This window comes from Somniosus microcephalus, chromosome 5 (assembly GCF_052327205.1).
Source record: "Somniosus microcephalus isolate GS21.2 chromosome 5, FLI_Smic_1.0, whole genome shotgun sequence".
NCBI classification, from domain to species: Eukaryota; Metazoa; Chordata; class Chondrichthyes; order Squaliformes; family Somniosidae; genus Somniosus; species Somniosus microcephalus.
Window position 1 is genome coordinate 253,938,596 of NC_140991.1, and position 72,089 is coordinate 254,010,684.

At 45.8% G+C, this 72,089-nt stretch overlaps 1 protein-coding gene across 1 annotated transcript; it reads right to left on the bottom strand.

Annotated features, from left to right (window-relative positions):
* Window positions 1-32,192: 32,192 nt before the first annotated feature.
* LOC147117657 (E3 ubiquitin-protein ligase RNF182-like) lies at window positions 32,193-34,319 on the bottom strand. The gene has a single exon (XM_085987149.1). The coding sequence runs from the start codon at window positions 34,123-34,125 to the stop codon at window positions 33,385-33,387; it is 741 nt and encodes a 246-aa protein (XP_085843275.1). The 5' UTR covers window positions 34,126-34,319; the 3' UTR covers window positions 32,193-33,384.
* Window positions 34,320-72,089: the final 37,770 nt, after the last annotated feature.

Here is a 72,089-nt window from a genome sequence, read left to right on the forward strand (position 1 = left end):
CTCTCCAATCTCCCACAATGTGTATCTCTCCAATCTCCCACAAAGTGTAGCTCTCCAATCTCCCACAATGTGTATCTCTCCAATCTCCCACAATTTGTATCTCTCCAATCTTCACAATGTGTATCTCTCCAATCTCCCACACTGTGTATCTCTCCAATCTCCCATAACGTGTATCTCTCCAATCTCCCACAATGTGTATCTCTCCAATCACCCACAATGTGTATCTCTCCAATCTTCACAATGTGTATCTCTCCAATCCCCCACAATGTGTATCTCTCCAATCTCCCACAATGTGTATCTCTCCAATCTCCCACAACGTGTATCTCTCCAATCTCCCACAATGTGTATCTCTCCAATCTCCCATAACGTGTATCTCTCCAATCTCCCACAATGTGTATCTCTCCAATCTTCACAATGTGTATCTCTCCAATCTCCCACAACATGTATCTCTCCAATCTACACAACGTGTATCTCTCCAATCTCCCACAATGTGTATCTCTCCAATCTCCCACAATGTGCATCTCTCCAATCTCCCACAATGTGTACCTTTCTAATCTCCCACAACGTGTATCTCCAATCTCCCACAATGTGTATCTCTCCAATCTCCCACAATGTATATCTCTCCAACCTCCCACAATGTGCATCTCTCCAGTCTCCTACAATGTTTATCTCTCCCATCTCCTACCATACGTATCTCTCCAATCTCTCACAACGTGTATCTCTCCAATCTCCTACCATACATAACTCTCCAATCTCTCACAACGTGTATCTCTCTAATCTTCACAATGCGTATCTCTCCAATCTCCCACAATGTGTATCTCTCCAATCTCCCACAATGTGTATCTCTCCAATCTCCCACAATGTGTGTCTCTTCAATCTCCCACAACGTGTATCTCTCCAATCTCCCAGAATGTGTATCTCTCCAATCTCACAGAATGTATATCTCTCCAATCTCCCACAATGTATATCTCTCCAATCTCCCACAATGTGTATCTCTCCAATCTCCCACAACGTGTATCTCTCCAATCTTCACAACGTGTATCTCTCCAATCTCCCACAATGTGTATCTCTCCAATCTCCCACAATGTGTATCTCTCCAATCTCCCACAATGTGTATCTCTCCAATCTCCCACAATGTGTATCTCTCCAATCTCCCACAATGTGTATCTATCCAATCTCCCACAATGTGTATCTCTCCAATCTCCCACAACGTGTATCTCTCGAATCTTCACAATGTGTATCTCTCCAATCCCCCACAATGTGTATCTCTCCAATCTCCCACAATGTGTATCTCTCCAATCTCCCACAATGTTTATCTCTCCAATCTCCCACAATGTTTATCTCTCCAATCTCCCACAACGTGTATCTCTCCAATTTCCCACAACGTGTATCTCTCCAATCTCCCACATGTATCTCTTCAATCTTCACAACGTGTATCTCTCCAATCTCCCACAATGTGTATCTCCAATCTCCCACAATGTGTATCTCTCCAATCTCCCACAATGTGTATGTCCAATCTCCCACAATGTGTATCTCTCCAATCTCCCACAATGTGTATCTCTCCAATCTCCCACAATGTGTATCTCTCCAATCTCCTACATTGTGTATCTCTCCAATCTCCCACAACATGTATCTCTCCTAACTTCACAACGTGTATCTCTCCAATCTCCCAAAATGTGTATCTCTCCAATCTCCCACAACGTGTATCTCCAATCTCCCACAATGTGTATCTCTCCAAACTTCACAATGTGTATCTCTCCAATCTCCCACACCATGTATCTCTCCAATCTCACCCAATGTGTATCTCTCCAATCTCACACAATGTGTATCTCTCCAATCTCCCACAACGTGTATCTCTCCAATCTCCCACAATGTGTATCTCTCCAATCTCCCACAACGTGTATCTCTCCAATCTCCCACAATGTGTATCTCTCCAATCTCCCACAACGTGTATCTCTCCAATGTCCCACAATGTGTATCTCTCCAATGTCCCACAATGTGTACCTCACCAATCTCCCACAAAGTGTACCTCTCCAATCTCCCACAAAGTGTATCTCTCCAATCTCCCACAAAGTGTATCTCTCCAATCTCCCACAATGTGTATCTCTCCAATCTCCCACAATTTGTATCTCTCCAATCTTCACAATGTGTATCTCTCCAATCTCCCACAATGTGTATCTCTAAAATCTCCCACAATGTGTATCTCTCTAATCTTCACAATGCATATCTCTCCAATCTCCCACAATGTATATCTCGCCAATCTCCCACAATGTATATCACTCCAATCTCCCACAATGTGTATCTCTCCAATCTTCACAATGTGTATCTCTCCAATCTCCCACAATGTGTCTCTCTCCAATCTCCCACAATGTGTATCTCTCCAATCTCCCAAAATGTGTATCTATCCAATCTCTCACGTGTATCTCTCCAATCTCCCACGATGTGCATCTCTCCAATCTTCACAATGTGTATCTCTCCAATCTCCCACAATGTGTATCTCTCCAATCTCCCACAAAGTTTATCTCTGCAATCTCCGACAATGTTTATCACTGCAATCTCCCACAATGTGTATCGCTCCAATCTCCCACAATGTGTATCTCTCCAATCTCCCACAACATGTATCTCTTCAATCTTCACAACGTGTATCTCTCCAATCTCCCACAAAGTGTATCTCTCCAATCTCCCACAACGTGTATCTCCAATCTCCCACAATGTGTATCTCTCCAATCTTCAGAATGTGTATCTCTCCAATCACCCACACCATGTATCTCTCCAATCTCCCACAAAGTGTATCTTTCCAATCTCCCACAATGTGTATCTTTCCAATCTCCCACAATGTGTATCTCTCCAATCTCCCACAATGAGTACCTCTCCAATCACTCACAACGTGTGCCTCTCCAAACTTCATAATATCTTTCTCTCCAATCTCCCACAATGTGTATCTCTCCAATATCCCACATTGTGTATCTCTCCAATCGCCCACATTGTGTATCTCTCCAAACTCCACCAAAGTGTATCTCGCCAATCTCCCACAATGTGTATCTCTACAATCTCCCACAATGTGTATCTCTACAATCTCCCACAATGTGTATCTCTCCAATCTCCCACAACGTGTAACTCTCCAATCTCCCAAAACGTGTATCTCTCCAATCTCCCACAACGTGTATCTCTCCAATCTCCCACATTGTGTATCTCTCCAATCTCCTACAATGTGTATCTCTCCAATCTCCCACATTGTGTATCTCTCCAATCTCCCACAATGTGTATCTCTCCAATCTCCCACAATGTGTATCTCTCCAATCTCCCACAATGTGTATCTCTCCAATCTCCTACAATGTGTATCTCTCCAATCTCCCACAAAGTGTATCTCTCCAATCTCCCACAATGTGTATCTCTCCAATCTCCCATAATGTGTATCTCTCCAATCTCCCACAACGTGTATCTCTCCAATCTCCCACAATGTGTATCTCTCCAATCTCCCACAATGTGTATCTCTCCAATCTCCCACAATGTGTATCTCTCCAATCTCCCACAATGTGTATCTCTCCAATCTCCCACAATGTGTATCTCTCCAATCTCCCATAACGTGTATCTCTCCAATCTCCCACAACGTGTATCTCTCCAATCTTCACAATGTGTATCTCTCCAATCTCCCACAACATGTATCTCTCCAATCTTCACAACGTGTTTCTCTCCAATCTCCCACAAGGTGTATCTCTCCAATCTCCCAAAATGTATATCTCTCCAATCTCCCACAATGTATATCTCGCCAATCTCCCACAACGTGTATCTCTCCAATCTCCCACAATGTGTATCTCTCCAATCTCCCACAATGTGTATCTCTCCAATCTCCTCCAATGCGTATCTCTCCAATCTTCACAATGCGTAACTCTCCAATCTCCCACAAAGTGTATCTCCAATCACCCACAATGTGTATCTCCAATCACCCACAATGTGTATCACACCAATCTCCCACAAGGTGTACCTCTCTAATCTCCCACAACGTGTATCTCCAATCTCCCACAATGTGTATCTCTCCAATCTCCCACAATGTATATCTCTCCAACCTCCCACAATGTGCATCTCTCCAGTCTCCTACAATGTTTATCTCTCCCATCTCCTACCATACGTATCTCTCCAATCTCTCACAATGTGTATCTCTCCAATCTCCTCCCATACATATCTCTCCAATCTCTCACAACGTGTATCTGTCTAATCTAAACAATGCATATCTCTCCAATCTCCCACAATGTATATCTCGCCAATCTCCCACAATGTATATCACTCCAATCTCCCACAATGTGTATTTCTCCAATCTTCACAATGCGTATCTCTCCAATCTCCCACAATGTGTCTCTCTCCAATCTCCCACAATGTGTATCTCTCCAATCTCCCACAATGTGTATCTATCCAATCTCTCACAATGTGTATCTCTCCAATCTCCCACAATGTGTATCTCTCCAATCTTCACAATGTGTATCTCTCCAATCTCCCACAATGTGTATCTCTCCAATCTCCCACAATGTGTATCTCTCCAATCTCCCACAAAGTTTATCTCTGCAATCTCCGACAATGTTTATCTCTGCAATCTCCCACAAAGTGTATCGCTCCAATCTCCCACAATGTGTATCTCTCCAATCTCCCACAATGTGTATCTCTCCAATCTCCTACATTGTGTATCTCTCCAATCTCCCACATGTATCTCTCCAATCTCCCACAAAGTGTATCTCTCCAATCTCCCACAATGTGTATCTCCAATCTCCCACAATGCGTATCTCTCCAATCTTCAGAATGTGTATCTCTCCAATCACCCACACCATGTATCTCTTCAATCTCCCACAATGTGTATCTCTCCAATCTCCCACAATGTGTATCTCTCCAATCTTCCACAACGTGTATCTCTCCAATCTCCCACAATGTGTATCTCTCCAATCTCACACAAAGTGTATCTCTCCAATCTCACACAACGTGTATCTCTCCAATCTCGCACAATGTGTATCTCTCCAATCTCCCACAAAGTGTATCTCTCCAATCTCCCACAACGTGTATCTCTCCAATCTCCCACAGTGGGTATCTCTCCAATCTCCCACAATGTGTATCTCTCCAATCTCCCACAATGTGTATCTATCCAATCTCCCACAATGTGTATCTCTCCAATCTCCTACAATGTGCATCTCTCCAATCTCCCACAAAGTGTATCTCTCCAATCTCCCACAATGTGTATCTCTCCAATCTCCCACAAAGTGTACCTCTCCAATCTCCTACAATATGTATCTCTCCAATCTCCCACAATGTGTATCTCTCCAATCTCCCACAATGTGTATCTCTCCAGCCTCCCACAACGTGAACCTCTCCAATCTCCCACAAAGTGTATCTCTCCAATCTCCCACAATGTTTACCTCTCCAATCTCCCACAAAGTGTATCTCTCCAATCTCCCACAATGTGTATCTCTCCAATCTCCCACAAAGTGTAGCTCTCCAATCTCCCACAATGTGTATCTCTCCAATCTCCCACAATTTGTATCTCTCCAATCTTCACAATGTGTATCTCTCCAATCTCCCACAATGTGTATCTCTCCAATCTCCCACAATGTGTATCTCTCCAATCTCCCATAACGTGTATCTCTCCAATCTCCCACAATGTGTATCTCTCCAATCACCCACAATGTGTATCTCTCCAATCTTCACAATGTGTATCTCTCCAATCCCCCACAAAGTGTATCTCTCCAATCTCCCACAATGTGTATCTCTCCAATCTCCCACAACGTGTATCTCTCCAATCTCCCACAACGTGTATCTCTCCAATCTTCACAATGTGTATCTCTCCAATCTCCCACAACATGTATCTCTCCAATCTTCACAATGTGTATCTCTCCAATCTCCCACAATGTGTATTTCTCCAATCTCCCACAATGTGTATCTCTCCAATCTCCCACAATGTGTATCTCTCCAATCTCCCTTAATGTGTATCTCTCCAATCTCCCACAATGTGTATCTCTCCAATCTCCCACAATGTGTATCTCTCCAATCTCCCATAACGTGTATCTCTCCAATCTCCCACAACATGTATCTCTCCAATCTTCACAACGTGTTTCTCTCCAATCTCCCACAAGGTTTATCTCTCCATTCTCCCACAATGTATATCTCTCCAATCTCCCACAATGTATATCTCGCCAATCTCCCACAACGTGTATCTCTCCAATCTCCCACAATGTGTATCTCTCCAATCTCCCACAACGTGTATCTCTCCAATCTCCTCCAATGCGTATCTCTCCAATCTTCACAATGCGTAAATCTCCAATCTCCCACAAAGTGTATCTCCAATCACCCACAAGGAGTACCTCTCTAATCTCCCACAACGTGTATCTCCAATCTCCCACAATGTGTATCTCTCCAATCTCCCACAATGTATATCTCTCCAACCTCCCACAATGTGCATCTCTCCAGTCTCCTGCAATGTTTATCTCTCCCATCTCCTACCATACGTATCTCTCCAATCTCTCACAACGTGTATCTCTCCAATCTCCTCCCATACATATCTCTCCAATCTCTCACAACGTGTATCTGTCTAATCTTCACAATGCATATCTCTCCAATCTCCCACAATGTATATCTCGCCAATCTCCCACAATGTATATCACTCCAATCTCCCACAATGTGTATCTCTCCAATCTTCACAATGTGTATCTCTCCAATCTCCCACAATGTGTCTCTCTCCAATCTCCCACAATGTGTATCTCTCCAATCTCCCACAATGTGTATCTATCCAATCTCTCACAATGTGTATCTCTCCAATCTCCCACAATGTGTATCTCTCCAATCTTCACAATGTGTATCTCTCCAATCTCCCACAATGTGTATCTCTCCAATCTCCCACAATGTGTATCTCTCCAATCTCCCACAAAGTTTATCTCTGCAATCTCCGACAATGTTTATCTCTGCAATCTCCCACAAAGTGTATCGCTCCAATCTCCCACAATGTGTATCTCTCCAATCTCCCACAATGTGTATCTCTCCAATCTCCTACATTGTGTATCTCTCCAATCTCCCACAACATGTATCTCTCCAATCTTCACAATGTGTATCTCTCCAATCTCCCACAAAGTGTATCTCTCCAATCTCCCACAACGTGTATCTCCAATCTCCCACAATGCGTATCTCTCCAATCTTCAGAATGTGTATCTCTCCAATCACCCACACCATGTATCTCTCCAATCTCCCACAATGTGTATCTCTCCAATCTCCCACAATGTGTATCTCTCCAATCTTCCACAACGTGTATCTCTCCAATCTCCCACAATGTGTATCTCTCCAATCTCACACAACGTGTATCTCTCCAATCTCGCACAATGTGTATCTCTCCAATCTCCCACAACGTGTATCTCTCCAATCTCCCACAATGTGTATCTCTCCAATCTCCCACAACGTGTATCTCTCCAATCTCCCACAATGTGTATCTCGCCAATCTCCCACAATGTGTATCTCTCCAACCTCCCACAACGTGTATCTCTCCAATCTCCCACAAAGTGTATCTCTCCAATCTCCCACAACGTGTATCTCTCCAATCTCCCACAATGTGTATCTCTCCAATCTCCCACAACGTGTATCTCTCCAATCTCCCACAGTGGGTATCTCTCCAATCTCCCACAATGTGTATCTCTCCAATCTCCCACAATGTGTATCTCTCCAATCTCCCACAATGTGTATCTCTCCAATCTCCCACAATGTGTATCTCTCCAATCTCCAGCAATGTGTATCTCTCCAATCTCCCACAATGTGTATCTCTCCAATCTCCCACAATGTGTATCTATCCAATCTCCCACAATGTGTATCTCTCCAATCTCCTACAATGTGCATCTCTCCAATCTCCCACAAAGTGTATCTCTCCAATCTCCCACAATGTGTATCTCTCCAATCTCCCACAAAGTGTACCTCTCCAATCTCCTACAATATGTATCTCTCCAATCTCCCACAATGTGTATCTCTCCAATCTCCCACAATGTGTATCTCTCCAGTCTCCCACAACGTGAACCTCTCCAATCTCCCACAAAGTGTATCTCTCCAATCTCCCACAATGTTTACCTCTCCAATCTCCCACAAAGTGTATCTCTCCAATCTCCCACAATGTGTATCTCTCCAATCTCCCACAAAGTGTAGCTCTCCAATCTCCCACAATGTGTATCTCTCCAATCTCCCACAATTTGTATCTCTCCAATCTTCACAATGTGTATCTCTCCAATCTCCCACAATGTGCATCTCTCCAATCTCCCACAATGTCTATCTCTCCAATCTCCCATAACGTGTATCTCTCCAATCTCCCACAATGTGTATCTCTCCAATCACCCTCAATGTGTATCTCTCCAATCTTCACAATGTGTATCTCTCCAATCCCCCACAAAGTGTATCTCTCCAATCTCCCACAATGTGTATCTCTCCAATCTCCCACAACGTGTATCTCTCCAATCTCCCACAACGTGTATCTCTCCAATCTTCACAATGTGTATCTCTCCAATCTCCCACAACATGTATCTCTCCAATCTTCACAATGTGTATCTCTCCAATCTCCCACAATGTGTATCTCTCCAATCTCCCACAATGTATATCTCTCCAATCTCCCACAACGTGTATCTCTCCAATCTTCACAATGTGTATCTCTCCAATCTCCCACAATGTGTATCTCTCCAATCTCCCACAATGTGTATCTCTCCAATCTCCCACAATGTGTATCTATCCAATCTCCCACAATGTGTATCTCTCCAATCTCCCACAACGTGTATCTCTCGAATCTTCACAATGTGTATCTCTCCAATCTTCACAATGTGTATCTCTCCAATCTCCCACAACATGTATCTCTCCAATCTTCACAATGTGTATCTCTCCAATCTCCCACAATGTGTATCTCTCCAATCTCCCACAATGTATATCTCTCCAATCTCCCACAACGTGTATCTCTCCAATCTTCACAATGTGTATCTCTCCAATCTCCCACAATGTGTATCTCTCCAATCTCCCACAATGTGTATCTCTCCAATCTCCCACAATGTGTATCTATCCAATCTCCCACAATGTGTATCTCTCCAATCTCCCACAACGTGTATCTCTCGAATCTTCACAATGTGTATCTCTCCAATCTTCACAATGTGTATCTCTCCAATCTCCCACAACATGTATCTGTCCAATCTTCACAATGTGTATCTCTCCAATCTCCCACAATGTGTATCTCTCCAATCTCCCACAATGTGTACCTCTCTAATCTCCCACAACGTGTATCTCCAATCTCCCACAATGTGTATCTCTCCAATCTCCCACAATGTATATCTCTCCAACCTCCCACAATGTGCATCTCTCCAGTGTCCTACAATGTTTATCTCTCCCATCTCCTACCATACGTATCTCTCCACTCTCTCACAACGTGTATCTCTCCAATCTCCTACCATACATAACTCTCCAATCTCTCACAACGTCTATCTCTCTAATCTTCACAATGCGTATCTCTCCAATCTCCCACAATGTGTATCTCTCCAATCTCCCACAATGTGTATCTCTCCAATCTCCCACAATGTGTATCTCTCCAATCTCCCACAATGTGTGTCTCTCCAATCTCCCACAACGTGTCTCTCTCCAATCTCCCAGAATGTGTATCTCTCCAATCTCACAGAATGTGTCTCTCTCCAATCTCCCACAATGTATATCTCTCCAATCTCCCACAATGTGTATCTCTCCAATCTCCCACAACGTGTATCTCTCCAATCTTCACAATGTGTATCTCTCCAATCTCCCACAATGTGTATCTCTCCAATCTCCCACAATGTGTATCTCTCCAATCTCCCACAATGTGTATCTATCCAATCTCCCACAATGTGTATCTCTCCAATCTCCCACAATGTGTATCTCTCCAATCTTCACAATGTGTATCTCTCCAAACCCCCACAATGTGTATCTCTCCAATCTCCCACAATGTGTATCTCTCCAATCTCCCACAATGTTTATCTCTCCAATCTCCCACAACGTGTATCTCTCCAATCTCCCACAATGTGTATCTCTCCAATCTCCCACATGTATCTCTTCAATCTTCACAACGTGTATCTTTCCAATCTCCTACCATACATAACTCTCCAATCTCTCACAACGTGTATCTCTCTAATCTTCACAATGCGTATCTCTCCCACCTCCTACCATACGTATCTCTCCAATCTCTCACAACGTGTATCTCTCCAATCTCCTACCATACATAACTCTCCAATCTCTCACAACGTGTATCTCTCTAATCTTCACAATGCGTATCTCTCCAATCTCCCACAATGTGTATCTCTCCAATCTCCCACAATGTGTATCTCTCCAATCTCCCACAATGTGTGTCTCTCCAATCTCCCACAACGTGTATCTCTCCAATCTCCCAGAATGTGTATCTCTCCAATCTCACAGAATGTATATCTCTCCAATCTCCCACAATGTATACCTCTCCAATCTCCCACAACGTGTATCTCTCCAATCTCCCACAACGTGTATCTCTCCAATCTTCACAATGTGTATCTCTCCAATCTCCCACAATGTGTATCTCTCCAATCTCCCACAATGTGTATCTCTCCAATCTCCCACAATGTGTATCTATCCAATCTCCCACAATGTGTATCTCTCCAATCTCCCACAATGTGTATCTCTCGAATCTTCACAATGTGTATCTCTCCAATCCCCCACAATGTGTATCTCTCCAATCTTCACAATGTGTATCTCTCCAATCTCCCACACCATGTATCTCTCCAATCTCACCCAATGTGTATCTCTCCAATCTCACACAATGTGTATCTCTCCAATCTCCCACAACGTGTATCTCTCCAATCTCCCACAATGTGTATCTCTCCAATCTCCCACAATGTGTATCTCTCCAATGTCCCACAATGTGTACCTCACCAATCTCCCACAAAGTGTACCTCTCCAATCTCCCACAAAGTGTATCTCTCCAATCTCCCACAAAGTGTATCTCTCCAATCTCCCACAAAGTGTATCTCTCCAATCTCCCACAATGTGTATCTCTCCAATCTCCCACAATTTGTATCTCTCCAATCTTCACAATGTGTATCTCTCCAATCTCCCACAATGTGTATCTCTAAAATCTCCCACAATGTGTATCTCTCTAATCTTCGCAATGCATATCTCTCCAATCTCCCACAATGTATATCTCGCCAATCTCCCACAATGTATATCACTCCAATCTCCCACAATGTGTATCTCTCCAATCTTCACAATGTGTATCTCTCCAATCTCCCACAATGTGTCTCTCTCCAATCTCCCACAATGTGTATCTCTCCAATCTCCCAAAATGTGTATCTATCCAATCTCTCACGTGTATCTCTCCAATCTCCCACGATGTGCATCTCTCCAATCTTCACAATGTGTATCTCTCCAATCTCCCACAATGTGTATCTCTCCAATCTCCCACAAAGTTTATCTCTGCAATCTCCGACAATGTTTATCACTGCAATCTCCCACAATGTGTATCGCTCCAATCTCCCACAATGTGTATCTCTCCAATCTCCCACAAAGCGTATCTCTCCAATCTCCCACAATGTGTATCTCCAATCTCCCACAATGTGTATCTCTCCAATCTCCCACAATGTGTATGTCCAATCTCCCACAATGTGTATCTCTCCAATCTCCTACATTGTGTATCTCTCCAATCTCCCACAACATGTATCTCTCCAATCTTCACAACGTGTATCTCTCCAATCTCCCACAAAGTGTATCTCTCCAATCTCCCACAACGTGTATCTCCAATCTCCCACAATGTGTATCTCTCCAATCTTCAGAATGTGTATCTCTCCAATCACCCACACCATGTATCTCTCCAATCTCCCACAATGTGTATCTTTCCAATCTCCCACAATGTGTATCTCTCCAATCTCCCACAATGAGTATCTCTCCAATCACTCACAACGTGTGCCTCTCCAAACTTCATAATATCTTTCTCTCCAATCTCCCACAATGTGTATCTCTCCAATATCCCACATTGTGTATCTCTCCAATCGCCCACATTGTGTATCTCTCCAAACTCCACCAAAGTGTATCTCGCCAATCTCCCACAATGTGTATCTCTACAATCTCCCACAATGTGTATCTCTACAATCTCCCACAATGTGTATCTCTACAATCTCCCACAATGTGTATCTCTCCAATCTCCCACAACGTGTAACTCTCCAATCTCCCAAAACGTGTATCTCTCCAATCTCCCACAACGTGTATCTCTCCAATCTCCCACATTGTGTATCTCTCCAATCTCCTACAATGTGTATCTCTCCAATCTCCCACATTGTGTATCTCTCCAATCTCCCACAATGTGTATCTCTCCAATCTCCCACAATGTGTATCTCTCCAATCTCCCACAATGTGTATCTCTCCAATCTCCTACAATGTGTATCTCTCCAATCTCCCACAAAGTGTATCTCTCCAATCTCCCACAATGTGTATCTCTCCAATCTCCCATAATGTGTATCTCTCCAATCTCCCACAACGTGTATCCCTCCAATCTCCCACAATGTGTATCTCTCCAATCTCCCACAATGTGTATCTCTCCAATCTCCCACAATGTGTATCTCTCCAATCTCCCACAATGTGTATCTCTCCAATCTCCCACAATGTGTATCTCTCCAATCTCCCATAACGTGTATCTCTCCAATCTCCCACAACGTGTATCTCTCCAATCTTCACAATGTGTATCTCTCCAATCTCCCACAACATGTATCTCTCCAATCTTCACAACGTGTTTCTCTCCAATCTCCCACAAGGTGTATCTCTCCAATCTCCCAAAATGTATATCTCTCCAATCTCCCACAATGTATATCTCGCCAATCTCCCACAACGTGTATCTCTCCAATCTCCCACAATGTGTATCTCTCCAATCTCCCACAATGTGTATCTCTCCAATCTCCTCCAATGCGTATCTCTCCAATCTTCACAATGCGTAACTCTCCAATCTCCCACAAAGTGTATCTCCAATCACCCACAATGTGTATCTCCAATCACCCACAATGTGTATCACACCAATCTCCCACAAGGTGTACCTCTCTAATCTCCCACAACGTGTATCTCCAATCTCCCACAATGTGTATCTCTCCAATCTCCCACAATGTATATCTCTCCAACCTCCCACAATGTGCATCTCTCCAGTCTCCTACAATGTTTATCTCTCCCATCTCCTACCATACGTATCTCTCCAATCTCTCACAATGTGTATCTCTCCAATCTCCTCCCATACATATCTCTCCAATCTCTCACAACGTGTATCTGTCTAATCTTCACAATGCATATCTCTCCAATCTCCCACAATGTATATCTCGCCAATCTCCCACAATGTATATCACTCCAATCTCCCACAATGTGTATCTCTCCAATCTTCACAATGCGTATCTCTCCAATCTCCCACAATGTGTCTCTCTCCAATCTCCCACAATGTGTATCTCTCCAATCTCCCACAATGTGTATCTATCCAATCTCTCACAATGTGTATCTCTCCAATCTCCCACAATGTGTATCTCTCCAATCTTCACAATGTGTATCTCTCCAATCTCCCACAATGTGTATCTCTCCAATCTCCCACAATGTGTATCTCTCCAATCTCCCACAAAGTTTATCTCTGCAATCTCCGACAATGTTTATCTCTGCAATCTCCCACAAAGTGTATCGCTCCAATCTCCCACGTGTATCTCTCCAATCTCCCACAATGTGTATCTCTCCAATCTCCTACATTGTGTATCTCTCCAATCTCCCACATGTATCTCTCCAATCTTCACAATGTGTATCTCTCCAATCTCCCACAAAGTGTATCTCTCCAATCTCCCACAATGTGTATCTCCAATCTCCCACAATGCGTATCTCTCCAATCTTCAGAATGTGTATCTCTCCAATCACCCACACCATGTATCTCTCCAATCTCCCACAATGTGTATCTCTCCAATCTCCCACAATGTGTATCTCTCCAATCTTCCACAACGTGTATCTCTCCAATCTCCCACAATGTGTATCTCTCCAATCTCACACAAAGTGTATCTCTCCAATCTCACACAACGTGTATCTCTCCAATCTCGCACAATGTGTATCTCTCCAATCTCCTACAACGTGTATCTCTCCAATCTCCCACAATGTGTATCTCTCCAATCTCCCACAACGTGTATCTCTCCAATCTCCCACAATGTGTATCTCTCCAATCTCCCACAACGTGTATCTCTCCAACCTCCCACAACGTGTATCTCTCCAATCTCCCACAAAGTGTATCTCTCCAATCTCCCACAATGTGTATCTCTCCAATCTCCCACAACGTGTATCTCTCCAATCTCCCACAGTGGGTATCTCTCCAATCTCCCACAATGTGTATCTCTCCAATCTCCCACAATGTGTATCTCTCCAATCTCCCACAATGTGTATCTCTCCAATCTCCCACAATGTGTATCTCTCCAATCTCCAGCAACGTGTATCTCTCCAATCTCCCACAATGTGTATCTCTCCAATCTCCCACAATGTGTATCTATCCAATCTCCCACAATGTGTATCTCTCCAATCTCCTACAATGTGCATCTCTCCAATCTCCCACAAAGTGTATCTCTCCAATCTCCCACAATGTGTATCTCTCCAATCTCCCACAAAGTGTACCTCTCCAATCTTCACAATGTGTATCTCTCCAAACCCCCACAATGTGTATCTCTCCAATCTCCCACAATGTGTATCTCTCCAATCTCCCACAATGTTAATCTCTCCAATCTCCCACAACGTGTATCTCTCCAATCTCCCACAATGTGTATCTCTCCAATCTCCCACATGTATCTCTTCAATCTTCACAACGTGTATCTTTCCAATCTCCTACCATACATAACTCTCCAATCTCTCACAACGTGTATCTCTCTAATCTTCACAATGCGTATCTCTCCCATCTCCTACCATACGTATCTCTCCAATCTCTCACAACGTGTATCTCTCCAATCTCCTACCATACATAACTCTCCAATCTCTCACAACGTGTATCTCTCTAATCTTCACAATGCGTATCTCTCCAATCTCCCACAATGTGTATCTCTCCAATCTCCCACAATGTGTATCTCTCCAATCTCCCACAATGTGTGTCTCTCCAATCTCCCACAACGTGTATCTCTCCAATCTCCCAGAATGTGTATCTCTCCAATCTCACAGAATGTATATCTCTCCAATCTCCCACAATGTATACCTCTCCAATCTCCCACAACGTGTATCTCTCCAATCTTCACAATGTGTATCTCTCCAATCTCCCACAATGTGTATCTCTCCAATCTCCCACAATGTGTATCTCTCCAATCTCCCACAATGTGTATCTATCCAATCTCCCACAATGTGTATCTCTCCAATCTCCCACAATGTGTATCTCTCGAATCTTCACAATGTGTATCTCTCCAATCCCCCACAATGTGTATCTCTCCAATCTCCCACAATGTGTATCTCTCCAATCTCCCACAATGTTTATCTCTCCAATCTCCCACAACGTGTATCTCTCCAATTTCCCACAATGTGTATCTCTCCAATCTCCCACATGTATCTCTTCAATCTTCACAACGTGTATCTCTCCAATCTCCCACAATGTGTATCTCCAATCTCCCACAATGTGTATCTCTCCAATCTCCCACAATGTGTATGTCCAATCTCCCACAATGTGTATCTCTCCAATCTCCCACAATGTGTATCTCTCCAATCTCCCACAATGTGTATCTCTCCAATCTCCTACATTGTGTATCTCTCCAATCTCCCACAACATGTATCTCTCCAAACTTCACAACGTGTATCTCTCCAATCTCCCAAAATGTGTATCTCTCCAATCTCCCACAACGTGTATCTCCAATCTCCCACAATGTGTATCTCTCCAATCTTCACAATGTGTATCTCTCCAATCTCCCACACCATGTATCTCTCCAATCTCCCACAATGTGTATCTCTCCAATCTCCCACAACGTGTATCTCTCCAATCTCCCACAATGTGTATCTCTCCAATCTCCCACAATGTGAATCTCTCCAATCTCCGACAACGTGTATCTCTCCAATCTCCCACAACGTGTATCTCTCCAATCTCCCACAATGTGTATCTCTCCAATCTCCCACAATGTGTACCTCACCAATCTCCCACAAAGTGTACCTCTCCAATCTCCCACAAAGTGTATCTCTCCAATCTCCCACAAAGTGTATCTCTCCAATCTCCCACAATGTGTATCTCTCCAATCTCCCACAATGTGTATCTCTCTAATCTTCACAATGCATATCTCTCCAATCTCCCACAATGTATATCTCGCCAATCTCCCACAATGTATATCACTCCAATCTCCCACAATGTGTATCTCTCCAATCTTCACAATGTGTATCTCTCCAATCTCCCACAATGTGTCTCTCTCCAATCTCCCACAATGTGTCTCTCTCCAATCTCCCACAATGTGTATTTCTCCAATCTCCCAAAATGTGTATCTATCCAATCTCTCACAATGTGTATCTCTCCAATCTCCCACAATGTGCATCTCTCCAATCTCCCACAAAATTTATCTCTGCAATCTCCGACAATGTTTATCTCTGCAATCTCCCACAATGTGTATCGCTCCAATCTCCCACAATGTGTATCTCTCCAATCTCCCACAACATGTATCTCTTCAATTTTCTCAACGTGTATCTCTCCAATCTCCCACAAAGCGTATCTCTCCAATCTCCCACAATGTGTATCTCCAATCTCCCACAATGTGTATCTCTCCAATCTCCCACAATGTGTATGTCCAATCTCCCACAATGTGTATCTCTCCAATCTCCTACATTGTGTATCTCTCCAATCTCCCACAACATGTATCTCTCCAATCTTCACAACGTGTATCTCTCCAATCTCCCACAAAGTGTATCTCTCCAATCTCCCACAACGTGTATCTCCAATCTCCCACAATGTGTATCTCTCCAATCTTCAGAATGTGTATCTCACCAATCACCCACACCATGTATCTCTCCAATCTCCCACAATGTGTATCTCTCCAATCTCCCACAATGAGTATCTCTCCAATCACTCACAATGTGTGCCTCTCCAAACTTCATAATATGTTTCTCTCCAATCTCCCACAATGTGTATCTCTCCAATCTCCCACATTGTGTATCTCTCCAATCGCCCACATTGTGTATCTCTCCAAACTCCACCAAAGTGTATCTCGCCAATCTCCCACAATGTGTATCTCTACAATCTCCCAAAATGTGTATCTCTACAATCTCCCACAATGTGTATCTCTCCAATCTCCCACAACGTGTAACTCTCCAATCTCCCACAACGTGTATCTCTCCAATCTCCCACAACGTGTATCTCTCCAATCTCCCACATTGTGTATCTCTCCAATCTCCTACAATGTGTATCTCTCCAATCTCCCACATTGTGTATCTCTCCAATCTCCCACAATGTGTATCTCTCCAATCTCCCACAATGTGTATCTCTCCAATCTCCCACAATGTGTATCTCTCCAATCTCCTACAATGTGTATCTCTCCAATCTCCCACAATGTGTATCTCTCCAATCTCCCATAATGTGTATCTCTCCAATCTCCCACAATGTGTATCTCTCCAATCTCCCACAATGTGTATCTCTCCAATCTCCCACAATGTGTATCTCTCCAATCTCCCACAATGTGTATCTCTCCAATCTCCCACAATGTGTATCTCTCCAATCTCCCACAATGTGTATCTCTCCAATCTCCCACAATGTGTATCTCTCCAATCTCCCATAACGTGTATCTCTCCAATCTCCCACAATGTGTATCTCTCCAATCTTCACAATGTGTATCTCTCCAATCTCCCACAACATGTATCTCTCCAATCTTCACAACGTGTATCTCTCCAATCTCCCACAAGGTGTATCTCTCCAATCTCCCACAATGTATATCTCTCCAATCTCCCACAATGTATATCTCGCCAATCTCCCACAACGTGTATCTCTCCAATCTCCCACAATGTGTATCTCTCCAATCTCCCACAATGTGTATCTCTCCAATCACCTCCAATGCGTATCTCTCCAATCTCCTCCAATGCGTATCTCTCAAATCTTCACAATGCGTATCTCTCCAATCTCCCACAATGTGTATCTCCAATCACCCACAATGTGTATCACACCAATCTCCCACAAGGTGTACCTCTCTAATCTCCCACAACGTGTATCTCCAATCTCCCACAATGTGTATCTCTCCAACCTCCCACAATGTGCATCTCTCCAGTCTCCCACAATGTGTATCTCTCCAATCTCCCACAATGTGTATCTCTCCAATCTCCCACAAAGTTTATCTCTGCAATCTCCGACAATGTTTATCTCTGCAATCTCCCACAAAGTGTATCGCTCCAATCTCCCACAATGTGTATCTCTCCAATCTCCCACAATGTGTATCTCTCCAATCTCCTACATTGTGTATCTCTCCAATCTCCCACAACATGTATCTCTCCAATCTTCACAATGTGTATCTCTCCAATCTCCCACAAAGTGTATCTCTCCAATCTCCCACAACGTGTATCTCCAATCTCCCACAATGGGTATCTCTCCAATCTTCAGAATGTGTATCTCTCCAATCACCCACACCATGTATCTCTCCAATCTCCCACAATGTGTATCTCTCCAATCTCCCACAACGTGTATCTCTCCAATCTTCCACAACGTGTATCTCTCCAATCTCCCACAACGTGTATCTCTCCAATCTCACACAATGTGTATCTCTCCAATCTCCCACAACGTATATCTCCAATCTCCCACAATGTGTATCTCTCCAATCTCCCACAATGTGTATCTCTCCAACCTCCCACAACGTGTATCTCTCCAATCTCCCACAAAGTGTACCTCTCCAATCTCCCACAACGTGTATCTCTCCAATCTCCCACAATGAGTATCTCTCCAATCTCCCACAAAGTGTATCTCTCCAATCTCCCACAGTGGGTATCTCTCCAATCTCCCGCAACGTGTATCTCTCCAATCTCCCACAATGTGTATCTCTCCAATCTCCCACAATGTGTATCTCTCCAATCTCCCACAATGTGTATCTCTCCAATCACCAGCAAAGTGTATCTCTCCAATCTCCCACAATGTGTATCTCTCCAATCTCCCACAATGTGTATCTATCCAATCTCCCACAGTGTGTATCTCTCCAATTTCCTACAATGTGCATCTCTCCAATCTCCCACAATGTGTATCTCTCCAATCTCCCACAATGTGTATCTCTCCAATCTCCTACAATATGTATCTCTCCAATCTCCCACAATGTGTATCTCTCCAATCTCCCACAATGTGTATCTCTCCAATCTCCCACAACGTGAACCTCTCCAATCTCCTACAAAGTGTATCTCTCCAATCTCCCACAACGTGAACCTCTCCAATCTCCCACGTGTATCTCTCCAATCTCCCACAATGTGTATCTCTCCAATCTCCCACAATGTGTATCTCTCCAATCTCCCACAATGTGTACCTCTCCAATCTCCCACAAAGTGTATCTCTCCAATCTCCCACAACGTGTACCTCTCCAATCTCCCACAAAGTGTATCTCTCCAATCTCCCACAATGTGTATCTCTCCAATCTCCCACAAAGTGTAGCTCTGCAATCTCCCACAATGTGTATCTCTCCAATCTCCCACAATTTGTATCTCTCCAATCTTCACAATGTGTATCTCTCCAATCTCCCACAATGTGTATCTCTCCAATCTCCCACAATGTGTATCTCTCCAATCTCCCATAACGTGTATCTCTCCAATCTCCCACAATGTGTATCTCTCCAATCACCCACAATGTGTATCTCTCCAATCTTCACAAAGTGTATCTCTCCAATCCCCCACAAAGTGTATCTCTCCAATCTCCCACAATGTGTATCTCTCCAATCTCCCACAACGTGTATCTCTCCAATCTCTCACAACGTGTATCTCTCCAATCTCCCATAACGTGTATCTCTCCAATCTCCCACAACGTGTATCTCTCCAATCTTCACAATGTGTATCTCTCCAATCTCCCACAACATGTATCTCTCCAATCTTCACAATGTGTATCTCTCCAATCTCCCACAATGTGTATCTCTCCAATCTCCCACAATGTGTATCTCTCCAATCTCCCACAATGTGTACCTCACTAATCTCCCACAACGTGTATCTCCAATCTCCCACAATGTGTATCTCTCCAATCTCCCACAATGTATATCTCTCCAACCTCCCACAATGTGCATCTCTCCAGTCTCCTACAATGTTTAGCTCTCCCATCTCCTACCATACGTATCTTTCCAATCTCTCACAACGTGTATCTCTCCAATCTCCTACCATACATAACTCTCCAATCTCTCACAACGTGTATCTCTCTAATCTTCACAATGCGTATCTCTCCAATCTCCCACAATGTGTATCTCTCCAATCTCCCACAATGTGTATCTCTCCAATCTCCCACAATGTGTATCTCTCCAATCTCCCACAATGTGTGTCTCTCCAATCTCCCACAACGTGTATCTCTCCAATCTCCCAGAATGTGTATCTCTCCAATCTCACAGAATGTATATCTCTCCAATCTCCCACAATGTCTATCTCTCCAATCTCCCACAACGTGTATCTCTCCCATCTCCCACAATGTGTATCTCTCCAATCTTCACAATGTGTATCTCTCCAATCTCCCACAATGTGTATCTCTCCAATCTCCCACAATGTGTATCTCTCCAATCTCCCACAATGTGTATCTCTCCAATCTCCCACAATGTGTATCTCTCCAATCTCCCACAATGTTTATCTCTCCAATCTCCCACAACGTGTATCTCTCCAATTTCCCACAATGTGTATCTCTCCAATCTCCCACATGTATCTCTTCAATCTTCACAACGTGTATCTTTCCAATCTCCCACAATGTGTATCTCTCCAATCTCCCACAATGTGTATCTCCAGTCTCCCACAATGTGTATCTCTCCAATCTCCCACAATGTGTATGTCCAATCTCCCACAATGTGTATCTCTCCAATCTCCCACAATGTTTATCTCTCCAATCTACCGCAATGTGTATCTCTCCAATCTCCTACATTGTGTATCTCTCCAATCTCCCACAACATGTATCTCTCCAAACTTCACAACGTGTATCTCTCCAATCTCCCAAAATGTGTATCTCTCCAATCTCCCACAACGTGTATCTCCAATCTCCCACAATGTGTATCTCTCCAATCTTCACAATGTGTATCTCTCCAATCTCCCACACCATGTATCTCTCAAATCTCCCACAATGTGTATCTCTCCAATCTCCCACAATGTGTATCTCTCCAATCTCCCACAACCTGTATCTCTCCAATCTCCCACAATGTGTATCTCTCCAATCTCCCACAATGTGTATCTCTCCAATCTCCCACAAAGTGAATCTCTCCAATCTCCCACAACGTGTATCTCTCCAATCTCCCACAATGTGTATCTCTCCAATCTCCCACAATGTGTACCTCACCAATCTCCCACAAAGTGTACCTCTCCAATCTCCCACAAAGTGTATCTCTCCAATCTCCCACAAAGTGTATCTCTCCAATCTCCCACAATGTGTATCTCTCCACTCTCCCACAATTTGTATCTCTCCAATCTTCACAATGTGTATCTCTCCAATCTCCCACAATGTGTATCTCTCCAATCTCCCACAATGTGTATCTCTCTACTCTTCACAACGCATATCTCTCCAATCTCCCACAATGTATATCTCGCCAATCTCCCACAATGTATATCACTCCAATCTCCCACAATGTGTATCTCTCCAATCTTCACAATGTGTATCTCTCCAATCTCCCACAATGTGTCTCTCTCCAATCTCCCACAATGTGTATCTCTCCAATCTCCCACAATGTGTATCTATCCAATCTCTCACAATGTGTATCTCTCCAATCTCCCACAATATGTATCTCTCCAATCTTCACAATGTGTATCTCTCCAATCTCCCACAATGTGTATCTCTCCAATCTCCCACAAAGTTTATCTCTGCAATCTCCGACAATGCTTATCTCTGCAATCTCCCAAAATGTGTGTCGCTCCAATCTCCCACAATGTGTATCTCTCCAATCTCCCACAACATGTATCTCTTCAATCTTCACAACGTGTATCTCTCCAATCTCCCACAAAGCGTATCTCTCCAATCTCCCACAATGTGTATCTCCAATCTCCCACAATGAGTATCTCTCCAATCTCCCACAATGTGTATGTCCAATCTCCCACACTGTGTATCTCTCCAATCTCCTACATTGTGTATCTCTCCAATCTCCCACAACATGTATCTCTCCAATCTTCACAACGTGTATCTCTCCAATCTCCCACAAAGTGTATCTCTCCCATCTCCCACAACGTGTATCTCCAATCTCCCACAATGTGTATCTCTCCAATCTTCAGAATGTGTGTCTCTCCAATCACCCACACCATGTATCTCTCCAATCTCCCACAATGTGTATCTCTCCAATCTCCCACAATGTGTATCTCTCCAATCTCCCACATTGTGTATCTCTCCAATCGCCCGCATTGTGTATCTCTCCAATCTCCACCAAAGTGTATCTCGCCAATCTCCCACAATGTGTATCTCTACAATCTCCCACAATGTGTATCTCTACAATCTCCCACAATGTGTATCTCTCCAATCTCCCACAACGTGTAACTCTCCAATCTCCCACAACGTGTATCTCTCCAATCTCCCACAATGCGTATCTCTCCAATCTCCCACATTGTGTATCTCTCCAATCTCCTACAATGTGTATCTCTCCAATCTCCCACATTGTGTATCTCTCCAATCTCCCACAATGTGTATCTCTCCAATCTCCCACAATGTGTATCTCTCCAATCTCCCACAATGTGTATCTCTCCAATCTCCTACAATGTGTATCTCTCCAATCTCCCACAATGTGTATCTCTCCAATCTCCCACAATGTGTATCTCTCCAATCTCCCACAACGTGTATCTCTCCAATCTCCCACAATGTGAATCTCTCCAATCTCCCACAATGTGTATCTCTCCAATCTCCCACAATGTGTATCTCTCCAATCTCCCACAATGTGTATCTCTGCAGTCTCCCACAATGTGTATCTCTCCAATCTCCCACAACGTGTATCTCTCCAATCTCCCATAACGTGTATCTCTCCAATCTCCCACAATGTGTATCTCTCCAATCTTCACAATGTGTATCTCTCCAATCTCCCACAACATGTATCTCTCCAATCTTCACAACGTGTATCTCTCCAATCTCCCACAAGGTGTATCTCTCCAATCTCCCACAATGTATATCTCTCCAATCTCCCACAATGTATATCTCGCCAATCTCCCACAATGTGTATCTCTCCAATCTCCCACAATGTGTATCTCTCCAATCTCCCACAACGTGTATCTCTCCAATCTCCTCCAATGTGTATCTCTCCAATCTCCTCCAATGCGTATCTCTCCAATCTTCACAATGCATATCTCTCCAATCTCCCACAATGTGTATCTCCAATCACCCACAATGTGTATCAAACCAATCTCCCACAAGGTGTACCTCTCTAATCTCCCAAAGCGTGTATCTCCAATCTCCCACAATGTGTATCTCTCCAATCTCCCACAATGTATATCTCTCCAACCTCCCACAATGTGCATCTCTCCAGTATCCTACAATGTTTATCTCTCCCATCTCCTACCATACGTATCTCTCCAATCTCTAACAACGTGTATCTCTCCAATCTCCTCCCATACGTATCTCTCCAATCTCTCACAACGTGTATCTGTCTAATCTTCACAATGCATATCTCTCCAATCTCCCACAATGTATATCTCGCCAATCTCCCACAATGTATATCACTCCAATCTCCCACAATGTGTATCTCTCCAATCTTCACAATGTGTATATCTCCAATCTCCCACAATGTGTCTCTCTCCAATCTCCCACAATGTATATCTCTCCAATCTCCCACAATGTGTATCTATCCAATCTCTCACAATGTGTATCTCTCCAATCTCCCACAATGTGTATCTCTCCAATCTTCACAATGTGTATCTCTCCAATCTCCCACAATGTGTATCTCTCCAATCTCCCACAATGTGTATCTCTCCAATCTCCCACAATGTGTATCTCTCCAATCTCCCACAAAGTTTATCTCTGCAATCTCCGACAATGTTTATCTCTGCAATCTCCCACAAAGTGTATCGCTCCAATCTCCCACAATGTGTATCTCTCCAATCTCCCACAACATGTATCTCTTCAATCTTCACAACGTGTATCTCTCCAATCTCCCACAATGCATATCTCTCCAATCTCCCACAATGTGTATCTCCAATCTCCCACAATGTGTATCTCTCCAATCTCCCACAATGTGTATGTCCAATCTCCCACAATGTGTATCTCTCCAATCTCCCACAATGTGTATCTCTCCAATCTCCCACAATGTGTATCTCTCCAATCTCCTACATTGTGTATCTCTCCAATCTCCCACATGTCTCTCTCCAAACTTCACGTGTATCTCTCCAATCTCCCACAAAGTGTATCTCTCCAATCTCCCACAACGTGTATCTCCAATCTCCCACAATGTGTATCTCTCCAATCTTCAGAATGTGTATCTCTCCAATCACCCACACCATGTATCTCTCCAATCTCCCACAATGTGTATCTCTCCAATCTCCCACAACGTGTATCTCTCCAATCTTCCACAACGTGTATCTCTCCAATCTCCCACAATGTGTATCTCTCCAATCTCACACAACGTGTATCTCTCCAATCTCCCACAATGTGTATCTCTCCAATCTCCCACAACGTGTATCTCTCCAATCTCCCACAATGTGTATCTCTCCAATCTCCCACAACGTGTATCTCTCCAATCTCCCACAACGTGTATCTCTCCAATCTCCAACAATGTGTATCTCTCCAACCTCCCACAACGTGTATCTCTCCAATCTCCCACAACGTGTACCTCTCCAATCTCCCACAATGTGTATCTCTCCAATCTCCCACAACGTGTATCTCTCCAATCTCCCACAATGGCTATCTCTCCAATCTCCCACAATGTGTATCTCTCCAATCTCCCACAATGTGGATCTCTCCAATCTCCCACAACGTGTATCTCTCCAATCTCCCACAATGTGAATCTCTCCAATCTCCCACAATGTGTATCTCTCCAATCTCCAGCAATGTGTATCTCTCCAATCTCCCAGAATGTGTATCTCTCCAATCTCCCACAACGTGTATCTATCCAATCTCCCACAATGTGTATCTCTCCAATCTCCTACAATGTGCACCTCTCCAATCTCCCACAAAGTGTATCTCTCCAATCTCCCACAATGTGTATCTCTCCAATCTCCCACAAAGTGTATCTCTCCAATCTCCCACAATGTGTATCTCTCCAATCTCCCACAAAGTTTATCTCTGCAATCTCCGACAATGTTTATCTCTGCAATCTCCCACAAAGTGTATCGCTCCAATCTCCCACAATGTGTATCTCTCCAATCTCCCACAACATGTATCTCTTCAATCTTCACAACGTGTATCTCTCCAATCTCCCACAATGCATATCTCTCCAATCTCCCACAATGTGTATCTCCAATCTCCCACAATGTGTATCTCTCCAATCTCCCACAATGTGTATGTCCAATCTCCCACAATGTGTATCTCTCCAATCTCCCACAATGTGTATCTCTCCAATCTCCCACAATGTGTATCTCTCCAATCTCCTACATTGTGTATCTCTCCAATCTCCCACATGTCTCTCTCCAAACTTCACGTGTATCTCTCCAATCTCCCACAAAGTGTATCTCTCCAATCTCCCACAACGTGTATCTCCAATCTCCCACAATGTGTATCTCTCCAATCTTCAGAATGTGTATCTCTCCAATCACCCACACCATGTATCTCTCCAATCTCCCACAATGTGTATCTCTCCAATCTCCCACAACGTGTATCTCTCCAATCTTCCACAACGTGTATCTCTCCAATCTCCCACAATGTGTATCTCTCCAATCTCACACAACGTGTATCTCTCCAATCTCCCACAATGTGTATCTCTCCAATCTCCCACAACGTGTATCTCTCCAATCTCCCACAATGTGTATCTCTCCAATCTCCCACAACGTGTATCTCTCCAATCTCCCACAACGTGTATCTCTCCAATCTCCAACAATGTGTATCTCTCCAACCTCCCACAACGTGTATCTCTCCAATCTCCCACAACGTGTACCTCTCCAATCTCCCACAATGTGTATCTCTCCAATCTCCCACAACGTGTATCTCTCCAATCTCCCACAATGGCTATCTCTCCAATCTCCCACAATGTGTATCTCTCCAATCTCCCACAATGTGGATCTCTCCAATCTCCCACAACGTGTATCTCTCCAATCTCCCACAATGTGAATCTCTCCAATCTCCCACAATGTGTATCTCTCCAATCTCCAGCAATGTGTATCTCTCCAATCTCCCAGAATGTGTATCTCTCCAATCTCCCACAACGTGTATCTATCCAATCTCCCACAATGTGTATCTCTCCAATCTCCTACAATGTGCACCTCTCCAATCTCCCACAAAGTGTATCTCTCCAATCTCCCACAATGTGTATCTCTCCAATCTCCCACAAAGTGTACCTCTCCAATCTCCTACAATATGTCTCTCTCCAATCTCCCAGAATGTGTATCTCTCCAATCTCCAACAATGTGTATCTCTCCAATCTCCCACAACGTGAACCTCTCCAATCTCCCACAAAGTGTATCTCTCCAATCTCCCACAACGTGAACCTCTCCAATCTCCCACGTGTATCTCTCCAATCTCCCACAATGTGTATCTCTCCAATCTCCCACAATGTGTATCTCTCCAATCTCCCACAATGTGTACCTCTCCAATCTCCCACAAAGTGTATCTCTCCAATCTCCCACAATGTGTACCTCTCCAATCTCCCACAATGTGTATCTCTCAAATCTCCCACAATGTGTATCTCTCCAATCTCCCACAAAGTGTAGCTCTCCAATCTCCCACAATGTGTATCTCTCCAATCTCCCACAATTTGTATCTCTCCAATCTTCACAATGTGTATCTCTCCAATCTCCCACAATGTGTATCTCTCCAATCTCCCACAATGTGTATCTCTCCAATCTCCCATAACGTGTATCTCTCCAATCTCCCATAACGTGTATCTCTCCAATCTCCCACAATGTGTATCTCTCCAATCACCCACAATGTGTATCTCTCCAATCTACACAATGTGTATCTCTCCAATCCCCCACAAAGTGTATCTCTCCAATCTCCCACAATGTGTATCTCTCCAATCTCCCACAATGTGTATCTCTCCAATCTCCCACAATGTGTATCTCTCCAATCTCCCATAACGTGTATCTCTCCAATCTCCCACAACGTGTATCTCTCCAATCTTCACAATGTGTATCTCTCCAATCTCCCACAATCTGTATCTCTCCAATCTCCCACAATGTGTACCTCTCTAATCTCCCACAACGTGTATCTCCAATCTCCCACAATGTGTATCGCTCCAATCTCCCACAATGTATATCTCTCCAACCTCCCACAATGTGCATCTCTCCAGTCTCCTACAATGTTTATCTCTCCCATCTCCTCCCATACGTATCTCTCCAATCTCTCACAACGTGTATCTCCCCTATCTCCTACCATACATAACTCTCCAATCTCTCACAACGTGTATCTCTCTAATCTTCACAATGCGTATCTCTCCAATCTCCCACAATGTGTATCTCTCCAATCTCCCACAATGTGTATCTCTCCAATCTCCCACAATGTGTATCTCTCCAATCTCCCACAATGTGTGTCTCTCCAATCTCCCCCAACGTGTATCTCTCCAATCTCCCAGAACGTGTATCTCTCCAATCTCACAGAATGTATATCTCTCCAATCTCCCACAATGTATATCTCTCCAATCTCCCACAATGTGTATCTCTCCAATCTCCCACAATGTGTATCTCTCCAATCTCCCACAATGTGTATCTCTCCAATCTCCCACAATGTGTATCTCTCCAATCTCCCACAATGTGTATCTATCCAATCTCCCACAATGTGTATCTCTCCAATCTCCCACAATGTGTATCTCTCCAATCTTCACAATGTGTATCTCTCCAAACCCCCACAATGTGTATCTCTCCAATCTCCCACAATGTGTATCTCTCCAATCTCCCACAATGTTTATCTCTCCAATCTCCCACAACGTGTATCTCTCCAATTTCCCACAATGTGTATCTCTCCAATCTCCCACATGTATCTCTTCAATCTTCACAACGTGTATCTCTCCAATCTCCCACAATGTGTATCTCTCCAATCTCCCACAATGTGTATCTCTCCAATCTCCCACAATGTGTACCTCTCCAATCTCCCACAAAGTGTATCTCTCCAATCTCCCACAATGTGTACCTCTCCAATCTCCCACAATGTGTATCTCTCAAATCTCCCACAATGTGTATCTCTCCAATCTCCCACAAAGTGTAGCTCTCCAATCTCCCACAATGTGTATCTCTCCAATCTCCCACAATTTGTATCTCTCCAATCTTCACAATGTGTATCTCTCCAATCTCCCACAATGTGTATCTCTCCAATCTCCCACAATGTGTATCTCTCCAATCTCCCATAACGTGTATCTCTCCAATCTCCCATAACGTGTATCTCTCCAATCTCCCACAATGTGTATCTCTCCAATCACCCACAATGTGTATCTCTCCAATCTACACAATGTGTATCTCTCCAATCCCCCACAAAGTGTATCTCTCCAATCTCCCACAATGTGTATCTCTCCAATCTCCCACAATGTGTATCTCTCCAATCTCCCACAATGTGTATCTCTCCAATCTCCCATAACGTGTATCTCTCCAATCTCCCACAACGTGTATCTCTCCAATCTTCACAATGTGTATCTCTCCAATCTCCCACAATCTGTATCTCTCCAATCTCCCACAATGTGTACCTCTCTAATCTCCCACAACGTGTATCTCCAATCTCCCACAATGTGTATCGCTCCAATCTCCCACAATGTATATCTCTCCAACCTCCCACAATGTGCATCTCTCCAGTCTCCTACAATGTTTATCTCTCCCATCTCCTCCCATACGTATCTCTCCAATCTCTCACAACGTGTATCTCCCCTATCTCCTACCATACATAACTCTCCAATCTCTCACAACGTGTATCTCTCTAATCTTCACAATGCGTATCTCTCCAATCTCCCACAATGTGTATCTCTCCAATCTCCCACAATGTGTATCTCTCCAATCTCCCACAATGTGTATCTCTCCAATCTCCCACAATGTGTGTCTCTCCAATCTCCCCCAACGTGTATCTCTCCAATCTCCCAGAACGTGTATCTCTCCAATCTCACAGAATGTATATCTCTCCAATCTCCCACAATGTATATCTCTCCAATCTCCCACAATGTGTATCTCTCCAATCTCCCACAATGTGTATCTCTCCAATCTCCCACAATGTGTATCTCTCCAATCTCCCACAATGTGTATCTCTCCAATCTCCCACAATGTGTATCTATCCAATCTCCCACAATGTGTATCTCTCCAATCTCCCACAATGTGTATCTCTCCAATCTTCACAATGTGTATCTCTCCAAACCCCCACAATGTGTATCTCTCCAATCTCCCACAATGTGTATCTCTCCAATCTCCCACAATGTTTATCTCTCCAATCTCCCACAACGTGTATCTCTCCAATTTCCCACAATGTGTATCTCTCCAATCTCCCACATGTATCTCTTCAATCTTCACAACGTGTATCTCTCCAATCTCCCACAATGTGTATCTCTCCAATCTCCCACAATGTGTATCTCTCCAATCTCCCACAATGTGTATCTCTCCAATCTCCCACAACGTGTATCTCTCCAATCTCCTACAATGTGTATCTCTCCAATCTCCCACAACATGTATCTCTCCAATCTTCACAACGTGTATCTCTCCAATCTCCCACAATGTGTAACTCTCCAATCTCCCACAACGTGTATCTCCAATCTCCCACAATGTGTATCTCTCCAATCTTCACAATGTGTATCTCTCCAATCTCCCACACCATGTATCTCTCCAATCTCCCACAATGTGTATCTCTCCAATCTCCCACAATGTGGATCTCTCCAATCTCCCACAATGTGTATCTCTCCAATCTCCCACAACGTTTATCTCTCCAATCTCCCACAACGTGTATCTCTCCAATCTCCCACAATGTGTATCTCTCCAATCTCCCACAATGTGTACCTCTCCAATCTCCCACAAAGTGTACCTCTCCAATCTCCCACAAAGTGTATCTCTCCAATCTCCCACAAAGTGTATCTCTCCAATCTCCCACAAAGTGTATCTCTCCAGTCTCCCACAATGTGTATCTCTCCAATCTCCCACAATTTGTATCTCTCCAATCTTCACAATGTGTATCTCTCTAATCTCCCACAATGTGTATCTCTCCAATCTCCCACAATGTGTATCTCTCCAATCTCCCATAACGTGTATCTCTCCAATCTCCCACAATGTGTATCTCTCCAATCACCCACAATGTGTATCTCTCCAATCTTCACAATGTGTATCTCTCCAATCCCCCACAATGTGTATCTCTCCAATCTCCCACAACGTGTATCTCTCCAATCTCCCACAATGTGTATCTCTCCAATCTCCCACAATGTGTATCTCTCCAATCTCCCATAACGTGTATCTCTCCAATCTCCCACAATGTGTATCTCTCCAATCTCCCACAACGTGTATCTCTCCAATCTCCCACAATGTGTACCTCTCTAATCTCCCACAACGTGTATCTCTCCAATCTCCCACAATGTATATCTCTCCAACCTCCCACAATGTGCATCTCTCCAGTCTCCTGCAATGTTTATCTCTCCCATCTCCTACCATACGTATCTCTCCAATCTCTCACAACGTGTATCTCTCCAATCTCCTACCATACATAACTCTCCAATCTCTCACAACGTGTATCTCTCTAATCTTCACAATGTGTATCTCTCCAATCTCCCACAATGTGTATCTCTCCAATCTCCCACAATGTGTATCTCTCCAATCTCCCACAATGTGTATCTCTCCAATCTCCCACAATGTGTATCTCTCCAATCTCCCACAATGTGTGTCTCTCCAATCTCCCACAAAGTGTATCTCTCCAATCTCCCACAACGTGTATCTCTCCAATCTCCCTCAATGTGTATCTCTCCAATCTCCCACAATGTATATCTCTCCAATCTCCCACAATGTATATCTCTCCAATCTCCCACGTGTATCTCTCCAATCTCCCACAATGTGTATCTCTCCAATCTTCCACAATGTGTATCTCTCCAATCTTCACAATGTGTATCTCTCCAATCTCCCACAATGTGTATCTCTCCAATCTCCCACAATGTGTATCTCTCCAATCTCCCACAATGTGTATCTCTCCAATCTCCCACAATGTGTATCTCTCCAATCTTCACAATGTGTATCTCTCCAATCCCCCACAATGTGTATCTCTCCAATCTCCCACAATGTGTATCTCTCCAATCTCCCACAATGTTTATCTCTCCAATCTCCCACAATGTGTATCTCTCCAATTTCCCACAATGTGTATCTCTCCAATCTCCCACAACATGTATCTCTTCAATCTTCACAACGTGTATCTCTCCAATCTCCCACAATGTGTATCTCTCCAATCTCCCACAATGTGTATCTCCAATCTCCCACAATGTGTATCTCTCCAATCTCCCACAATGTGTATGTCCAATCTCCCACAATGTGTATCTCTCCAATCTCCCACAATGTGTATCTCTCCAATCTCCTACATTGTGTATCTCTCCAATCTCCCACAGCATGTATCTCTCCAATCTTCACAACGTGTATCTCTCCAATCTCCCACAATGTGTATCTCTCCAATCTCCCACAACGTGTATCTCCAATCTCCCACAATGTGTATCTCTCCAATCTTCACAATGTGTATCTCTCCAATCTCCCACACCATGTATCTCTCCAATCTCCCACAATGTGTATCTCTCCAATCTCCCACAATGTGTATCTCTCCAATCTCCCACAACGTGTATCTCTCCAATCTCCCACAATGTGTATCTCTCCAATCTCCCACAATGTGTATCTCTCCAATCTCCCACAATGTGTATCTCTCCAATCTCCCACAACGTGTATCTCTCCAATCTCCCACAACATGTATCTCTCCAATCTCCCATAATGTGTATCTCGCCAATCTTCCACAATTTGTCTCTTGCCAATCTCCCACGCTGTGTATCTCTCCAATCTTCACAATGTCTTTCTCTCCAATTAATCCCAAAATGCATTCCTTGAATTTCGCTAAGACACAGTCACCTGATTTCCTTCACTAAGCTATAAGATTCAGGTCGGCTGTAAAGCGTCTGCAGCTGCAATGCCTATCTCACTTCAGTGGGTTTTTTGGCAAGTTAATGCCCATATGTGAAAAGATGAACCACTTCTGCTTTAAAAATAATTAGCTGAATTGAATCAATTCTAAGTAATTCCCTTGTGTCCTAATAGCTTCTGCTCCACAGTATTTTGCATTTTTAGATTTCTTTCATCACTGTTGTGCTTATTTGAACTGGTATACTCACAGACATGTATCTGTTAGTCCTACTTAGCAGCATTATTTTCAATGCTCGATGTCAGCTTTTATGATAGCAGTGTTGGAAGGCCCATACTTAATTTCAAAAATGACTTTTAACATTGATTCTTTTCCAGGTATAAAACCCTGCTCAGTACCTGTGTAACAACAACCAATCACAAGTATGGATCCATTTTTAATTCTACTGCAGTCCCCACGCTCAGATTTTTGCCTCCTCTATCCTCTTCTGCACCCTATGTATATGTTACACTGTTAGTGACTACCATCGCATAAAAGTATTTCCCGCTTCCATTAAGGTGCCAGGTTAGTGCTTTCATAGAACTTTGTTCAACTTATTCTTTGTCAATCTCCATATAGCTGAGTCCTGGAAAATGCACAACTCATTTGTCAAAACATTTTATATCATACATTAATCTTTTGATCAGGATTTTTATCACATAGTATATAGCAATGGATTAGGCATACCTTTATCAGGACCCCATAAACTGATTAGATTTAAAGGTCTATTAAGTATCTTGACAATATTTTCTTTTCTTCCACACCTTTCAAACAGTGACATGATAATTGGTGCAATTTATTTTCCCCCGTGCTTTTCAAATTGTGACTGTATTCACTTTTGAAAAAAATAATGTGCAATAGGAATATATCGCACACTGGGGATCACAACTATCATTGTATATAAATGATTTTCTACTGGAAGAATAGTCTCTCCAGACACGCACAATGGCAAAATTACATAGTTCACAACCCAGAGTTACTACAAGACACAAAACCTGAATTCCTAAGACCAAGAAGATCTGCTACTGTAACTTCATACTTACTTTTAGACTTTGTTTTCATGAAGATATACAATCCAAAATCTCATGACATAAACATTGACAGAAACCATAGACCATAAGTATAACAAGACTGGAGGGAACCAGACTGACAAATATGATTCCCAGTGTGACTTTCTGAATCACTAGCAGGTAAACGCCAAGAGGCAAAGAGCTAAAGTACAGGAGTCCCAGCAGCCAGACTAGGATCCTGCCTATTGTATGGCAGAGTAGGGGAGTGCAATTCCAAACTGCCCACTGCCGGGACAGTGAGGCCGTTGAATCAAAATTGGAGTTGTAGAATTCCATGACTGACGCTGAGCTCGGGGATTGTGGGGAATCCCTTTGAACTTCCATGATGGTGATAACCAGACAGTTTGAGGAGCTATGGGAGGGGCTTGCAAAGGAGGCTAACCTTTTTGGAGTCAGCAGAAGCTCAGATGGGTTGTCCAAGGCGAACCTTCTATTCTTCTCCTTGCATGTAAGGGCAGCAAGGACATTACTGTCATCCGGAAGTCCACCGACTTCATCATCTGGTACACTGGTCTCATACCTGCAGAAAGGACAGCTAATGATACCTTGTGAGGGGTCCCCAAGGTCTGCAATCTTATACAAGCATTTGGCGCACACCCTGTGAAAGCATTCCAACAACTTGGGTCTCCTGTTCTTCAGATTGTAAGGGTTGTAACAGATTTTGCATTCCAGCTCCTCAGAAGAAAACAGCTGTTTTTCTGTAGAATCCTCTGTAGTCTGGCAATTCATAGCGACTGTTCAACCACAGCGGCAATGGTTTATTTCAGAAGGTGGTTTGTGATTTCTATTTGAATGTCATGTAAAGTGTTTTAACCAGCCAGGAGGCAGTGCTGCAGATGGACAATCCTTCACCTGCCTCCACTATGTCCCAGAGAGTCGGAAGACTGCATTTGGCGATGGCAGTCTGATGCGAGTAAGCTGTCAGGCTATCTGTAGGGAGAGAAATAAGTCACACATTGTTCATTGTAGTGAAGCTTTAAACCCTGCCCAGAAGAACAAAGGTTTTAATAGTTACTATTCAGCAAGTCGCTGCTTCTCGACCGGATGTTTGGACTCTGTGTAATTCTATCCAATGAGTAGCTGGCTGTTTATATGCTCTACAGGGTATATTCAGCAAACTTGCACTGCCAGCGTAGAGCCTCGATGCGAACACAGGTTAGAGAATCAGCACTATAGTGTTTTAGCCCATCTCTGACCTGCTGGTGAGGCTCTGCACCAGGAGTGCAAGATTGTTGGCTTTACTCTTGTATTTGAAGCTATGGCAATGCTGCTCAAAACTGACTAGTTTCACTGGTACTTGTTGACGTATTCACTGTTTGATACATGAAGAAGACAATTAAGGTAGGACTTCATCTAGATACCTAGCATATTAAATGGTTTAGTTAAGGTAACTTACAATAATTAAGTCAGAAAAATAGAACAGAAATAAAAACAAGTGAATAATGAATTTATCAGCAAGTGCTTCCTTACTCAAATAATGATAAACGTTTGAAACAATCTGCAAACTGGTAGAGGCGGAAATATTTGAGACATTTAGAATGCAGGTGGATACTACAATGTAAGGGTTTTCACTTTGTGAACACCACAGGTGCATACCATGGAGATGTGGGAGCCACATCTAAAGTTTAAGTCTATTATTTGAATGGCAATAGATTGGGAGAAGGGGAAGTGCAAAGAGACCTGGGTGTTCTTGTGCACCAGTCGCTGAAGGTAAGCATGCAGGTGCAGCAGGCGGTTAAGAAGGCAAATGGTATGTTGGCCTTCGTAGCAAGAGGGTTCGAGTACAGGAACAAGGATGTCTTGCTGCAGTTGTACAGGGCCTTGGTGAGACCGCACCTTAAGTATTGTGTGCAGTTTTGGTTGCCTTACCTGAGGAAGGACGTTCTTGCCATGGAAGGAGTGCAGCGAAGATTCACCAGGCTGATACCTGGGATGGCAGGAATAACGTATGAGGAGAGATTGTGTCGATTGGGCTTATACTCACAGGAGTTTAGAAGATTGAGAGGGGATCTCATCGAAACCTATAAAATTCTGTCAGGCCTGGACAGACTAGATGCAGGAAGGGTGTTTATGATGGCTGGGGAGTCCAGAACCAGGGGTCATAGTCTAAGGATAAGGGGTAAGCCATTTAGGACTGAAATGAGGAGGAATTTCTTCACCCAGAGAGTGGTGAACCTGTGGAATTCTCTGCCACAGAGGGCGGTGGAGGCCACTTCATTAAATATATTCAAAAAAGAGTTGGATATATTTCTTAAGGCTAAAGGGATCAAGGGATATGGGGAGAAGGCAGGGACAGGGTACTGAATTTGGATGATCAGCCATGATCTCATTGAATGGCGGAGCAGGCTCGAGGGGCCGAATGGCCTACTCCTGCTCCTATCTTCTATGTTTCTATGTTTCTATGTTCTCATTAATTTGCACATATCTAAAGTTGCTGATACCAATAGATCTTGGTAGCCGCAAAAATCTACTGGGTGCGGGTGGGGTAGGGAGCCACATCTCAACATAAGTGCCAGGGTGCAACCATCTGGGACAACCACAGCTGATCCTACAAAAGGGTGCAGGGTCAGGGCGAGTTACGTTGCTTTGACTGGCAATAGCTTGCACCTGTTCCACTAGGGGGCCCTGATGCGCTATCAATTACTCATAAAAGACGGAGAGTCAGGAGAGTAACTAAAAGGCTTTTATTAGCAAAGAACAGAGCATGCCTCTCGTGGTTGACTGGTTTCCAAGAAGGCAGGGGGCTGCAGAGCAGTCACCTTTATACCTGGGCATGTGGGTGGAGCCAGGGGCGGAGCCAGCTGAGGCATGCATAGATACAACAGTGTGCAACAACAACGGTGAACAACAATAACAGTGGTTTACCACATTCACCCCTTGTTTAAAATTGAGTCCGGCGGGGTGAAGTGTACTAAAGGTTCGTGTAAGTAAGTCTATCAGGTGGCCTTGTATGCCGTCCTGATCGTCGTGGTGGCGGCGGTGATGGTGCAGCATCCAACGTTGAATCTGGCGTCTCATTGAGTGGTTGGGTGGTCAATGACGGGTCCTGGGGCTGCGGCATGCCGTCTACAGGGGTTGGGTTGTGGGTAGTGGTGGATGGCAATGGTAGTGTTTCCGGGGCACCCGAAGGTGCGAGGTCTCGTATGGAGACTGTGTCCTCCCGCCCGTCCGGGTACGCCACGTAAGCATACTGGGGGTTGGCGTGGAGGAGGCTCACCCTCTCGACCAGGGGGTCCGTTTTATGGGACCTCACGTGCTTCCGCAGTAGGACGGGTCCTGGAGACGTCAGCGATGTCGGTAGCGAGGTCCCCGATGTGGACTTCCTGGGGAAAGTGAACATTTTTTCATGGGGGGTGGCATTGGTGGCCGTACAAAGCAGTGACCGATTGGAGTGGAGCGCCGCAGGGAGGACCTCCTGCCAGCGAGAGGTCGGAAGGCCCTTAGATTTTAAGTTTAAGAGGACGGCCTTCCAAACCGTCGTGTTCTCTCTTTCCACCTGGCCGTTCCCCCGGGGGTTGTAGCTGGTGGTTCTGCTTGTAGCAATACCTCTCGTGAGCAGGTACTGACGGAGTTCGTCGCTCATAAAGGATGAGCCCCGGTCGCTATGGATATAGCTAGGGAAGCCGAGCAAGGCGAAAAGGTCATTCCGACATTTAATGACCGTGGTACTAGTTATGTCTGGGCAAGGGATGGCAAACGGGAAACGGGAGTACTCATCAATTATGTTGAGGAAGTACATGTTGCGGTCAGAGGAGGGGAGGGGCCCTTTAAAATCGACACTCAGGCGCTCGAAGGGGCGAGTGGCCTTGATCAGGCTTGCTCTGTCTGGCCTATAAAAATGCGGTTTGCACTCGGCACAGATTTGGCAGTTCCTGGTCATGGTCCTGACCTCCTCGATAGAGTAGGGCAGGTTACGGGATTTGATGAAATGGAAGAACCTGGTGACCCCCGGGTGGCAGAGGTCATTGTGGAGGGTCTGCAGTCTGTCAATCTGCGCGTTGGCGCATGTACCACGTGATAGGGCATCTGGGGGCTCATTGAGTTTCCCGGGCCGGTACAAGATATCGTAATTGTAGGTGGAGAGTTCAATTCTCCACCTCAAGATCTTGTCGTTCTTGATTTTGCCCCTCTGCTTATTATTAAACATAAAAGCTACTGAACGCTGGTCAGTGAGCAGGGTAAATCGTTTTCCGGCCAGGTAATGCCTCCAATGTCGCACCGCTTCCACAATGGCCTGGGCCTCCTTTTCGACAGAGGAGTGTCGAATCTCGGGGCCCTGGAGGGTCCTTGAGAAAAAGGCCACGGGTCTCCCCGCCTGGTTAAGGGTTGCAGCTAGGGCAAAGTCGGATGCATCGCTCTCCACTTGGAAAGGGATGGACTCATCCACTGCGTGCATTGTGGCCTTCGCAATATCTCTTTTTATGAGAGTGAAGGCTGCACATGCCTCTGCTGTCAGGGGGAAGGAGGTGGACTTGATGAGGGGTCTGGCTTTGTCCGCATAGTTGGGCACCCACTGAGCATAGTAAGAGAAAAGCCCTAGGCATCTCTTCAGTGCTTTTTGGCAGTGGGGGAGGGGGAGCTCCATAAGGGGGCGCATTCTGTCGGGGTCGGGGCCGATGACTCCGTTCTCCACTACGCAGCCAAGAATGGCGAGGCGCGTGGTGCGAAACATACATTTGTCCTTGTTGTATGTTAGATTCAGCCGCTGGGCCGTACGGAGGAATTTCTCTAGGTTAACGTCATGGTCCTGCTGGTCGTGGCCGCAGATGGTGACGTTGTCTAGATAGGGGAAGGTGGCCTGCAGCGCGTTCTGGTCAACCATTCGGTCCATCTCCCTTTGGAAGACCGAAACCCCGTTGGTGACGCCGAAAGGGACTCGGAGGAAGTGGTAGAGACGACCGTCAGCTTCAAAAGCTGTGTACTGGCGGTCCTCAGCCCTGATGGGGAGCTGGTGGTATGCCGACTTCAGATCAATCGTCGAGAACACCCAGTATTGTGCTATCTGATTGACCATGTCAGATATGCGGGGGAGTGGGTATGCATCTAACTGGGTGTAGCGATTGATCGTCTGGCTGTAGTCAATAAATAGGCGCTGTTTTTCGCCAGTCTTCACTACCACCACTTGTGCTCGCCATGGGCTAGTGCTACCCTCAATAATCCCTTCCTTCAGGAGTCTTGCTACTTCGGATTTAATGAAGCTCCTATCCCCGGCACTGTACCGCCTGCTTTTGGTAGCGATGGGCTTACAGTCGCGGGTGAGGTTAGCGAACAAGGGGGGGAGGGGGAGACTTTAAGCGTGGAGAGGCTGCAAATGGTGCGCGGCGGGCGATTTAAAAGCTGCTGAGTGGGGGGAGGGGTCCGCCGTACGCTAATGTGACACTTTTAAGGTGGCACTGAAAATCCAACCCCAGTAGAACGGCAGCGCAGAGATGGGGCAGGACAAGATGTTTAAAATTTTTCTATTCTGTGCCCCTTACTGAAAGGGTCACTACACAGTAGCCACCGACGTCTGCTGAATGGGATTTGGAAGCCATAGAGATCCGATGGCGCGTTGGCAGGACCGGGAGAGAGTAACTGCGCACCGTGTCGGGGTGGATAAAGCTCTCCGTGCTCCCGCTGTCGAAAAGGCAGGTAGTGGCGCGGCCGTTTACCGTAATGTCCATCATGGACCTGGACAGTTGGTGAGGGAGAGATTGGTCCAGCGTCACGGAGGCCAGCGTATGGTCGAGCGAGTCGCTGTGGTCGTCAGACGAGGCGGTAGTTGAGTCCAGGTCACCCGCGATTGGAGTTGGAGGTGTCCAAGATGGCGGACAAAATGGCTGCGCCCATGATCCCGATCCCCACGCGGCTGGAGGTGTCCAAGATGGCGGACAAGATGGCTGCCCCCACGGTTCACACGCGGCGCTGCTGGCGTTAGCGGTTTTACCTTTGCAGGCGCTGATGTAGTGTCCTTTCTTCCCGCAGCCAGAGCAGGTAAAGTTTTTCGCCGGGCAGCGTGCTCTGGGGTGTTTTGCCTGGCCACAAAAGTAACATTTCGGGCCCTTGGACATCGCTGCAGCAGTTGGTGCTGGGGTGGCGGTCCCATGACCCAAGGTTGCGGCGTCCACGGTGCGGAGCGGTTAGGGGAGAATGCGTCCATATTCCGGTGGGCCGCGTCTAGCGAGAGCGCGAGGGACACTGCCTTCTTCAGGTCGATTTCGCCCTTCTCCAGCAGTCTCTGCCGGGAGTAGTCGGACTTGAGGCCCGCAACGAAAGCATCTCGGATAAGTCCCTCCGTGTGTGTCGCGGCCGATACCTCTTTACAATCGCAGGCTCGGCCGAGTGTCTGTAGTGCCCATAGGAATGCCTCCACCGATTCCCCGGACTGCTGTTTGCGGGATCTCAGGAGGTGTCTGGCATAAACCGTATTTACCGGGCGTGTGTATTGTCCTTTTAGCAGATCGATAGCCGCCGTGTAGGTAGTTGCGTCCTGGATGAGCGTGTAGACTTGGTGGCCCACCTTGGAGGCCAGGATTTTTAGTTTGTTTCCATCTAGTGTCACGGCTGAGGCTTCCAGGTAAGCTTCGAAGCAACGCAGCCATTGTGCGAACTTGGTAGACGAACCCGCCTCTTGAGGGTCTAGGTCCAGGCATGTTGGTCTGAGGGCATGCAGCAGCGCCTGCTGCTCAGCGTTTGGTGCTGTCCTTTGCTGCAGCGCCTGCTGCTCAGCGTTTGGTGCTGACATTTAGTCTTTGCTAATAAAATTGATGCGCTATCAATTACTCATAAAAGACGGAGAGTCAGGAGAGTAACTAAAAGGCTTTTATTAGCAAAGAACAGAGCATGCCTCTCGTGGTTGACTGGTTTCCAAGAAGGCAGGGGGCTGCAGAGTAGTCACCTTTATACCTGGGCATGTGGGTGGAGCCAGGGGCGGAGCCAGCTGAGGCATGCATAGATACAACAGTGTGCAACAACAACAACAACGGTGAACAACAATAACAGTGGTTTACCACAGGCCCACCATTAAAAGATGCAGGAAAGTCTTGTAGAGGTGGTCCAGCTGGGGGAGGATGTAAGAATTCTCCTGGGCCAAAGAAGGAGATATTTGGAGAGGTGAAAGAGGTGAATGCTTGGTCAAAGAGGTTTCAAGAAGGTTCTTAAAGAGAGGGATATGGAAAGGCAGAGGAGTTTAGGGAGGGAATTCCAGAGTGTGGGACCCAGACAGCTGAAGGCACGGCTGCCAATGGAGGAGCAAAGGGAAGGGGAAGTGCATGAGAGGCCAGAGTCAGAGGAATGGAGAGTTTGGGTGGGGATTGCAAGGTTGGAGGAGGTTACAGAGATAGGGAGGGGGAAGGCAATGAAGGGATTTAAAAACAAGAATGAAAATTATAAATGAGAAGTGTTGGGTAACTGGGAGCCATTGTAGGTCAGCAAACACAGGAGCGATGAGGAAATGGGACTTTTTAAAATTCGTTTATGGGAAGTGGGCATCGCTGGCAAGGCCAGCATTTATTGCCCATCCCTAATTGCCCTTGAGAAGGTGGTGTTGAGCCGCCTTCTTGAACCGCTGCAGTCCGTGTGGTGATGGTACTTCCACAGTTCTATTAGGTAGGGAGTTCCAGGATTTTGACCCAGCGACGATGAAGGATCGGCGATATACTTCTAAGTCAGGATGGGGTGTGACTTGGAGGGGAACTTGTAGGTGGTGGTGTTCCCATGCGCCTGCTGCCCTTGTCCTTCTAAGTGGAAGAGGTCGTGGGTTTGGAAGGTGCTGCTGAAGAAGCCTTGCCAAGTTGCTGCAGTGCATCTTGTAGATGGTACACACTGCAGCCATGGTACGCCGGTGGTGGAGGGAGTGAATGGTTAAGGTGGTGGACGGAGTGCCAATCAAGCGGGCTGCTTTGTCTTGGATGGTGTCGAGCTTCTTGAGTGATGTTGGAGCTGCACTCATCCAGGCAAGTAGAGAGTATTCCATTACACTCCTTACTTGTGCCTTGTAGATGGTGGAAAGGCTTTGGGGAGTCAGGATGTGAGACACTCGCCGCAGAATACCTAGCCTCTAACCTGCTCTTGTTGCCACAGTATTTATGCGGCTGGTCCAGTTAAGTTTCTGGTCAACGGTGACCCTCAGGATGTTGATGGTGGGGGATTCGATGATGGTAATACTGTTGAATGTCAAGGAGAGGTGGTTAGACTATCGCTTGTTGGAGATAGTCATTGCCTGGCACTTCTGTGGTGCGAATGTTACCTGCCACTTATCAGCCCAAGCCTAAATGTCGTCCAGGTCTTGTTGCATGCAGGCATGGACTGCTTCATTATCTGAGGAGTTGTGAATGGCACTGAACACTGTGCAGTCGTCAGCGAACATCCCCATTTCTGACCTTATGTTGGAGGGAAGGTCATTGGTGAAGCAGTTGAAGATGGTTGGGCCTAGGACACTGCCCTGAGGAACTCCTGCAGCGATGTCCTGGGGCTGTGATGATTGACCTTCAACCACCACAACCATCATCCTTTGTGCTAGGTATGACTCCAGCCAGTGGAGCGTTTTCCCCCCCAATTCCCATTGACTTCAGTTTTACTAGGGCTCCTTGATGCCACACTCGGTCAAATGCTGCCTTGATGTCAAGGGCAGTCAACCTCACCTCATCTCTGGAATTCAGCTCCTTTGTCCATGTTTGGACCAAGGCTATTGAGGTCAGGAGCTGAGTGGTCTTGGCAGAACCCAAACTGGCATCAGTGAGCAGGTTATTGGTGAGTAAGTGCCGCTTGATAGCACTGTTGATGATACCTTCCATCACTTTGCTGATGATTGAGAGTAGACTGATGGGGCGGTAATTGGCTGGGTTGGATTTGTCTTGTTTTTTGTGGACAGGACATACCTGGGCAGTTTTTCACATTGTCGGATAGATGCCAGTGTTGTAGCTGTACTGGAACAGCTGTACTAGAGGCACGGCTCATTCTGGAGCACAAGGCTTCAGCGCAATAGCCGGGATGTTGTCGAGGCCCATAGCCTTTGCTGTATCCAGTGCGCTCAGCCGTTTCTTGATATCACATGGAGTGAATCAAATTGGCTGAAGACTGGCTTCTGTGATGGTGGGGACCTCAGGAGTAGGCTGCATTGGTTGAGGGTCATATAAAATTGCTCATTTGTCTGGGTTGTCTCCACTGAAGCATGCTCATGTGGATAGGGATGGGATGCTAGTTTGAAACAAAATAAAGAGAAAGTTACCAAAAGTAAAAATTGTATTTTAAAAGTTGCTGTTTCTAAGTTAAAAATTTATAATGGCCTGGATTTTGCGTTGCGCCGGAAATATGTAGAGTGGGCAGATCGTGACGTCGATCAGCATGCAACGCTGATTTGATGCCAGCGCTGTCATTTTCGTCCTCAATGCTGGAAGTAGTGCCCTGTGTTAACCTCGCACAGCTGAGCATGCATTCAGCAACAAGGACCCCCTACCAGCGACATTTAAAGGGGTCAGCAACCACTCTCAGGTTAGTTGCTGATTAATTTCTACTGGCTCTGTGTAAGTTTGTAGTAGTGTTTGGTTCTTTCTGGGGTTGTTTAAAGTTGGTGCGGTGACAGGGAGTGGTGCTGCAAATGGAGAAAGGCCTTGGTTCTGACTTCAAGGGTTCTGGTCAGACCACTTGCTCCCAGTCATGGGTTCTGTAGTTGTCATCCCCCTTGGCCTGCAGCATGAGAGGGAGATGGAGCAGAGGCAGCAAAGAAGAGGTCAAGCTGCTCACAGAGGGAGGAGGAGAAGGGGGAGGAGGAACAGAAGGAGCAGGAGGAAGGGAGGAGGCAACTAGCACATCCCGTCTCTGGCTGGGCTGTTCATGATCGCCTCATTCGACTACGGTTCCACTGAACACAACCCCAAATCCCCATTGTACAAGTCACACACCTTACCATCCCTCTGTCCCGGGCAATCGCAGCATCCTCTTGGCCAAAATGCTGAAGCCACCACAAAAAAAAATTCCAAACCAACTTTATACATTAATCAATCCAATATTACATAATAAAGTCATCTAATCACCCTTGTGCATTCCCTTAGTGCCTGTCTTCTGTGTGCCTTTGCCTGTCCTAGTGCTCCTATGAAGTGCTACCCCAGTGGCTGCAGCATAGCTAGTGGAAGGAAGGCTGCTGACTTTCAGTGGGGGAGACTGCAGATGGCCTTGCAGGACAACCTCAAGCAGCTCTAGGCCTAGAAGGCCCGGCTGCAGACTGCACAACCTCGGCATGGGTGGCAGCGGACTGGGCTGGCTGGCTGACTGGCAAAAGCAAGGGCACTGGCAGAGTGGCATTGGTGGGAGGATGAATTCTATCATCCTGAGAGAGGACAGCAGGTTCTTGCTCCTCGGAGCCACTGTCACTCCCCCAGGATGGCCCCTCAGTAATCCTAGTAATTTGTTGGAGGACAGATTGCTGAACTGCTGTGACACCCTGCAAGCACCTTTCCACATTGATAAACACAGCCACAATGGCCGCAGTCTGAGTTTGGTGGCAGCAAGCTGAGCCTGCATGAGAGCAGTCTGAGCTTGCATGACAGAGGTCTGAGCTTCCATTGCAGCACTTAGACATTGGGTAGCTTCTGCTTGTGCTGCAATGGATGAGACATCGGCCATCAGATGCTGCATCATGTTTGAGTCCACAACTTCCATGTTGGAAATCATTGGCTCCAAGCTCTGCGCAAAGCCCTGTGCAAGGATGGTGCCGGACTCCTCCATGCTCCCTGACATTGCACTCAGGCTTTCTGGCAGGCCTGCCAATGCATCAAGCATTTCATTGCGCATACCCATCAGCGTTCTACTGGAGGCAGCCCCATCAAAGTCCTCATCTGAGTCTTCTGCAGCAGAACTTGTGTGTGACCTTGCCCTCCAGGGAGCTGAGACCTGCGCTACCCTTTCCCACTGCCCTGGCTGCAGGCCACTCATGATCGGTGTCTCATCATATGTAGATCCCACATCTAACTTATCCTCTAAAGTATGCGGAGTGTCAGCATCTGAGCTGGTGGCTGCAAGTGTGAAATTCTTCATCATCAGTATCTTGGTGCTCTGAAATTTCCTGCTCCTCCACCAGTGCCTGGCCAAGTGGCAGTTCTCAGCTATCTGAAAGGAGAAAGGCACAAGGGTAAGGTTGTGGTGAGGGAAGGGGGGAAAGTAAGAAGTGCTGCTTACACCATGTTCAGCTTGTAAATCAGAAGAGATTGTGGGATGGGGAGCAAGTGGGATGTGAGAAGAAGGATTACGTATGAGGATACCGTCATCTTGTATTGTTTCAGCCCCGCCACTGGCCATGGGCTCAGCGATGCCCCTCCCAATAATGGCCAACACCGTCTCCTCCAACGGGGTCAGGTTATGCAGGCGCGCCTGTCCCCCGCCGGTTAAGTCCTGCTATGTCCAGTTGTGAGCTATCTTGTCCTGCAAGATAGAGGGAAGTGTGTCAGTGAATGTGGTGCAATGTGTTTGGCTGATATGTCTGTCATGGTTTAATAGCTGACAGTGTGTTCAAGCTGTGAGCTGTGGGTGTGAGGCTTGCAGCAGTGGTAAGTGTGTGAGGGTAAGGTGAAGCTATGAATGTGAGGTATGAGATCTGTTTGGTAGAGATTGTTGGTAGGTGAGTGATGGGGGTGTGGTGCATTGAGCAGTGTGTGAGGCTTTTGGTGCAGATGGTGGGAGATGGCATTTGAAGATGAATTCGCTGATGTTGACCACCCGTGTGAGGTCATTAAACTTCTTCCTGCACTGGGTACAGGTCCTCCGGGCTACACTGCTGGCATTGACCACAATGGCTATCTGCTTCCATTGCCTTTTCCACATTTGCCTGGAGGGCCTCCTGGCCCCCTGTGAAAATAGGACCTCTCTCCTTGTGTTCACTTCCTGCACTAAGGCCTCCAGTGCTGCATTGGAGTACCTTGGAGCAAACTCTCTCCCCGTTGTGACATCACCAATACTTTTTGCTGCTGTGACTCTATTCCCCAGCCAGCTGAATCACCTGCTGCAGGTAGAATGCTCCTCCCCTTTAAGAGTTGCAGGCTGGCTTTAAGTAGTGCAGGCTGGCTTTAATTGGTGCTAGCCTCGCACGAACTTGGGGCCCCTGCTGAGTGTTCAGCCACCCTGCAGCGTGATCGATGTTGGGCTCAACGCCACAATCATGTTAATTACTTTGAACAGGTTGATCCCACATTGCGATAACCGTGCCCATTTTCAGGGACAAATTTCTAGCCGTGTGTGTCTCTGTGAGGATTCTTCAATCTGATTGGTTGAAGTACCACGCTGTTGCTTGACCTGCTCACACGTGCCATAGATCCCCTGTAGATGGCGCCACACTGGGTCAAATGCCTGATGACAGCAAGTCTCCACTCAAAAGCCCGCAAAAACTCGTGGGCAGCTTTCAGTGTGGTGAACGGCATACGCCATTTCTTCACCGCTGACCACAAAATCCGGGCCATTAAGATTTTTCAAATAATTTTGTATTTTCCATTGATAGATTGGATTCTCAGTCATTGCCTGCTCTTTGCTCTGGGCACGGGCCGTGGGCTATCACTGATTTTAATATCATTTTCTGATTATTTGCCAAACTATGCACTTAGGAATACTTAAATCTTTATTAAACTGGTATCGACCAATGCAGTGACTCTGACGGTGAAAGGTCAGCCCAAGGAGAAAATGACATCCAGTTTGCAAGGCTACAAACGTATTAATTGTGCTTCTGTCTCATTTTTTGCAATACTTGGGCTTAATCCCGCCCTGCTTAGGACTCTACTTTACATGTGTCCAAAAGGAGAGCGGGCATAAAAATGATCAAGTTGTGTGGAATTCATTCCAATTTGTAAACTCTCCCAGCACCAGGTTAAAAAAGCTACAACCTCCATTGCCCAACATAAAATCCAGGCCTACAAGTCCAGTACAATGACCCAGAATTTGATGAGAAAATAATGGTGTCTGAACGACACATGCTGTTATTAATGTGCACACATGTCAGCAACTTGTGGCAAGGAAGAAATACCCCTTGAAATGCAAATTGCCACAAGTTACTGGCTGATTTGCGTCGCTCGCCCTTAACCTCCCCATGATTTTCATGAAGTTGCTGCATTTGCACATTAATTGCTCATTAAACTCACCACAGAAAGTTATGTCTAGTAATTAATAGTGTAAGTATCCTTTTAATGACATGCTAATTGTTAACGATTGTCAGTAGGTACTTAGGAATAGGAGTAGGCCATTTAGCCCCTCGAGCCTGTTCTACCTTTCAATTAGATTATGGCTGATCTGTATCTTAACACCATCTACCCACCTTAGTTCCATAACACTTAATAGCCTTGCCGAACAAAATCCATCAGTATCAGTTTTGAAATTATCAATTTGACCTAGATTCAACAGCTTTTTGGGGGGAGAGAGTGTTCCAAATTTCCACGACCCTTTGTGAAAAGAAGTGCTTTCTGACATCACCCCTAAATGACCTAGCTCTAATTTTAAGGTTATGCCCCTTTGTTCTGGACTCCCCCACCAGAGGAAATAGTTTCTTTCTATCTACCCTATCAATTCCTTTAATCATCTTAAACACCTCAGTTACTTCACCCTTTAATGTTCTATACTCAAGGGAAAACAAGCATAGTCTATGCAATCTGTCCTCATAATTTAACCATTTTAGCCCTGGTATCATTCTGGTGAATCTGTGCTGCAGCCCCTCCAAACCCAATATATCCTTCCTGTGGTGTGGTGCCCAGAACTGAATGTAATACTTCAGATGCAGTCTTGTACAGCTGTAACATAACTTCCACCCCTTTGTATTCCAGCCCTGTTGACATAATGGCCAACATTTCATTGGCATTTTTAATTATTTTTTGTACTTGCCATTAGCTATTAGTGATTTCTGTACTTTGACCCCTAGATTTTTCTGCTCATCCACAGTTCTTTATTTTAATTTGTTTTATAGGATGTGGGCATCGCTGGCAAGGCCAGCATTTATTGCCCATCCCTAATTGCCCTTGAGAAGGTGGTGGTGAGCTGCCTTCTTGAACCACTGCAGTCTGTGTGGTGAAGGTACTCCCACAGTACTGTTAGGGAGGGAGTTCCAGGATTTTGACCCAGCGACGATGATGAATTGGCGATATACTTCTAAGTCAGGATGGTGTGACTTGGAGAGGAACTTGGGGGTTGTGGTGTTCCCAGGCGCCTGCTGCCCTTGTCCTTCTAGGTGGAAGAGGTCACGGGTTTGGGAGGTGCTGCCGAAGAAGCCTTGGCGAGTTGCTGCAGTGCACCTTGTAGATGGTACATACTGCAGCCACAGTGCGCCGGTGGTGGAGGGAGTGAATGGTTAAGGTGGTGGATAGGGTGCCAATCAAGCGGGCTGCTTTGTCCTGGATGGTGTCGAGCTTCTTGAGTGTTGTTGGAGCTGCACTCATCCAGGCAAGTGGAGAATATTCCATCACACTCCTGACTTATGCCTTGTTGATGGTGGAAAGGCTTTGGGGAGTCAGGAGGTGAGACACTCGCCACAGAATACCCAGCCTCTGACCTGCTCTTGTTGCCACAGTATTTATGTGGTTGGTCCAGTTAAGTTTCTGGTCAATGGTGACCCTCAGGATGATGGTGGGAGATTTGGTGATGGTAATGCCATTGAATGTCAAGGGGCAGTGGTTAGACTCTCACTTGATGGATATAGTCATTGCCTGGCATTTGTGTAACCTGCCACTTATCAGCCCAAGCCTGAACGTCGTCCAGGTCTTGTTGCATGCGGGCATGGATTGCTTCCATATCTGAGGAGTTGTGAATGGCGCTGAACACTGTGCAGTTATCAGCATTTCTGACCATTATTGGAGGGAATGTCATTGATGAAGCAGCTGAAGATGGTTGGGCCTAGGACACTGCCCTGAGGAACTCCTGCAGCGATGTCCTGGGGCTGTGATGATTGACCTTCAACTACCACAACCAGTTCTCAGCATCTCGCCATTTAGAAAATACTCTGATCTATCTTTCTTAGGTCCAAAGTGGATGACCTCACGTTGAAGTCCGCCACAGTTTTTCCCCACTCACTTAATCTATCAATGCCCCTTTGCAACTTTTTGCTCCCCTGGCTACATTATTTACTGTGCAACTTAACTTAGTGTCATCAGCAAACTTAGCTATACGACACTCTATTCCTTCACCTAAGGTGTATATAAATATAGTAAAAAGCTGAGGCCCCAGTACAGATCTCTGGGGAACAGCACTAGTCACATCCTGCCAGTTTGAGTATATACCCATTATCCCCGCTCTCTGTCTACTACCTCTAGCCAATTCCCTATCCATGTGAATAGGTTGCCTCCAATTCCAAACACTCTAATTTTTGTTAAAAGTCTCTTCTGTCCATATAAACAACATCTATAGACACTCTCTTATCTACCATGTTTGTTACCTCCCCATTAAATTCAACTAGGTTCATTAGACATGGCTTACCCTTTATAAATCCATGCTGGCTCTCTGATCTGCTCATTTCTGTCCACATACTCAGTCACTCTGTCCCTAATAACAGATTCTAGTAACTTCCCCACAACAGACGTTAGGCTAATAGGCCTATAATTTCATAGTTTATCTCTCCTACCCTTCTTAAACAATGGAGTGGCATTGACAGTTTTTCAATCCAAAAGGGACAATTCCTGAATCAAGAGAGAGTGTTGGATGACCATGACTAATACATCAACAATTTCTCACCTACCTCTTTTAATACCCTGGGGTGGAAACCTGTCTATCTTTAATCTCATTAGTTGTCCATCACCATTTTTTTAAACTTATACTGAATCTAGTTAGTTCATCTCTTGATTTAGTTTTAGTTTTCCTTTAACCTCATCCTCTACTGTGAAGACCGATACAAAGTAGCTATTTAGTAAGTCTGTCATTTCCTGTGTCTGTCATTAAGGGGCCCACATCACTCTTAGCCACCCTCATTCTTCAATATTTTTGTAAAAACCTTTAGTGTTGTCCTTGATATCCCTCCCAAGTTTTTTCTCATATTCACTCTTTGCAGTTCTAACTACTTCCATTGTATCCCTTTGCTGTTCTTTTTATCTCTCTCAGTTCACAGGATCTCTACTGTTCTTTGCCTTTTTATAAGCCCTTTCTTTTAGTTTTATATTGTCTCTCACTTCTCTTGTTGACCAAGGTTGTTTAATTACACAAGTAGAGCTCCTGCCCTTTAGGGGCATGTACAGGTCTTGTACTCTACCAAATAGTTTTTTGAACACCTCCCACTGTTCATCCGTAGTTTTATCCATTAATAGTTCTGCCCAGCCTATTATGGTCAATTCCTGCCTCCAAAGTCAGCCTTACCTAAACTTAAGACCTTGGTTCGTGACTCGCCCTTCTCCCTCTCAAACCTAATATCGAATTCTATCATACTATGGTCACTAGGTGTTCCCTTACCATTAGATTTTTGACTAATTCAGGCTCATTATTCATCACTAAATCTAATATGGCCTGTTCTCTTGTTGGATCAAGATCATATTGAGGGTAATTTTAAACCCCAAGAACAGGTAGATAAGTAGTTAATAAACCGCAACCTGGCTCCAATGCACCCAATTCCGAATTTAATAGAGCAGCGTTTGGATACCTGCAAGTAACCTACTTGCCGAAGTTGGGGCTTTAATTAGTTCAGGCAGGCAGCTACTTATTGCTGCAATTAACATTCTTAGGAGCCGTTAATGAGGTGTTTTTAAAGTGAATTTTACTTAGGTTTAAATTTAACGTCTCCAGCACGGGTTTCATGGGACTCGGGAAACTGACCAGTGAAACGGAGGCGAGATTGAGTTGCTGTTCAGGTGGGTGTCTGAATAAAAGCTCACTGATTACAGCTGGTGTCTTAGTTCCCTCTGGCAAATGTTTGGCAGAGAGGTCTTGTGTAGACACAGCTTTTTCTAAACATTGGAGGCTTTCAAACTGACAAGATCAGAATGGGAGGTGTGTTGGATGTGTTTGACAGCACATCAGAAGAAGAAGACAATTACAATGCACAGTAGCAACAAAGTGCTGCGGAGGGGTCAGCACGTGCACGGGAGAGGGGCCGAGGTCGTAGGAAGCACTACCCACGTCACAGGGTTTACAGACAGAGGCTTAGCTTCCTTGACCTCTCAAGTGCTTCCACAGGCTGAGTTTGTCACATCAGGTGGTGGCAGAGATCTGCAGCCTCCTCGAAGAAGCCCTGCTCCCTGCTGGTGACAGATGGAATGTTTGCCAGGGCTGGGAGTTATGTAAATTTCTCCTGTGATGACAATAGCAGGATATTCTTCCATCAATGCACAGCTGGTGTGCAACCACAAGAAGAGGTTCATGCAGGTCTGCGCCAGATTCCCTGGGAGCTGTCATGATGCATTCATACTGCGGCAGTCTAATATTCCAGACCTTTTCATTCCAGGAAGCAGACTTAAAGGCTGGCTCTTCGAAGACAAGTGATACTCCCTTCAAACTTGGCTCATGACACCTGTGAGGTGTAGGAGGGCTACAAAGATGTGGGTGTCGCTGGCAAGGGCAGCATTTGTTGCCCATCCCTGATTGCCCTTGAGAAGATGGTGGTGAGCCGCCTTATACAACTGAGTGGCTTTCTAGGCCATTTCAGAGGGCAGTTAAGAGTCAACCACATTGCTGTGTGTCTGGAGTCACATACAGGCCAGACCAGGTAAGAACGGCAGATTTCCTTCCCTAAAGGACATTAGTGAACCAGATGGGTTTTTACAACAATCCGATAGTTTCATGGTACTAGCTTTTTATTTAATTAACTGAATTTAAATTCCCCAGCTGCTATGGTGAACTCATGCCTCCGGATCATTAGTCCAGGCCTCTAGACTACTAGTCCAGTAACATAACCACTATGCTACCGTACCCGGAGTGTACATGATCACCAGGTGTGTCACCGAGTAAGCCATTGGAATGTTGAAGATATGCTTTAGGTGCTGAGATAGGTCTGGAGGCACTCTTCTGTAATCGCCAGCAAGGGTGTCCAGAATAATAGTGGTGTTTTGCATCCTGCACAATATTGCACAGCAGAGAAGATTACAAGTGGAGGAGGACGAAGGGCCTCATCACGAGGAGGAGGAGAAGGAAAATGATGTTTTAATTCACACAGCAAAACATTAGAAATGAAATACTGTGATCTGCTCCCACCACCAGCTTCGAGAGGATTGCGCCCTTCCGATGTGGGCTCTCCACAGCTGTCCCTGCCACCCGTGTCTGTTCGTGCTCACTTGTGAGTTATGAATCAGAAGGTGAAAACCCAACTAACTGTCTAAGTGGACCCACCGATGTGTGAATATTTGCGCTGGTGCATGGCTGTACGTCCTGTGACGGTGCACCCTCAGCAGAAATGAGGTCCTCTGAGGAATCATCCTCAAGTATGTCCTGCGACACTTGCTGTATGCATGAAGGCCCTAGAATACAGAAGAAAGGGATATGATTTAGTCGTGGCAAAGTCACAATCTTGACAATCACCATACTTAGTCTTCTCATTATTCAGTCATTAATGAAATTAAGACAGCATAGGTGTGTCAGAGATATTTGTAATTCTGTCACCAGCTATCTGCGAGTTGCCTGTCTCTCCATCTCCGATTGAGAGGCATGCAGATGTGTCACTTCTCTCCAGGGCCTCCTCCTCTGCATCTGTTAGCTGGGCTATTTGTGGTGGGCCACCTCCAGTCCTTTCCCTTTCCCTTGCATTTTGCGGTCTCTGCTCCAACAAGGGGTGAAAAAACAGACCAGTGAGTGACAGGTCAGGTATTCACACAATGGATTCAGTGCATTTGGCGAGGATGACCATGAGACCGATGCATCACATTGCATAAGGATTGGGGTGAGTGGCAACGGTGGATGGATAAATGGGGAGGTGATGAAGTCCATTGAAAGTGATGCCTGGGTGTTCCCTTTAAGCTGTGCGGCCGCACGGTGCATGGCCGCGCTACTCTCCGGACCTCCCGTGCAGATTTCCACTGCCCTTTGTGTGAAGAAGTGCTTTATTACTTTTATAATACTTTAAGAGTGCTTTGGTCAGTCGCATTTGGACTACTCTGTACAGTTCTGGTTCTTGCAAAATAAGGGGTTAGCTCCTAGAGGCAGTGCAGCAGAGAGCAACAAGGCTGATAGTATCAGGGGGAAGAATGATGAGGAACAACTTGATAAACTAGTGCTCTTTAACCTTGAAAAGAATGTCTCTCAAGGGATTTTATATACTTAAGGATTCTGAAGGTAAACCCAGAACAATAATTTCAGATGCACCTGGACAACAGGACAAGAGATTAAATTGAATCTAGAAGTATTGCTACAGTTGGGGGTGTGCAATAGCTGGGATGGATTCCCAGGAAGGGTGGTTGGACCAAGGACATTGAATTTATTAAAGGAACAGCTAGAAGCTGGTAGGGTTGGTAATCGGGAAAGGATATGGTCAAATAGGCCTAAATTCTTCTTTATCTCAACTCACCTTGTGAAATTGTATGGGCTGGAGTCATGCACATACACAGATTTGTGCAAATTAACTTCCAAATCCACATGCTCACTATTTTCTAATTCCCATCCAGGACTTCCAAGAAACTAAATTTGTGTCTGTCCTACTTTGGAAAAGGAAGCTGTATATCTCAAAACATCTTGGCCTAGAAATTCAGTTGTTTGCACCAGCCGCTAGCGCCTTGGGGGGGGGGGGGGGGAGGAGGAGGAGGAGGAGAAGTGGGGTGCTAAGCGGCTGGCGCCCGGGTGCAACGCGATCTGCGCCTCTCGCGAAATTTAGTTAAGATTTAGCGGCGGCGCAAATCCGTAGTGCGCGCTCAGCTGCGCGCGCAGATCCTGACGTCATTTCATGGTGCAACGCCCTTTGTGCGCCCCGAACCGGAAATTCAGTGGCGCTGGCCTATTGTGCGCCTGGCGCCCCCCGCGACTGGTAGAGGGGAACGGTTCCCAGTCACTGCGGGGGGCGCTAATTAAAGGGGACTCCTCCTGCAGTATAAATGGCAGCCATTTTGCTCCACTCCTTCTTTGTGAGAGACGGATATTTGGAGAGAGACAAAGGTAGAGAGCTTTCTGGTTTGGCTGAACACTCGCACAGGTACTTGTGGCTTCAGGCCAGAGCTTTGCACTTGGATTTCACTTTCAGTGCCATAGCATTGATTCGATACATCTAATGGGGGCTGCAATGGGTGGAGACGTTGGCTTACTGCATTGCGTTCAAAGGGCTCGGACGCCGTGGGAGAGTGCCAGTCATGGCCAGACGGAGAAGGGCCAACAGGAGGCCTTACCCACCCAGGGTATACCGCCAGCAGTTCTCATATCTGAACATGTCTGAGGAGCAGTGTGTTCGGAGGCTGCGATTCAGAAGGGAGGTGGTCACTGAGATCTGCCACCTGCTTCGCAGAGATCTGCAGCCACAGCTGAGGAGCAGGACGTCTCTGTCGGTGGCAGTGAAGGTGACGGTGGCTCTCAACTTCTATGCCACCGGCTCCTTCCAATCCGCTACTGGGGACATTGCCAACATCTCCCAGTCCGCGGTACATTGCTGCATCCGCCAGGTGACCAATGCCCTTTTCAGAAGGAGACGTCCGTACATCTCCTTCACCATGACCCTGGACAAGCAGCAAGAGCGTGCAATGGGATTTGGAAGAATAGCGGGCTTCCCCATGGACCAGGGCGTAGAACTGATGAACCAGCAATGGTCAGGCCTTGCTTCAGGGCTGCAGTGTGCAGGGCATAGCAGCCAAACCAGTCGACCCTCCCCCTTTAAGAGCTGACCGGCGCCAGCGTGTCTGCCTTCATTCAGAAACTCGCTGCGCCCGCCCTCGGTGTTAGCGCCCCGGATCGCCGGCTTAGCGCCTAATTATAGTCATGCATCGCCTGCTTTAGCGCAGCAGCAACCTCTTGGGGCGATGCAACTGAATAGCGGCGAAGGTGGCGCTAAGTTGCGCCGGGCGCAAAATTTAGCGAACGCCCGGCTGTAGCGCCCCAAACGTGGCTATACTGAATTTCTTTTGTAGAGGGGAAAACTCAGTCAGTTCTTACAACATCTTCATTTCACTGGGGCTAGTTTTCCAGTTTTCAGGGACAACTTTCCGAGTATGCACTGCTGTCAGAAAACCTCACCACCCAAGCCTTTTATCGGAAAACAGCAGGCAGAGTGCCTGTGACTTCCAGTATATGTGGCTGGTGGGGGAGTCTCCTCACAGAAAATCATCCTTTTTGTCCTTGGGATTGGTTCAGGATAGAAAGTATGTAGAAAAAACTAAAATAGAATTAACTTCAGTTTCAATCCTTAAATATTGTTGATACCTTCTCTCCTTTGTAATTAGTTGAGGTATTCTCCAAGAAGGTCATGGGGTCACTTTCACCTATCAGGGAGTTTAAAGCAAAAAATATATTTTTATTAATTTTCAACATGCAATGACACAAAGCAAAAGTATTTCTTAAATATCAGTGCAACCATTCATACAAAAATGGAGATATTAATGTTTGAAGCACAATCTGTAACAAAGGGAGCAATCAATACTGTGTGGCATCATGGGAAGATCAAGGAAACTTAACAGACATAAGAACATAAGAAATAGGAGCAGGAGTAGGCCATTTGGCCCTTCGAGCCTGCTCCGCCAATCAATAAGATCATGGTTCATCTTCTACCTCATCGCCACTTTCCTGCACTATCCCCATATCCCTGGATTCCCTTAATATTCAAAAATCTATCAATCTCTGTCTTGAATATACACAACAACTGAGCCTCCACAGCCCTCTGGGGTAGGGAATTCTAAAGATTCGCCACCTTCTGAGTGAAGAAATTGCTCCTCATCTCAGTCCTAAATGGCTGCCCCCTTATTCTGAGACTGTGACCCCCTGGCTCCAGACTCCCCAGCCAGGGGAAACATCCTCCCTGCATCTACCCTGTCAAGTCCTTTAAGAATTTTGTATGTTTCAATTAGATCACCTCTCATTCTTCTAAACTCCAGAGAATATAGGCCCAGTCTACTCAATCTCTCCTCATCGGACAATCCCCCCATCCCAGGAACTAGTCTGGTGAACCTTCGTTGCACTCCCTCTATGGCAAGTATACCCTTCCTTAGGTAAGGAGACCAAAGCTGTACACAATACTCCAGGTGTGGTCTCACCAGGGCCCTATATAATTGCAGTAAGATGTCTTTACACTTATACTCAAATCCTCTTGTAATAAAGGCCAACATACCATTTGCTTCCCTTTCAGTGATTCGTGTACAAGGACATCCAGGTCCCTCTGAACACCAACATTTCCCAATCTCTCACCATTTAAAAAATACTCTGCTTTTCTATTTTTCGTACCAAAGTGGATAACTTCACATTTCTCCACATTATATTCCATTTGACATTTTCTTGCCCACTCACTTAGCCTGTCTATATCCCCTTGAAGCCTCCTTGCATCCTCCTCACAACTTACATTCCCACCCAGCTTTGTATCATCAGCAAACTTGGGTATATTACATTTGGTCCCCTCATCCAAATCATTGATGTAGATTGTGAATAGTTGAGGCCCAAGCACTGATCCTTGCGGTACCCCTCTAGTTGCAGCCTGCCAACCCGAAAACGACCCGTTTATTCCTACTGTTTTCTGTCTGTTAACCAATCCTCAATCCATGCTAATATATTACCCCCAATCCCATGAGCTCTAATTTTGTTTAATTACCTCTTGTGTGGCACCTTATCGAATAACTTCTGAAAATCCAAACACACCACATCCACTGGTTCCCCCTTATCTATTCTGCTAGTTACAACCTCAAAAAACTCTTAACAGATTTCTCGAACACGATTTCCCTTTCATAAATCTGTGCTGACTCTGCCCAATCCTATTATTATTTTCTAAGTGCCCTGTTACCACGTCCTTAATAATAGATTCTAGCATTTTCCCTACTACTGTCGTCAGGCTAACTGGTATGTAGTTCCCCATTTTCTCTCTCCCTCCTTTCTTAAATAGTGGGGTTACATTTGCCACCTTCCAATCTGTGGGAACCATTCTAGAATCTATGGAATTTTGGAAAATGACAACCAATGCATCCACTATCTCTATAGCCACCTCTTTCAAAACCCTAGGATGTAGGCCATCAGGTCCAGGGGATTTATTGGCTTTCAGTCCCATTAATTTCTCCAGTACTATTTTTTTACTAATACTAATTTCTTTCAGTTCCTCATTCTCACTAGAGCCTTGGTTCTCCATTATTTCCGGGAAGTTTTTTGCATCTTCTTCCGTGAAGACGGACACAAAGGGGTCGATTTTAACTCAGCTGCAGGCTACCGTCGGGTACCCCGAATTTGGTGTTTCCCACACGAATCTAAATGGGTGTGTGAGATTGATGCAATTTTAACTCAATTGGCCAATTGATTTCCAACATGTGGGAACCCTTGGCAAATTAGTATTTCCAGTCAGAAAGTCGCATAATATGACGTCATTAGTGCTGCTGCATTTAGGGTCTGCAACAAGCCTTGCTTCTTCTGCAGACTGCCAACCTTTTGGCATTTGCTGATACACTGAGCTGGAAGCAGAATGGCAAGAGAAAGACCGAGGTCTGCACCCCGTTTTGACGATGCTGCCCTGCAGGCTTTAGTGGAGGGAGCAAGAGCTCACAAGGAGGTGCTCTTCCCTTCATCAGGGAGGAAGATGCCTCCCCAGCAGACAAAGGCTGCATGGCTGCAAGTGGCAGAGGAGGTCAACTCCTTATCGGCTACCCGCAGAACCTGGATACAGTGCAGGATGAGATTTCATGATCTTCAGTGCACTGGAAAAGTGAGTGAGTATGAAGTTCCCATCACTCTCAATCTGATCTCCATTGCCTCTCCTCACCAGCACTCAGCTTTAGCAATCTCTTCCTCCACATCCCACTTGACACTGACATCCATGCACCCTTACCCATTCCCTCTCTCTCTATGCTCACATTCACCCAACTATTCAACTATGCAGCCCTCACCCTCCCTATCACTCTGATGCTATGAAAACAACTGACAACACACAGGGAGGGCCCTTGGTCTTGCCACCTCATGCCATCTTTATCTCCTTCTAAGCATCTATGCTGTGGATTCTCTACACTCCTTCATTCTCACTCAAACTCCACTTGTCTCCCTCATTGCAGGAAAAGAGAGCTCACAATAAAAGAGAACGAGCGAGGACAGGAGGAGGGCTACCATCAGTAGCCCACCTCACCCCCTGGGAGGAGGTGGTCCTGGAGATCGTAGGACTGGAGGATGAGGCGCAAGTGGGGGACGGACAGACGGGTGCATCACAGCAAGCTGGTGACAGAATAGTTTTCCATCTCTCTCATTGACATTGCATAAGTCGCTGATAATGATTCTGAAGCTATAACAGATGGACCTATGATCATCTGCAATATGCAATGTGCATGTAACATTGACCTCACATATCTAACTCTTTCCCTTACTCCCCCATAGGACCATCGAGAGCCCCTGTCCCCACTGTCCAGGAGGAAGAGCCTGAGCTTCCAGACTCCTCAGAGGAATCTGCAACCTCTGAGGGCGCAGCACCAGCGCAGACACTCACACCTCGGTGGGACCTTCGGGACATAGAGTAGAGTTGTCACCTGGTGTATCACAGCTCACAAGTGAGCATCAGCAGATTGTGGAGACAGGGACAGCAGTGGAGTGCGCTAGTCAGAGGGTGCAGGACTCTGCCAGCTCGGCTCAGCTGCATGTCGACCCTTTGCCTCTGGGTCCATCCATAAGATCAGCGGGGCTGGAACTCCAGGAACAGATGCAGGAGTCTCTGGCAGGTTTTGTCTCCAGGGTCGATGTGAGTGTGGAGCGAATGGAGGAGTCCATAGCGAACATGAGCAGAGCCTTTGTGGAGTCATTGGCGCATGAACGCATCACCATGGAAAGGATGACAACCTCCATGGAGGAGATAAGTCGCCAGGGTATGGAAAACATGGTGAGTGTTCATAATAGAATGACATCTCTTGAGCGATGGGCATCTATTGAACAGAGAAACCAGACCTTCATGGAAGTCCTTCTGAGTAGGACTGCCTGTGTAGATACGGGTCCCCATGGCCCCCTGATGTGCAGCAAGGTGCTCTCAAGCCACTTCCAGGCGCTGGCCCCTTCTGGCCTGTGCAGCTTCAGGTGGGTGAGCAGCAGCCTGGCGCTCCTGTTGCTGCTGCTGTTGTTCCTGGTACTGCTGGTGCCACGGCTGGCGTTCGAGCTCATCTAATGCCCAGAAGGGAAGGAAATAAATGGCTCCTATGCTTCTGGTATATGCCTCCATTGAGGAAGCGCTGAGTGAAGGTGGCGAGCGGGGTTTCCCAGGAGGTCACACTGGAGAAGTGTGTGAGGCTCCAACCTTCCACAGGTGTGGTTAAGCCTGGTAAAAGTTGCCCCAGGCCTGAAACAACAAAGTCCTGCCACCTGCAAATGATGACTGATCAAATCTTCTCTTTAATGGTTGACCTGCTGCTGATAGTCAGCAAGCCAATAGTGCTCATGCCAGGTTTCACAGACGTGATCCCCACCAGGCGTGTTTTACTTGGGAAAAGGGTTAAATAGGCAAGGGCCTGTTAAAATGGGGTTATAAAGGCCAATTAGTGCTGTTTAAGGGTCCAAAAGACCAGTCCCGCCTGTTGCAGGTGGTACTGATTCGGGACCATCAGACACGCCTGGGTTAAAATGGCTAGGTGTCGGGAACCAGGTAGGGGGGGTCCCGACCCCCAGGTTTTGCGATTTTTTTTTTTTTTTTTTTTTTTTTTAACCCCCCCACATGCCTCAAAGCCCACCTCACGGCTGAGTTAAAATCGACCCCAAAGTATTTGTTTAATTTGTCTGCCATTTCCTTATTCCCCATTATAATTTCTCCTGTCTCAGTCTGTAAGGGACCCACATTTACTTTCGCTAATCTTTTCCTTTTTACATACCTATAGAAGCTTTTACAGTCTGTTTTTATGTCTCTCGCTAGTTTACTCTCATTCTATTTTCCCTTCCTTTATCAATATCTTGGTCCTCCTTTGCTGAATTCTAAAATCCCCCCAATCCTCAGGCTTACTATTCTTTTTGGCAACTTTAGAAGCCCCTTCCTTTGATCTAATACTATCTTTAACTTCTCTTGGTAGCCACGGTTGGACCACTTTCCCTGTGGGGTTTTTGTGTCTTAAAGGAATGTATATCTGTTGTAAATTATATATTAATTCTTTAAATGCTAGCCATTGCTTGTCTACCATCATACCTTTTAATGTAGTTTCCCAATCTACCTTAGCCAACTCGCCCCTCATACCTACGTAGTTTGCTTTCTTTAGATGTAAGACCCTAGTTTCGGATTTAACTAAATCACATTAAACTCAATATAAAATTCTATCATATTATGGTCACTGTTCCCTAAAGCCCCTTTACTACAAGGTTATTAATTAACCCTTTCTCATTGCACAATATTAGATCTAAAATAGCTTCTTCCCTAGTTGGTTCCTCAACATACTGACCTAGAAAACTATCTTGCATACATTCCATGAATTCGTCCTCCACACTATTACTGCAAATTTGATTTGCCTGTCTATATTTAGATTAAAGTCCCCCATTATTACTGTATTACCCTTGTTACATGCACCTCTAATTTCCTGATTCATACTCTGCCCTAAATTACAACTACTGTTTAGGGGCATATAAACAACTCCCACCAATGTTTTCTGCCCCTTGCTGTTTCTTAGCTCCATCCAAACTGATTCTACTTCTTGATTTTCGGAGCCAAGATCCTTTATCTCTACTGTCTTTATCCCATCCTTTATTATCAGGGCTACCCCTCCGGTGGCAGCAGCGAGAGCGGCCCTGGGTGGCGACTGAGCGCGGAGACAGAGAGTGGCCCAGACACACCGGCAGCAGTGAGTGTGGCCCTGGGTGGAGACTGAGCGTGGAGACTGAGGAGTTAGAGCGGGGAGAGAGAGCAGCCCAGACTCACCGGCAGCAGCGAGAAGTAAAAAGTAATCGAAGTGTGACGTCACCAGAAAGCAGGTAAGTGATTGGTTGGTATTTCTCTCTCTCTCGCTTTTTTCCAAACTTAATTTTTGTGGTTTAAAGTTTCTAGGGTCTCTGTTGTGTAGCGGGGAGTGCTAGTAAACAAGGGCCCTTGAGTTTATCATTTAATTGTAGTGTAATTAGTGGTATTGATTTGATTTAATTTAATTTGAATTAATTGAAGGGTAATTCATGGCAGGACAGCTCGGCCTCATGGCATGCTCTTCCTGCACTATGTGGGAAATCAGGGACACTTCCTGTGTCCCTGATGACCATGTGTGCGGGAAGTGTATCCAGCTGCAGCTACTGACAGACTGCATTGTGGCGCTGGAGCTGTGAATGGATACATACTGGAGCATTTGCGATGCTGAGGACATCGTGGATAGCACGTTTAGGGAATTGGTCACACCGCAGGTAAAGGCTGCACAGGCAGGAAGGGAATGGGTGATCACCAGGCAGAGTAGTAGGCGCAGGCAGGTAGTGCAGGGGTCCCCTGTGGTCATCCCCCTTTCAAACAGATATACCACTTTGGATATTGTTCAGGGAGATGGCAGCAGCAGCCAACTTCCTGGTACCATGGGTGGTCCTGCTACACAGGATGGGAGGAAAAAGAGCGGGAGAGCTATAGTGATAGGGGATTCTATTGTAAGGGGAATAGATAGGCGTTTCTGCGGCCGCAAACGAGACTCCAGGATGGTATGTTGCCTCCCTGGTGCAAGGTTAAAGGATGTCTCGGGGTGGCGCCAGGGCATTCTGGAGGTGGAGGGTGAACAGCCAGTTGTCGTGGTGGATATAGGTACCAACGATATAGGTAAGAAATGGGATGAGGTCCTAAAAGCTGAATATAGGGAGTTAGGAAGTAAATTAAAAAATAGGACCTCAAAGGAAGTAATCTCAGGATTGCTACCAGTGCCATGTGCTAGTCAGAGTAGAAATGGAAGGATATTTCGGCTGAATACTGTACCGTTCTCTGCAGTCCTTTTCTTATTATTACACGGACGTAACAGTGGCGACGAGCAAGTTCGAACCTACCTGCAACTCTGCATCACCTCCCAGGGATTCGCTCCTGGAGAACAGTGGAAGAAGGTCGAGTCCAGAAGCACGGGCGTCGACCACGGGCAACCGCCCAGTCATCCGGCGGAGATTTGAGCATCGCAGGGGAGGCTGTCGAGAGCCAGGCTTGGCTTTCCAGTCACGGTGGTCCAGCGAAACGGGCTGGCAACAGGTACTGCGCAGACCCTTCCCGGACAGCGACGGGCTAGAGCCCGACCGAGCGGCACAGAAAAAGGCCAAGCAGCATCGACGGGGGAGAGAGAGAGGGCAGAGCGCACAGGGCACAGCCGGTGTTCAGGACTGAGCGGCGTCAACGGGGGAGAGAGGCGCGCAGGAAAACGCGAGGCGCTGCCATTGCCACGAGGACCGCAGAGAGTGGCGTTGGCAGCAGCGTAGCAGCAGCGCACGAAACCAACAGGGCATCGTCATTTGCCACGAGGACCGCCGAGAGCGGCGTTGGCAGCAGCGCGGGAGATGCCATTTTAAGCCGCAGCGGGGAAGAAAGGAAAGCGCAGGAGACACCATTTGAAGCCAGTCTAACCACACCCAAAAATGCCGAAGAGTAGCAGTATCACAGCGTTCGACAATGAAGTCCAAGATTGGACGACATATGTCGAATGCATAGAAGTATACTGCAAGGCGAATGAACTGCCAGATGACAAGAAAGCACTGGTATTGTTCAATTCAACGGGTGCAAAAACGTATGGCTTACTACGAAACCTAGTAACCCCAGAGAAGCCAGTAGAAAAGGATTTTGAAAACAGTGTCAATCCTACAGGACCACTTAAACCCCACACCGTTGCTGATAGCAGAAAGATTTAAGTTTCACAAACGGAACCAGCATAAGGATGAAAGCAATGCTGATTATTTAACAGAACTGCGCAAACTATCGAAACACTGCCAGTTTGGAGCGGGACTGGCAGATACCTTAAGGGACAAGTTTGTGTCTGGGCTTCAAAGTGAAGGAACCCAGAAACGGCTTTTATCTGAAATGGACCTTACGCTGGAAAAGGCTTTCAGCATTGCGGTATCATATGAAGCAGCAGCACGGGGCGCTGCAGAGATACAACAGAGACCGCAAGAATATGGCACAAACGAAATGTCATACGGAACAGAGAAGTGCTATCGCTGCGGCAGAACAACACACGACCAGAATGATTGCTGGTTCAAAGACAAAGTGGGCAGACAGTGTGGAAAAGTAGGACACATAGCACGAGTCTGCAGGTCGGGAAAGAAAACCAGCAATAAGAAACCGACCAAAGGGAAGTACAAGAAGGTACATAAGATCACGGAGAATAGTTCAGACGAACAAAAGAGTGATAACGACTCCGAAAGCAGGGAACTGAGTTGTCTGATACTACATAATGTGATCACAACGGAGGATCACCGAACCATTTGGGTCACTCTCAAGAGAGCAGGAGTCCAGGTAAAGATGGAATTGGACACAGGATCAGCTCTAACAGTCATAAATCAACGGGACTACGAGCGGCTATTCTCACACATACCCTTGAGAGACACACAAATTATTTTGAAGATGTACACGGGGCAAAAAGTCTACCCCAAAGGAAAAATAAGGGTGACCGTTATATATAACGGTAAGGAAACACCAAAACTAGACCTGTATGTATTGCAAGATGGAGGACCACCATTACTGGGACGTGAATGGATCCGGAAAATACAACTTGATTGGCATTCCATACAGGCACTGACTGTGGCTGACAAAAAGGATGACGACGTCACACCTGGACGACTGTCAAAGATCCTAACTGATGCGAAAGAAGTGTTCCAGCAAGGACTCTGAACACTAAAAGGCATGACCGCGACGATTAAAATTGAAGAAAACGCAAGCCCAAAATTTTTTAAGGTACCTTATGCGATCCGCCCAGCCATCGAAGCAGAGCTGGAGAGTCTAGAACGTTCAGGTGTACTGTCCAAGGTAGACTGGAGCGAGTGGGCTACACCCATCATCCCTGTGATGAAAAAGTCATTGAGCAGCACGCCTGGGGAACCAAGGAAGGTTCGCATCTGTGGGGACTTTAAGGTAACAGTGAACCCGATCCTTCACACCGTACAATATCCACTTCTGCGGATTGAAGATATTTTCGCCTCGCTATCTGGAGGGAAACCCTTCACTAAGATTGATCTGGCCCAGGCGTATCTGCAAATGGAGGTAGAAGAAGCATCAAAAAAATACCTCACAATCAACACCCATAAAGGTCTCTACCAATACAACGGGCTGGTATTCGGGGTAGCATCAGCTCTGGCTATTTGGCAGAGGGCAATGGAACAAGTCCTGCAAGGGATCCCAGGGACCCAGTGTTATTTGGATGACATCCTGGTCACGGGCGAAAATGACAGAGATCACTTTGCCAACCTGGAGCAGGTGTTCACTAGATTGCAGGAATATGGGCTCCGAGCTAACCGCCCCAAATGTGAGTTTTTTAGAAAACAGATCTTGTATTGTGGCCACGTTATCGATAAAGAGGGGTTACATAAGTCCCCAGAGAAGATTGAGGCAGTAGTCCAGGCTCCAGCACCGGAAAATGTGTCACAACTGAGGTCGTTCCTCAGGCTGGTAAACTACTACCATAAGTTCTTGCCAAATTTGTCTACAATACTACACCCACTGAACACCCTACTGCAAACTGGGGTGCCATGGAAGTGGAATGACGAATGTAGACGAGCTTTCCAGAAGAGCAAAACACTAATCACATCAAAAGAGGTATTGGCCCATTACACCCAGCGTTACCAATTCGGTTGGCTTGTGATGCGTCACCCTACGGCATTGGAGCGGTGCAGTCGCACAAATTCTCCGACGGCTCAGAGGCCAATAGCCTTTGCGTCACGATCACTAACCTCAGCCGAGCGTAACTACGCCCAGATTGACAGGGAGGCCCTCAGCCTAGTGTGGGGAGTGAAAAAGTTCAATCACTATCTGCACGGGCAGAAATTCACCTTGCTGACTGATCACCAGCCTCTTGTCTCCATTTTTAATCCGAAGAAGGGCGTTCTGGTGATGACTGCGCAACGACTACAAAGATGGTCACTTTTTCTAGGGGCGCACCACTATGAGATTGAATATAAGGGCACGAAACAGCATGGAAATGCTGATGAGCTATCACGCCTGCCACTGCCTACTGCGGAGGAAGCACCAGCAGTGGAGCCTGTCGAAATATTCCATTCGACTATAGTTGAATACCTACCGGTAACTAGCGCTTGTATTGAAAAGGAAACCGAAATGACCCGACACTGTCTCGGGTATATGATTTGACGGTGAAGGGATGGCCAGCACATGGTGACTCACTGTTGCCAGCATTCTCGACAAGGAGAGAACAGCTGTCAGTGTGCCGGGGGACCTTGATGTGTGGATCCCGAGTGGTAATTCCACCCAAGTTAAGGGAGAGTGCTCAATGAGCTTCATGAGGGTCATCTGGGAGGGGTAAAAATGAAAAGCCTCACCAGGGCTTGTGTGGTGGCCGGCAATCGATAAACAAATCGAGGACCTGACCAAGAGCTGCTCAGGATGCCAGAAAGTCCAAAATGCACCACCACAGGCCCCTCTACACCCATGGGAGTGGCCCTCATCTCCATGGCAACGGGTGCATATTGATTTTGCTGGTCCATTCATGGACTCAATGTTTTTAATAGCCGTGGATGCGCACTCGAAATGGCTGGAGGTCATCAAAATGTCCTCCACCACGGAGAAAACTATTACAGTCCTACGGACCATTTTTGCCAGGAATGGCTTGTCAGAACAGATTTGCTCCGACAACGGACCACAGTTTGTGTCCGAAGAGTTCCGGAGGTTCTTGAAAAAGAATGGGGTAAGGCATTACACATCCGCCCCGTATCATCCAGCCACAAATGGATTGGTTGAGAAGTTCGAACAAACCTTTTAAGAAGGCAATAAAGGCTATGTACAATGACCAACATTCTGCTGCAGCACAAAATGGACAATTTCCTGTTAGCCTACCGGAATGCGACACATGCAGTCACCAACCAGGCCCCAGCCATGATGTTCTTCAACCGAAGGTTAAGATCTCGCCTGGATTTGCTCAGACCAAACGTACGAAGAGATGTTGAGAGTAAACAATTCCAGCACATCCATGAGAAGCCAACAAGGAGCTTCAATGTAGGGCAACCAGTCTTGGCCCGCGACTACCGAACAGAAAAATGACAGCCAGGAACGATATGCACACGGCAGGGCCCACTAATGTACACAGTGGACGCTGGGGAGAGCATCGTGAGACGCCATGCTGACCAGATCCTAGAGTCACAGGAACAAGTCAACCCCATGCCTCGCCCATACGTACCTGGTGATGAACCCGACATACAGGTCGCATCTACCCCAGGAACAGCATCGGAAGCTGATGAACCAACCGACGACAGGGGGCCAGAATCGCCTCTGCACCAAGAGCAAGACACTCGGGAAAGGCGCTATCCAGAAAGGATCAGGAAGCCTCCCGAAAGACTGAATTTATAAATAGACTATTTTCAGCTAATGTTGCATGTTAAAAGTGTTAATTGTAATTAGTTTGATATTTAATTGTTAAATGAGTGTTATGGTACTGTTAATCTAAAAGGGGAGGAATTGTAATGTATATACCTTTAAGGGGGGAACTACTTTTTACAGCTCATGTATACTGCAGTACCGGCAGTGACCACACCTGTATATAACGCTGAGTAGTAATCTGTTGTTTCAGTTGCAGTTTGAACCACGTTGAGTAAACACCTGTTGTACCGTTCTCTGCAGTCCTTTTCTTATTATTACACGGACGTAACAAATACGTGGCTAGAGGAATGGTGCAAGGGGGAGGGATTCAAATTCCTGAGATAATGGAACCGGTTTTGGGGGAGGTGGGACCAGTACAAACTGGATGGTTTGCACCTGGGCGGGACCAGAACCGATGTCCTAGGGGAGAGTGTTTGCTAGTGCTGTTGGGGAGGGTTTAAACTAAAATGGCAGGGGGTTGGGAACCTGTGCAAGGAGAGAGGAAAGGGAAGCAAGGATAGAAGCAAAAGACAGGAAGGAGAAAAGCAAAAGTGGATGGCAGAGAAATCAAGGGTGTAAATCAAACAGGGCCACAGTAAATAATAATTCTAAAAGGACTAAGTGTTAAAAAATCAAGCCTGAAGGCTTTGTGTCTTAATGCGAGGAGCATTCATAATAAGGTGGATGCGCAAATAGATGTAAATGGATATGATAGGATTGGGATTATGGAGACATGGCTCCAGGGTGACCAAGAATGGGAATTTAACATCCAGGGGTATTCAATATTCAAGAAGGACAGGAGAAAAGGAGGTGGGGTAGCATTGCTGGTTAAAAAGGAGACTAACACAATAGTAAGGAAGGATATTAGCTCTGATGATGAGGAATCTGTATGGGCAGAGCTGAGAAATACCAAGGGGCAGAAAACGTTAGTGGGAGTTGTATACAGACCCCCAAAGAGTAATGCTAAGATTGGGGATGGCATTAAATGGGAAATTAGAGATGCGTGCAATAAGGGCACAGCAGTTATCATGGGTGACTTTAATCTACATATAGATTGGGCTAACCAAATTAGTAACAATACTGTGGAGGAGGATTTCCTGGAGTGTATACGGGATGGTTTCCTGAACCAATATGTCGAGGAACCAAATAGAGATCAGTCCATCTTAGACTGGGTATTATGTAATGAGAAAGGATTAATTAGCAATCTTGTTGTGCGAGGCCCCTTGGGGAGGAGCGATCATAATATGATAGAATTCTTCATTAAAATGGAGAGTGAAGTAGTCCTGAATTTAAATAAAGGAAACTATGATGGTATGAGGCATGAGTTGGCTAGGATAGATTGAAGATCGTTACTTAAAGGGTTAATGGTGGATAGGCAATGGCAAACATTTAAAGATCGCATGGATGAACTACAGAATATGTTCATCCCTGTTTGGCATAAAAATAAAACAAAAAAGGTGGCTCAACCGTGGCTAACAAGGGAAATTAGGGATAGCATAAGATCCAAGGAGAGGACATATAATTTGGCCAGAAAAAGCAGCAAACCTGAGGATTGGGAGCAGTTTAGGATTCAGCAAAGGAGGACATAGGGATTAATTAAGAGAGGGAAAATAGGTTATGAGAGTTAGCTTGCAGGGAACATAAAAACTGACTGTAAAAGCTTCTATAGATATGTGAAGAGAAAAAGATTGGTGAAGTCAAGTGTAGGTCCCTTGCAGTCAGAATCGGGGGAATTTAAAATGGGGAACAAAGAAATGGCAGACCAATTAAACAAAGGAGGACACAAATAACTTCCCAGAGATGTCGGGGACCATAGGGTCTAATGAGAGGGAGGAATTGAATGAAATCGGTATTTGTAGGGAAATGGTGTTCGGGAAATTGACGGGATTGAAGGCCGATAAATCCCCAGGGCCTGATAATCTACATCCTAGGGTATTAAAGGAAGTGGCCCTAGAAATAGTAGATGCATTGCTGGTCATCTTTCAAAATTCTATAGACTCTGGAACAGTTCCCATGGATTGGAGGATAGCTAATGTAACCCCACTATTTAAAAAGGGTGGTAGAGAAAAAACAGGGAATTATAGACATAAGAACATAAGAAATAGGAGCAGGAGTAGGCCAATCGGCCCCTCGAGCCTGCTCCACCATTCAATAAGATCATGGCTGATCTGATCCTAACCTCAAATCTTCTATCACTCTGCATCCACCCGAACCCATGTGATCTCCCGGGAGAGGCGAAAAACCAGATAAAGACCCAATGGCCAATTTGGGAGAAAAAAATCTGGGAAATTCCTCTCCGACCCATCTAGGCGATCGAAATTCTTCCAGGAGATCACTCTGTCCCTATATTTTCTACAGTACTTACCTTCTGTAAAGGCGATCTCCACCCCAGCCAGGAACAGGAATAAAACCATCTCCTGAAATCTAACAGAATTAGAACACAGTAGGAGCAGAACAAGGCTACACGGCCCCTGGGCCCGCTCCACTACCCACAGGGCCATGACCATTCCGAACCCAGACTCATGTCCAATTTCCTGCCCGCTCCCCGTAACCCTTAATTCCCTTTACTTCTAGGAAACTATCTATTTCTGTTTTAAATTTATTTAATGATGTAGCTTCCACAGCTTTCTGGGGCAGCAAATTCCACAAACCTACCACCCTCTGAGTGAAGAAGTTTCTCCTCATCTCAGTTTTGAATGAGCAGCCCCTTATTTTAAGATTATGCCCCCTAGTTCTAGTTTCACCCATCATTGGGAACATCCTCACCGCATCCACCCGATCAAGCCCCTTCACAATCTTATGTTTCAATAAGATCGCCTCTCATTCTTCTGAACTCCAATGAGTAGAGTCCCAATCTACTGAACCTCTCCTCATATGACCACCCCCTCATCCCCGGGATTAACCGAGTGAACCTTCTTTGTACTGACTCGAGAGCAAGTATGTCTTTTCTTAAGTATGGACACCAAAACTGTATGCAGTATTCCAGGTGCGGCCTCACCAATACCTTGTACAACTGCAGCAATACCTCCCTGTTTTTATATTCCAACCCCCTAGCAATAAAAGCCAACATTCCATTGGCCTTCTTAATCACTTGCTGCACCTGCATACTAACTTTTTGAGTTTCGTGCACCAGGACCCCCAGATCCCTTTGTACTACAGTACTTTCCAGTTTCTTGCCATTAAGATAATAACTTGCTCTATGATTTTTCCTGCCAAAGTGCATAACCTCACACTTTCCAGTAAGCCTGACATCGCTAGTGAAAATGCTAGAGTCCATTATAAAAGATGTAATAGCAGAGCACTTGGAAAACAGTGACAGGATCGGACAAAGTCAACATGGATTCACAAAAGCTAAATCATGCTTGACTAATCTACTGGAATTTTTTGAGGATGTAACTGGTAGAATAGATAAGGGAGAACCAGTGGATGTGGTGTATTTGGACTTTCAGAAGGCTTTCGATAAGGTCCCGCATAAAAGATTAGCGTGTAAAGTTAAAGCACATGGGATTGGGGGTAAGGTACTGTCTTGGATAGAGAACTGGTTGGCAGACTGGATGCAAAGAGTTGGAATAAACGGGTCTTTTTCCGAGTGGCAGGCAGTGACTAGTGGGGTACCGCAGGGATCCCAGCTATTCGCAATATATATATAAATGATCTAGACAAGGGAACTAGATGTAATATTTCCAAGTTTGCAGACGACACAAAGCTGGGTGGGCGTGTGTGCTGTGAGGAGGATGCAGAGAAACTCCAGTACGATTTGGACAGGTTGGGTGATTGGGCAGATGCATGGCAAATGCCGTATAATGTGGATAAATGCAAGGTTATCCACTTCGGTGGCAAAAACAGGAAGGCAGATTATTATCTGAACGGCAATAGATTGGGAAAAGGGGAAGTGCAACAAGGCCTGGATGTCCTTGTGCACCAGTCGCTGAAGGTAAGCATGCAGGTGCAGCAGGCGGTTAAGAAGGCAAATGGTATGTTGGCCTTTGTAGCGAGAGGATTCGAGTACAGGAGCAAGGATGTTTTGTTGCAGTTGTACAGGGTCTTGGTGAGACCACACCTTGAGTATTGTGTGCAGTTTTGGTCACCTTATCTGAGGAGGGATGTTCTTGCCATGGAGGGAGTGCAGCGAAGATTCACCAGACTGATACCTGGGATGGCAGGAATGACGTATGAGGAGAGATTGGGTCGATTAGGCTTATATTCGCTAGAGTTTAGAAGAATGAGAGGGGATCTCATTGAAACTTATAAAATTCTAACAGGACTAGACAGACTAGATGCAGGAAGGATGTTCCCGATTGCGGGGGAGTCCAGAACCAGGGGTCACAGTCTAAGGATAAGGGGTAAGCCATTTAGGACTGAGATGAGGAGGAATTTCTTCACCCAGAGAGTGGTGAACCTGTGGAATTCTCTGCCACACAGGGCAGTTGAGGCCAATTCATTAAATATATTCAAGAAGGAGTTGGATATATTTCTTGAGGCTAAAGGAATCAAGGGATATGGGGAGAAAGCAGGGACAGGGTACTGAATTTGGATGATCAGCCATGATCTCATTAAATGGCGGAGCAGGCTCGAGGGGCTGAATGGCCTACTCCTGCTCCTATCTTCTATGTTTCCTCCTTTACCATTTTGCCTATCTCTTCTAAAATTTAAGTATCCTGGAATATTTAGTTCTCAACCTTGGCCACTTTGCAATCATGTCTCCGTTATGGCTATTAGATCAAACCTATTCATTTCTACCTGCACTATTAATTCATTAATTTTGTTGCGAATGCTTCGCACACTTGGATGTAGTGCCTTTAGCTTTAACTTATTTCTATTTTTCCCTGAATTTGTTACTCTCTCTCCCTTCCTGATCCACTCTGCTTATTTTTCATCAAAACTCTACACTGCTCTAGAGTCTTGATATTTCTCTCTCTGCTTTTCAATTTACTCTTTCCTGAATCCTCCCATCCCTCCACCCCCCCCCCCCCCCATCCCCCTTCATTAGTTTAAAGTCCTGTCTACTGCCCTAGTTATTCGGTTTGTCAGGACACTGGTCCCAGCCCGGTTTAAGTGGAGCCCATCCCAATGGAACAGCTCCCTCTTTCCCCAGTACTGGTGCCAGTGCCCCATGAACTGAAACCCCTTCCTCCCACACCACTCTTTCAGCCATGCATTTAAACCTCTAATCTGTTTGTCCCTATGCCAATTTGCACGTGGCTCAGGTAACAATCCAGAGATTATTACCTTACTCCCTCAGCAGGACCTCATTCTTAGCTCTACCTATGTTGTTGGTTCCTACATGGACCATGACAACTGGATCCTCCCTCTCCCACTCCAAGTTCTTCTCAAGGAGATGTCTTTAACCCTGGCACCGAGCAGGCAACACAACCTTCGGAAATCTCGGTCGTGGCTGCAGAGAACAGTATCTATCCCCCTGGCTATACTGTCCCCTACCACTTCTACATTCCCTTTCACTCCACCACTTGAATGGCCTCCTGCACCATGGTGCCATGGTCAGCTTGCTCATCCATCCTGCAGGCTTTTCCCTCATCCACACAGGCAGCAAGAATCTCATACCTGTTGGACAAGGGCAAAGACTGAGGCTCCTCCAGCACTGCAACTGGGGTCCCCTTACCTGCCTGAGTTGCATTCACACCCTCCTGTCCCTGACCACTAACCAGACCTGTACCACTACCTAACCTAAAGGGTGTGACTGCCTCCTGGATCAAAGTGTCCAGGTAACTCTCCCCATCCCTGATGCTCCGCAATGTCTGCACCTCAGACTCCACCTCAAAAACTCTGAGCTGAAGTTCCTCAAGATGCAGGCACTTACTACAAACGTGGTTGTCCGGGATCACAATGCTCTCCACAAACTCCCACGTGCTGCAGTTGCGGCACGCCACCTGCACTGCCATCCCTATATGACCTTGTTTTATTTAATTAAATTTGTAATTAGGTAACTTAGTTTACAGTTAAGTTAAGGGTACTGAAATTAAATATCTACATGTAACACAAAGCATTACAAGTAGTGTAGGCAAAAAAGCAACAACTCCTTCCCCCTCTCCTCCGAATTCCAACTCTTTCCAAATTCCCAAATAAAACACTGTTCAAGACCACTCCATTTAATCCACTCTGTGCAGACAATGACTACCAGGAAAGAATCACTTTTAAACTCTGATTCTTTATGAATATATAATAATCCTTATAGATAATTGCATGTTTA

Excerpts from the sequence above, each read along its gene's own strand:
- LOC147117657 (XM_085987149.1), bottom strand. The coding sequence starts at position 34,125 with ATGAATTGCCAGACTACAGAGGATTCTACAGAAAAACAGCTGTTTTCT.